This window comes from Gossypium arboreum, chromosome 7 (assembly GCF_025698485.1).
Source record: "Gossypium arboreum isolate Shixiya-1 chromosome 7, ASM2569848v2, whole genome shotgun sequence".
NCBI lineage: Eukaryota > Viridiplantae > Streptophyta > Magnoliopsida > Malvales > Malvaceae > Gossypium > Gossypium arboreum.
This window is the reverse complement of record NC_069076.1, coordinates 60,704,504-60,776,592: the sequence shown is the minus strand read 5'-3', so window position 1 is coordinate 60,776,592 and position 72,089 is coordinate 60,704,504. Positions and strand designations below refer to the sequence as shown.

General features: G+C 36.7%; 1 protein-coding gene, 1 long non-coding RNA gene and 1 other non-coding gene across 4 annotated transcripts; 2 read left to right on the top strand and 1 right to left on the bottom strand.

Annotated features, from left to right (window-relative positions):
* Nucleotides 1–35,257: 35,257 nt before the first annotated feature.
* LOC128295919 (small nucleolar RNA R71) lies at nt 35,258–35,364 on the top strand. The gene has a single exon (XR_008286468.1). It is a non-coding gene; the product is annotated as a small nucleolar RNA R71 (small nucleolar RNA).
* A 3,356-nt stretch (nt 35,365–38,720) lies between these two features.
* LOC108484361 (glycine-rich protein 5-like) lies at nt 38,721–39,396 on the bottom strand. The gene has a single exon (XM_017788123.2). The coding sequence runs from the start codon at nt 39,290–39,292 to the stop codon at nt 38,969–38,971; it is 324 nt and encodes a 107-aa protein (XP_017643612.1). The 5' UTR covers nt 39,293–39,396; the 3' UTR covers nt 38,721–38,968.
* Nucleotides 39,397–40,849: 1,453 nt separating this feature from the next.
* LOC108486445 (uncharacterized) lies at nt 40,850–62,326 on the top strand. 2 transcript variants are annotated; one of them, XR_008286120.1, is made up of 2 exons: nt 40,850–41,049; nt 61,967–62,326. It is a non-coding gene; the product is annotated as an uncharacterized LOC108486445 (long non-coding RNA). The 2 variants fall into 2 exon arrangements; XR_008286121.1 differs by lacking the exon at nt 61,967–62,326 and adding an exon at nt 54,099–54,460.
* The last annotated feature ends 9,763 nt before the right edge of the window (nt 62,327–72,089 follow it).

Below are 72,089 nucleotides of genomic sequence, written 5' to 3'. Positions count from 1 at the left end.
TTTGGGTTCAAATTCTTAAAAGCATGTACACATTTGGAAGGATACTATCAAAACTAATAATTTCTCTTTTATTTGGCAATCAATCTCGAAAGCCTTTCAGGAGCTAAGTGTGTACTAGTCAACTAGAAATGGCAAACAAATCAAATTTTGAAATAATTGTTGAATCCTTATGTAGGACCAATAAGTGGTTTTTGCATTGATCCTAAAGTAGATAATAATCTGTATGTTAGTGACGTGGTAGATGGAAATGTTTTTGATGGACTTCTGAACCATTCAATTGTTCTGAAAATTGAAAGAATACGATCACCTCACCAAATGAGCAAGCTGGTGATGATGTCGACGCATGGCAATGAAACAAAAATGGTCAATTCATTGTTGTTGAGACGTACAAGTATCTAACCAAGACTAAATGGGAACTGGCCAAAAAAGTGTGGAATTAGAACTATCAAGGGCCTTAAATTGACAATACTTGGGGCTCACTTTTAAAAATAAGCTCTTAACTAGTGGAGAAAGTTGCAGTCGAGGCATTTCAAATGTTTCTTAATGTAGTTTATGTGATGAGTGCTAGGAAACAGATGTCCATGCCTTAAGGGATTGCAAGCATTGACTTCGAAAGCTATTGTACCATAAGGTCAACATGCGAAATTTCTTGATACTCATCTCTAGCGGTGGTTTCTTGAAAATAGGCTGGATTAAAATCAAAACTGATGGCGTTGCTAAGAACAACAATGATTCTACATCAGCTGGAGGAACTAGAAATTTTGATGGCTATTGTGGGATACGATAGAAATATGGGGAATTTCATGTTTCTTTAAATTGAGTTATTAGGTATCCTTGATGGCTTATCTATTGCTTGGTCAAAAGTATTTAGGATGGTCTATCGATTTCTTTCATCAATAAAATACCTTCACTCTAGACACTCTATTAGATAGTTTTTTTTTTCATCAATAAAGGTTTAAACCTTTTAAAAGGTCATTTTTGTGGTTGAACTTTTGTTTAATCAATATGAAAAATGTAGGACGATTGTAGTCCATGGAACAAAAATGAAAACCCTTTTGCCATACATAATTTATTTTATTATATTTTATTATCCAGAATTTAATTTGTTTTATATCTTATGTCATGCATTCTTAATCAATATATCAAATCAATCCTAAAACTCAAATCAAATCATATTGATCTTCATTATTTTTGAAAGGGCTAAACATTTTTTTAGGGAGAGCAAGGAAAATGGTGAAGACGGTATTTGTCGACAATATACCGGAAAGCATGCATTGGAAAGGTTTATGGACATTATTCAGTTTTCATGGGAATGTTTTGGATGCTTTCATTCTAGTTAAGAGAAACAAAGTAGGTAAAAGATTCAGGTTTGTAAGATTTAATAATGTAGAGGATGCAAAGAGGGCAATAGGCAGGCTCGATGGTTTTGTGTTGCTAGGAAAGAAGATATGGGTGAAGAGGGCTAGGTTCAGTGGGAACAAAAGAATATGAAAAAATTAAACGAAAATGAATCTTTACGCTATAAACAGGAAAGTCAGACGAGAACGGTGGAGTGCCAAAAGGAGGATGGGGGCACATTGGACAACAAAGAATTGAACAATACAAAAATTGTAGTTGGTCATGTCGATAATGAACAATTATAGAAATTGCAACGCTACTTGGTAAGGAAAATGACGACTATTTGCAGTCTCAGTAGTCTAACTGAAAGAATTGCGAACATGGGCCTTGAAGAATTAATTATTAAAAGAATCCAGGGTAGATATTTTCTGATAGAGGTTCCGGACGAGGAGATGATGGAAATTTTAAAACAAAGAGATTGGGCATATCTTAATGAGTTCTTCATCAAGGTAGAGCTCTGGACAGAAAAATTTCAAGTTTCGGAGAGAACAATGTGGATTGAAATTGCAGGAATTCCCTTTCATTGCTAGAACTATCAAACAACCAAGAGAGTGGTGGACATTTGGGGAGAGATTTTTGCAATGGGTGAAAATTTCACAATGATGAACAGCTTCAAGAAGATGGACGTACTGATAATCACGAAGTAGGCTAAAAGAATTGATGAGGTAATAACAATGGAGGTCGGTAGAGAAAAAAATCTAGATTCCAATTACTAAAAGAGAGATGGTGGAAAATTTTAAGGAAAATCACAAAAAGGTTGGAGATCTTAAGGGGAGAGATGAGGAAGTATCATTGAAAAAAAATGGGTAACAAAATCAGTACCAGTAACATCTTTGGAAGGGATTCGAAGAGATGGTATTGTAGAAGTTATTGCTACAGACCTCGAAAATAAAGGAAGGGGTAGTCGGATGTAGGTTTTGTCAGACGAAGGATTTATTGTGTATCACAATTCACAAGGAAACCTGTTGAGTATTCCTGGTGTAGGGGTGACAAATGCAACATTACCAATCAACATAATTTCAGACTTAAATAATATGGGTCTAGGGTTGGGTCTGGATCAGCTTAATGGATTAGAGACCCAATGTGAGGATGAATGTGGTATGGGCCTGAATTTGAATGAAGAGGCAGAGAACCATGATTCGGGGCCAAGGTAGATAGGCAATATGTAATTCAATTAAGGTGCGCTGATATGGATGGAAGCCCAAAGTCTAAACAAAATCAGAATCTATCATCTGACTTAGAAAGCCAGAGGGGAAGTTTTTTTCATCAAAGATTGAAGGGGATATCGTTCAAATTAGACCAAACAAAAAGAAAGAAGAAAGCTCTTAACAAAAAAATTAGGTATATGCATGAGATTCAAGACACAACCCTCACATCGAAAGAGAAACTGAAGACGGATAGAGGGCTAAGAAAATAGAAAGGAAAGGGGATTTTGAGATCAGATGACAGTGTTGCAAATTTATCTATCTCGGACTTCGATGTTAGTAATAGAAGAAGAGTTCTGTTAAGGGAAGCGAAAAAGACTTGGGAGGTAGGGAAAAGATTGTGTTTCAGCGTGTATGGTAACAAGGAACAAATTACTGGAGAAATCATGAAGATCAATGGGAAGCAGTAGGGAACTCTCAAGAATGGGGATAGAGGGATTATGGAATTCGGGTAAGTGGTTGCTTTAGTATTTCTTGCTATCAATTAGATAACATTGTCAGGAGTATGAGAATTATCACGTGGTACATCAGGGGGTTGGGATCAACTCTCAAAGTTGAAGCGATTAATAGAGTTTTAAGAATGAATAGGGCTAATGCATGTTTAATTCAAGAAATGAAATTGGATTCGGTGTCGATGGAGCTGGTTAGAAAATATGAGGTGATGATAGGTTTGATTTTAAATATGCCATAGCTGTAGAAAGGTCAGAGGGATTATTAACAATTTGAGATAAGGGTAGTTTTATGGAAGAAGTCGATTTATGTAAGAGGAGGATTATTGTAGTAGTAGGAAAATGGGTAACCGGTGAGAAGGAGGTGACTTTGGTTAATGTTTATGCTCCAAACAATTTTGCAGAACAAAAAATGTTATAGGAAGAAATTTATGGTTTGAGAAATCAATTCTGTAAAGCTTGGATTGTAGGTAGGGATTTTAATGTGGTGAGGAATCGTAGTGAAAGAATAAATTGCTCAAGCACAGAGAAGGGATCAAAGGAATTCGATGAGTTCATTGATAGATTGAAGCTGGTCGATTTACCTTTAATTGGTAAAAAATTTACATGGTTTGGTCCGGATAGTAAATGCAGCAGGTTGGACAGATTCTTAATTGAAGAAGACTAGGTGGTTCAGTTTAAGGATTTACAACAGAAGGGTCTCAACTGATCTGTATCGAATCATATCCCAGTGATGTTGGTGGATGAATCAGTAGACTAGGGTCCTCGACCTTTTAAGTTTGTCAACGTATGGTTGAAAAAGGAAGAATGTTTGAAGTTGATTGAAAAGGAATGGTCAATAATGAAGGGCTTAAGAGGAAAAACGGTTGTCAAATTGAGAAAATTGAAGGAAGCTATTAAGAAGTGGTATATGGAAGATGAAAATACTTTAGAAAGAAGTATTATGGAAAGTGAGGCTAGGATTAAGGCAATTGGTGATATAAGTGAAAACAGAAAGTTGGCCGAGTTGGAGATGGATGAGTTAAAACAATTGAACATTGAGGTCTGTGAAGCAATTAAACTCAAAGAATCTATCTGGTGTCAAAAATCGGAATGACTTGGCTTAAGGAAGATGATGCCAATAGTGCTTTCTTTCACAAGGCGGTCAAGATTAAAGCCAAAAGAAAAATGGTTTTTAGCCTAAAAATTGGTAGTCGTAATATTAAGGACCCTAAGGAGATGAAAGAGGGTCTTTTCAATTACTTTAAAAATTATTTTGACTGTTCGGTAAGAAGGTGGAAAATAAGAGTGGATTTGAACTTCAGATTGCTTAGTGAGGAAAGTGCGAGGAAATTGGAAGAGCCTAGACCAGACGAATTCAATTTGTACTTCTATAGAAAGTGTTTGAAGATCGTGAAATATGATTTATTTGGGGTAATGTCAGATTTTTTCTCATTTGGAAAACTTGAGAAGAGTATTAACTCCTCTTTTATCATTCTTATACCAAAGGTGGAAAGCCTATTGAGATTTCAAAATTTAGACCAATCTATTTAGTGAGCTCCCTTTATAAGATTGTATCCAAGGTTTTGTCACGAAGGTTAAGGGAGGTTATAGGAGAAGTGGTTAGTGAGACTCAATGTGCCTTCATTAAGGGTAGGCAGATTTTTGATGGGATTTTAATTGCAAACGAACTTATCCATTCGGTTATGAAGAGAGGTAGATGTGGGGGAAAGCTTATTTTTAAATTAGATTTTCAAAAGCGTATGACTGCGTTAAATAGGATTTTTTGGAGTTGATGTTATAAAAAATGGGGTTCGGGGAAAAATGGAGAAGCTAGATGTTGGAGGTTTATCTACAGCTAGAGTGTCTATCATTATGAATGGGTCATCATCCAACGAATTCAGATTTCATAAAGGCCTTAGATAGGGAGACCCACTGTCTCTATATTTATTCATTTTAGTGATGGAGGTTCTCCATCTGGCGTTGGACAAAGCGACAGAGGAAGAACTGATCAAAGGATTTAATGATGTAATTCTTCGGATAAAATTTTCTCATCTTCAATTTGCTAATGATACGATTCTTTTCCTAAAAGTTAATGATAAAGAGGTGACTAATATGATGTACATTCTTAGGGTGTTCGAGATTTTTTTGGGGCTGAGCATTAACTTTAACAAATCCTGCTTAGTGGGGTTTGATGTGGAAGAAGAATTATTGATTAGGATGGCTGCCATTTGCAAATGCAAAATAGGTACTCTTCTTTTCAACTATTTAGAGGTCCCATTAGGTACAAATCTGAAAAGATTATACACTTGGGAACCAATCATAGACAGAGTCAGGAAGAAGTTGTCGGGATAGAAATGTCGATCACTTTCATGGCAGGCAGGGTAGTTCTTATTAATGCGGCGTTGTCCTCACTGCCGATATATTTCGTGTCCTTGTTTCAAGCTCTAGTGACTGTTATTAAAAAAAATTGACAAGATCAGAAGGAATTTTATATAAGGGAACACGAATGCAAAAAATAAAAGATGGTGAGAATAAGATGGGATACAGTCTGTAAACCAAAGGTTAAGGGTAGGGCGGGTGTGGCAAATCTTGAGGTTAAAAATAAAGCTTTATTGGCTAAATGGTGTTGGAGATTCATGACAGAAAAAGAAGCGTTATGGCGAAAGGTGATTCTAACAAAATAAGAGTCAAATATTCAGAGTTGGCGTTTTAAGACGACGTACAAAAAAGACATGTCTATGGTTTGGAGAGGCATTGTCAAAAATACAAAAGATGAGAAAGTGTCCAAATGGGTGGGTCCAAAAGCATTTTTTTGGAAAATTGGAAATGGAAAATCGACTCTGTTTTGGTAGGACATTTGGTGTGGGGATCGACCATTGAAAGTTTTGTTTCCAAGGCTTTTTCGTCTTGCTAAAAATAAAGTAAGTACAGTTGCAGATTCATTAAGTAATTTAGGGACTGGGTGCTTTAATTGGGAAGGCTAGTTTTCTAGACCTTTGATGGATAGGGAAAATGAGATGTGTAAAAATTTGGCTGATAGGATGAATTGCACAATATTGATTTCAGAAATAGAGGATAGATTGTGTTGGTCTAATGATAAATTGGGAGTGTTCTCGGTTAAAAAGTGTTCAGATCTATTAATAATGGATGATGAGGCGGATGTCAATTTTGCTTGCGGTAAAGTGTGGAATATTAAGGTTCCTCCTAGAGTTCGTAGCTTTCTGTGGATGTTAACTATCGACAGAATCATGTCTAAGGAATTTTTGGCTAAACTAGATATGAACCTTCAAAACTTTTTGATTTTTTTCCCTTGGTGCGAAAGAGAACCGAAAAGCGCATCTCACCTTTTTTTCAAGTATAGATTTATCGAAGGTTTTTGGGCAAAAATCTTCAATTGGTGGGATGCTGAATGGAAGAGGGTTGATGGTTTTGTGGATTTATTTGCCTTGTGTTATAATGCGAAAATAGAATATAGTAAGAAAAGTTTATGGCTGATTTCTTATGCTGCAGCATGTTGGTCAATATGGTTAGCAAGAAATGCTTTGGTTTTTGATAGAAGGAGTGTAAAAATGGATAATTTGGTTTTTCAATCTACGATGAGGGCATTGTTGTGGATTAGATCATCTCATAATGAACTCATGATGCAGGAGAAGTTTTTGTGGTTAGCTCCTCAAAGATATAGAGTGGTTGTGACAGCCCTAAAGTGACCCTAGTCGGAAAGCGGTTTCGGGACCACTAAACCGAGTCACCAAATTATTTGAATATGATAATTATTGTCTAAAGTATGTGAATATGAATGTGTGAAAGTTTTAAGCTTCGATTTAGTTAATTGCATGTGAATTTAGTTAATAGGACTTATGTGTGACACTTTCGAAATGTGATAGGTTAATCTATAAGGATCTATTAGTGCATGTAATAAAAGGGTGGACTTGCATGTCAATTTCCCCACTTAATTGGTAGTGGCCGGCCATGACAATGAGGGTGGACAAATGTGATGGGTAAAACATGTCATAAACATGTTATGTTAGTGTTTTATGGAAGGAATGATAAAATAAGGAGCATGGGTAATAAAATAATAGTGGTTAGTAGGAGGAGAAAGAGAAAAGAAAAAAATGAGCTAGGCTACTCCTCCATTGCCGTGACTTGAGGAAGGAAGAAGAAGAGGATTTTCTTGCTTCATGTTCGGTTGGTTGGTGTTTAGGAGGAGGTATGTTTGATGTTGTTCCATGAGATTCATGCATGTTTTAGTTGTTAGCTTGAGTTCTACCTAGCCCATGGTTTAAATCTTTGCTATGTGATGGAGATGATATTCGCCATGGGTGTTGTCTTCTTGGTTGGTGTTTGATGTTGTGGTGATGAGGCATGAAGATGAGTTAAGTTTCGCTAAGGTGGAGTTGTGTTGATGTCATTTGCATGCTAAATGTGAAGCTTTGTAATGATACATGTGATGGTGGATTGATGACTCTTGGATTTTCTTTTAGCATTTTTGAGTTAGACATTAAGTTCTTTGTTTAACCCATGACCAAAATTGAAATGGTATGGTGTCTTGATGCATTCGGCCATGGTAGGAAGTAGAAGAGAAATATGGTTGTTGTTCATGTTATTTGGATGAAAAATGGTAGTAAGGTGAAGTGCAAATGTTAGTATTTGATTACTAGTGTATATATGTGTATTAGCCGAGTTTTGAACTTGAAACAAAATGGTATGTAGTCAATTCAAGTAACCATATTTGTAAGAAGTATTAAGCATATAATTGGCCTCAACTTAGACATGCATATTCGGCCACATGAGATAGATTGGTGTTGCATGTATTCGGTTATAGGCTAGCATAATGATGAATCTATCTTGACTTAGATAATCGGCTCAAGGAGAATTTGTTAAAGTGCTTAGTTAATTGATATTAGGTTAATGATGTGTGTATTCGGTCATAAAGGTGCACATGAGGAAATGTTAGATTAATTGTATTAAATTGCTCAATGTGATTAAAAATGCGTATGACCATTTTGTATTTGAGCTAAAGGTGGCCATATGACCTATCAAACTCCTTGTCATATTCGCCATAAGCTAGCATAATGAGACTTTAATAAGTTAAATTTGTTTGAATTAGCTCAAGAGCTTAGAGGACCAAAGTTGGATAAGGGAAAGGAAAAAGTGATCGAATAGCCGCCGAAATTGTTCGACAACATCCGAGGTAAGTTTTTGAGTAATGGATCTTAGATTATGATTCGATTAGATCATGTTTTAAGTAAATCAAAATCATGCTCTTTGTATGTAACTATTGAGCCGAAAATGATAATGCTTGATAAGTGACTTGTGTTTGAATTCTAGTTATGAAAATGAAATATAGATGTGTCATGATTTATTGATATGTGCATGGATATTCGGATGATAACCGGGCTAAGTCCCAAGGCATTTGTGCTAGTGACTAATTCGGGCTAAGCCCAAGGCATTTGTGCGAGTTACTATATCCGGCTAAGTCCCGAAGGCATTTGTGCGAGTTACTATAACCGGCTAAGTCCCGAAGGTATTTGTGCGAAGTTACTATAACCGGCTAAGTCCCAAGGCATTTGTATGAGTTACTATATCCGGCTAAGTCCGAAGGCATTTGTGCGAGTTACTATAACCGGCTAAGTCCGAAGGCATTTGAGCAAGTACCTATATCCGCTAAATTTCAAGGTACTTGGTTTGGGAATGAGCGATCTTGCTGTAATAATTTCAATTAATACGCCGTAAAATCCCAACGATGAGGTACGTTTCAGATATGCATTGGAGTAGTTGATTCCTTTTAAATATTATTCGCTCATCAATTAATGAGCTTCGCCTTTGGTTAAGTTGACGCTTTATGTGTGAATATGAGGGTTGGAAATGTGAAGTAGGACTGATTTTGAGAATATGTGTATATGAAATTATCCGCTTAGTTATATGAATGCTATACTTGATTGTGCCTAATTTCATTGCTCAAAACTTACTAAGCATTAAATGCTTACTCCGTTCTTTGAATCTCTGCTTTATAGATTTTGGTTCGTCACCATCGGACTCGGGATTGTCAAAGTCGAAGTCGTCCACACTATCAAAGCCCTTTTGGTACACTTTTGGTTGAACTCGAAAATGGCATGTATAGGACTACCCTTGTTGTTGTTGGTCATATACCCTTTGGTTTTGTATAAATTTGGATAGCCATGCGAAAATGGCTTATATATACTTTGAGCATAGCATTATAATCGTTTTGTATGTTGTTCATTGAGAGGTATGGAAATGTTTGGTAACGATTAGCCATTGGAATGGTTAATCATGATCATTTTGGTGCTTTGTATGACAAATTCTAGTTGATTCATGGAAAACCATGAAATAGGTAAAGTTTACCTTAAAAACAGATCTTGACAAAGAAGAGTGGTGTGGATTTGAAAATCACTAAAAATATTAGGAATGGAATTAAATAGTGAATAAATTATATAGTCTAACCTTGATGAATCTATTTTCATATGAAAGTAACGAAACGATCATATGAGCCGTATTTTATGAGATGCTTAAGTTTTCGTGAAACAGGGCCAGAGCGATTTCTGGATCCCCTGTTTCGACTTTGGAAATTCACTATAACTTAACCAGAGATAATTAGAAGTCATTCCCTATATGTACAGATTCCTTTTCGAGTCTAGTTTCTTTAGAAACAAACGGCATAAGTATTGAAGCCCTGTACAAGGAGAGATCTAAGTCGTAATGCATGAAGGTCAAAGTAGTCGAACCCTAAAACAGGGGAGAATTTAACTAATAAACTGTACTAATTGTCTTGACCAAAAATTCTAGAAAAAAATTTGTAGATGGATATATGAGTCTAGTTTCAGGTAAAATTTACGAAACTGGTTTTCAAGTTTTCGAACTCAAGATATGATTTTTAAGGTGACAAGGACGCAGCTTAGCCACTTGTCCGAAATTTTAAAATGGTTTATGAAAATAAATGAATTAAGTCATTAGCACCTCGCGTTCGACTCAAACAACGGTCTCTGCATGTGGTGTTACAATTTTATTGGTATCGAGCTACGGTTTAGTCAATTCTAGGACTACCGTAATACGTTTGGGTCTAGCTATACATGCCATTATGTGATTATTTGATAGTGTGGTGATTTCGACAATTGAAAATGTGTTTATTTATAGTAATGGATCCCGATCCCAACCGAAGCGGTGGTGATGATCTTGAGAGTGTAGTGCTCTCCCTTTACAAGGGACAAAGACCGCGGACTCTCAACCTATTGCTAGTAATCCGAATGATGAAGCTAGACAAGCTTTTTATAGCGTGATGAAAGATTGGTTCAACCAATACATTCAAACTAATACGGCTATTCCACAACCTCCATTCCCGACTAATACCACCCCTGTACCTACAATACCTCTGGCAACTGACCAAATAAGGTCAAATAAGCCCCCAGTTGATAGAATCTGAAAACACGGGGCTACTGAATTTAAAGCTACAGACAGCGATGATGCCGAGCAAGCTGAATTTTGGTTGGACAACACTATTCGGGTACTCGATGAGCTATCTTGCACACCCGATGAGTGCCTAAAGTGTACTATCTCCTTGCTACGTGATTCTGCCTACTATTGGTGGAATACGTTGACTTCTGTTGTGCCCAGAGAGCAAGTAACTTGGGAGTTTTTCCAAACCGAGTTTGGAAAAAGTATATCGATCGAGATTCATGGATCAAAACGGAAGGAATTTCTTGAACTTAAACAAGGTTCCATGTCGGTTACCGATTATGAACGAAAGTTTGTAAGGCTTAGCCGGTATGCTCGAGAATGCATTTCTTCAGAAGCCGTGATGTGTAAACGTTTCGAGGATGGACTGAATGATGATATAAAGCTGTATGTTGGCATTTTGGAAATCCAAGAATTTGTGGTACTTGTCGAGCGAGCTTGCAAAGTGAGGAGCTCAAGATGGAGAAAAGAAAAGCGATATGGGAGCAAAGGAGTTTCAGAAGAGGTCTTGGGAGGCCCTTTCAACATCATTAAAGAAATTTAGAGATGATTTCGGCCGATCTAGAGACACTTGGTTTTTCTAGACGAGATCGTGATCGACCCCGTGAGTGCACGAGTCACTTGATCGCCAATGTTGGAAATGATCGTCGAGACGAGCGAGTGTCGTGATTGTGGTAAATGGCATTCGGGGAGTTGTAGATTCCATGACCGCTCCTGTTACAAGTGCGGATCAGCTGACCACTTTATTAAAGATTGCCCGAGATTGTCTGAACAGAACGTAAATCAAAGTGGGAAACCTGGTGCTACTACTGCTCGGGGTAGACCATCTAGAAATACGGGCAATGCTAGTGGCGGTCAGAGAGGATCTAGAGATGCTACAACCAGATCTGAGGCTCGTGATCCTGCTAGAGCTTACGCTATACGCGCACGCGAGGATGCTTCCTCGCCAGATGTTATTACCGGTACTTTTACTCTCTTTGATACTAATGTGATTGCTTTGATTGACCCTGGTTCTACTCATTCTTATATATGTGAAACCTTAGCATCCAGTAAGACTCTACCTGTTGAGTCTACTGAGTTTGTAATTCGGGTGTCAAATCCTTTGGGTCGTTACGTGCTTGTTGACAAAGTGTGCAAGAAATGTCCCCTAGTAATCCGAGGTTTCTGTTTTTCGGCCGATTTGATGCTTTTACCATTTGACGAATTTGATGTTATCCTCGGTATGGATTGGTTGACCGTACATGATGCAATTGTAAATTGCAAAAGAAAAACCATCGATTTAAGGTGTGTAAATAACGAGATAATCCGAGTTGAGTCTACTGACTAGAATAGGTTGCCAGCTGTAATATCGTCGATGTTGGCTCAGAAATATGTAAGAAAGGGGTGTGAAGCATACCTTGCGTATGTACTTGATGACAAAGAGCTAGAAAAGAAGCCTGAATCTGTGTCAATGGTTTGTGAATACCCGGATGTTTTTCCCGAAGAATTACCGGGTTTACCACCTGTTCGGGAGGTAGAGTTTGGTATTGAGCTTGTACCTGGGACTACACCAATTTTGATAGCTCCGTATCGTATGGCACCAACCGAGTTAAAAGAGTTGAAGGCTCAGTTGCAAGAGTTGACGGATAGGGGTTTCGCTCGACCAAGTTTCTCACCTTGGGGTGCACCAGTATTGTTTGTGAAAAAAAGGACGGAACCATGAGGTTGTGCATCAACTATCGTCAGCTGAATAAAGTGACAATAAAGAATAAATATCTGTTACCGCGTATTGATGATTTGTTTGATCAACTAAAGGGAGCCTCGGTGTTTTCAAAGATAGATTTAAGATCGGGTTATTATCAGTTGCGAATTCAAGATTCGGATATACCCAAAACTGCTTTCAGAACGAGATACGGTCACTACGAATTCTTAGTGATGCCGTTTGGGCTCACTAATGCCCCCGCGGTATTTATGGATTCGATTAATCGGATCTTCAGACCGTATTTGGATCGGTTTGTTGTTGTGTTTATCGATGATATTTTAGTCTATTCGAGAAATGAAACTGATCATGCTGAACACCTGGGATTAGTGTTGCAAATTTTACGGGATAAGCAGTTATATGCTAAGTTCAGTAAGTGTGAGTTCTGGTTAAGAGAGGTTAGCTTCTTGGGTCATGTGGTGTCTGCATCTAGTATTCGAGTTGATCCGAACAAAATTTTGGCCATACTTAACTGGAAGCCTCCGAGAAATATTACTGAAGTTTAGAGCTTTTTGGGACTTGCCAGTTACTACAGACGCTTTGTAAAGGGTTTCTCGATGATAGCCACACCAATGACGAAACTACTTGTAAAGATGTTAAGTTTGAATGGATGAAAAAGTGTCGAAAAGTTTCAATCAATCGAAAACTTGTTTGATGAAGCTCGAAGACTAGTGCAGCCGAATCGTGCAAAGAGTTTGTCATTTATAGTGATGCATCCCTACTTGGGTTGGGTTGCGTATTGATGCAAGAGGGTCGAGTTGTAGCTTATGCGTCGAGACAACTGAAGCCACATGAGAAAAATTATCCGACCCATGATCTTGAACTAGCTGCCATCGTGTTCGCTTTGAAAATATGGCGACATTACTTATTTGGTGAGAAGTGCCATGTATATTCGGATCACAAAAGTCTCAAATATTTGATGACTCAAAGAGACTTGAATCTGCGACAAAGACGTTGGCTCGAGTTGTTGAAAGATTATGAGCTTGTCATTGACTATCACCCGGGAAAGGCTAATGTGGTTGCGGATGCCTTAAGTTGTAAATCACTGTTTGCTTTACGAGCGATGAATGTACACTTGTCTATTCTATCCGACAATGTGTTAGTGCCAGAATTAAAGGCCAAACCATTGTTGATTCATCAAATTCGTGAAGCTCAGAAAGTCGACGATGAACTGGTTGCAAAACGGGCTGAATGTGTTTCGAATATGGAATCAGAGTTTCAAATTGATGATGACGATTGTTTGAGGTTCAGAAGTCGTTTGTGCATTCCAAGAAATTTAGAACTTATTTCGATGATTCTGAACGAAGCTCATTGTAGCCGAATGTCAATTCACCCGGGGAGTACGAAAATGTACAACGATCTGAGACGTCAGTTTTGGTGGCATGGTATGAAATGAGACATTTTCGATTTTGTTTCGAAGTGCTTAGTATGTCAGCAACTGAAGGCAGAACATCAAGTGCCTACAGGTTTACTTCAGCCGGTCATGATACCTGAATGGAAATAGGATTGAGTCACGATGGATTTTGTATCTGGGTTGCCAATGTCGGCAAGTAAGAAAGATGCGATTTGGGTTGTTGTTGATAGATTGACTAAGTCGGCTCACTTTATCCCCGTACGCACGGATTTTTCATTGGATAAACTAGCTGAATTGTATGTTTCTCAGATTGTGAGATTACACGGGGTACCTATTTCTATTGTGTCGGATAGAGATCCGAGATTCACCTCACGATTTTGGAAGAAATTGCAAGAAGCTTTGGGTACCAAGTTGCATTTTAGCACCGCTTTTCACCCCCAAACCGATGGTCAATCCGAGCGGATAATTCAGATACTTGAGGATATGTTGAGATGTTGCATCCTTGAGTTTAGTGGTTCATGAGAACGGTATTTACCTTTGATTGAATTCGCTTACAACAATAGTTTTCAATCAAGTATTAAGATGGCACCTTACGAGGCTTTGTACGGTCGTAAATGCTGTACACCATTGTTTTGGACCGAGCTCGGTGAAAGTAAAATTTTCGGAGTTGATTTGATTAAAGATGCTGAACAGAAAGTAAAAGTAATCCGTGAAAGTCTGAAGGCAGCCACAGATCGTCAGAAGTCGTACGTGGATTTGAAACGAAAAGACATTAAGTATCAGGTGGGAGACAAAGTGTTTATTAAAGTTTCACCTTGGAAAAAGATACTCAGATTTGGCCGTAAGGGCAAATTGAGTCTGAGATTCATTGGGCCGTATGAAATCTCCGAACGAGTTGGTCCAGTTGCATATAGGTTGCTTTTACCCCCTAACTTGAAAGGATCCACAACGTTTTTCATGTTTCGATGCTTCGACGTTACAGATCTGATCCTTCGCACATAATAAGTCCCTTCGAGGTTGAAATTCAAGTCGATATGAGTTATGAAGAAGAACCAATTCATATCCTAGCTCGTGAAGTGAAAGAGTTGCGAAACAAAAAGGTTCCTTTAGTAAAAGTGTTATGGCTCAAACACGGGATGGAAGAAGCTACTTGGGAACCCGAGAACTCTATCAAAGAACGATACCCAAACTTATTTACCGGTAAGATTTTCGGGGACGAAAATTTCTTAAGTGGGGGAGAGTTGTGATAGCCCTAAAGTGACCCTAGTCGGAAGCGCTTTGGGATCGCTAAACCGAGTCACCAAATTATTTGAATATGATAATTATTGTCTAAAATATGTGAATATGAATGTGTGAAAGTTTTAAGCTTGATTTAGTTAATTGCATGTGAATTTAGTTAATAGGACTTATGTGTGACACTTTGAAATGTGATAGGTTAATCTATAAGGATCTATTAGTGCATGTAATAAAAGGGTGGACTTGCATGTCAATTTCCCCACTTAATTGGTAGTGGCCGCCATGACAATGAGGGTGGACAAAATGTGATGGGTAAAACATGTCATAAACATGTTATGTTAGTGTTTTATAGGAGGAATGATAAAATAAGGAGCATGGGTAATAAAATAATAGTGGTTAGTAGGAGGAGAAAGAGAAAAGAAAAAAATGAGCTAGGCTACTCCTCCATTGCCGTGACTTGAGGAAGGAAGAAGAAGAGGATTTTCTTGCTTCATGTTCGGTTGGTTGGTGTTTAGGAGGAGGTATGTTTGATGTTGTTCCATGAGATTCATGCATGTTTTTAGTTGTTAGCTTGAGTTCTACCTAGCCCATGGTTTAAATCTTTGCTATGTGATGGAGATGATATTCGACCATGGGTGTTGTCTTCTTGGTTGGTGTTTGATGTTGTGGTGATGAGGCATGAAGATGAGTTAAGTTTCGGCTAAGGTGGATTTGTGTTGATGTCATTTGCATGCTAAATGTGAAGCTTTGTAATGATACATGTGATGGTGGATTGATGACTCTTGGATTTTCTTTTAGCATTTTTGAGTTAGACATTAAGTTCTTTGTTTAACCCATGACCAAAATTGAAATGGTATGGTGTCTTGATGCATTCGCCATGGTAGGAAGTAGAAGAGAAATATGGTTGTTGTTCATGTTATTTGGATGAAAAATGGTAGTAAGGTGAAGTGCAAATGTTAGTATTTGATTACTAGTGTATATATGTGTATTAGCCGAGTTTTGAACTTGAAACAAAATGGTATGTAGTCAATACAAGTAACCATATTTGTAGGAAGTATTAAGCATATAATTGGCCTCAACTTAGACATGCATATTCGGCCACATGAGATATGTGACAGCCTTAAAATGACCCTAGTCGGATGTGGTTTCGGGACCACAAAACCGGAGCATAAAAATAATTTAATATTCATTTTGATGCCTATGATATGTGTTAATTCGTGTGTGACATTTTGATGATTTGATTTAGGGTTATAAATGTGAATTTCACTAAAAGGACCTAGTAGTAAACTTTGAAAGTAGGATAGGAAATGTGTGATGACTAATTGAAGCATGCATGCAAAACAATGGTTTTGCATGTCAATTACCCCTCTTTTTATAAGTAGTGGCCGGCCATGACAAAGGAGGATGGGCAAAACATGTCATAGACATGTTTTGTTGGTGCAATATGGGAGGAAACATTAAACTAAGGTGAGGAATAAAGAAATGAAAAAAAAAAGAAAGAAGGTGTGTGATTCCCCCATTGCCGTGAGTTGAAGAAAGAGAAAAAATTTGTTCATCCTTTCTTTGAGCCAAAACTAGGAAGAAAAAAAAGAGAGAAAAGAAAAGCTTCATCTTTTGGTTCTTCTTGGCCGGTTTGAAAGGAGAAAGGTTGAAGATATTCGGCCATATTTGCATCTAAGTTAAGGTATGTTTGATGATGTGCCATGAGATTCAAGCATGTTTTAGTGGTTAGCTTGAGTTCTAACTAGCCCATGGTTCAAATCTTCACTATGTCATGGAGATAATGTTCGGCTAAGGTGGATTTGTGGATGTCATTTGCATGCAAAAAGTAAAGCTTGTAATGATGCATGGGATGGTGGATTTATGACTCTTAAATCTTCTTTTTAGCATTTTTGAGTGAGGCATTATGTTCCTTGTTCAACCATGACCAAAATTGAAATGGTATGGTGTTGTATGGCATTCGGCCATGGTAAGAAGTAAAAGAAAACTATGGTCGTTGTTCATGTTATTTGAATGAGAAATGGTAGTAAGGTGAGGTACAAATGTTAGTGTTTGATTTACTAGTGTATATGTGTGTATTAGCCTAGTTTTGAACTTGAAACAAAATGGTGTTTAGTCGATACAAGTGACCATACTTGTAGAATGCATCAAGTGTTGCAATCGGCCTCAACATAGACATGTATGTTCGGAAACATGAATGAGTACGTAAGTTGATGTGTATGCTCGGCTATAGGTAGCCTATTGATGGCTTTAGCTTGACTTAGAAAATTCGGCTAAAGGGAAATATTAACTAGTATGTTGAATCCGATTCGTGATTTCGTACCCATGTGACTCTAATGTCTAATGTATATATGGGCTAAGTACCTTGAGCTTCTCTTTGATGTTCGAATGAATTGTATTGAATTGCTTGATGTGATTAAAATGTGCATGACCATTGTGTATTTGAGCTAAAGGGTGGCCATATGACCTTTTAAACTCCTTGTCATATTCGCCATAAGCTAGCATAATGAGACTTTAATAAGTTAAATTTGTGTGAATTAGCTCAAGAGCTTAGAGGACCACATTTGGATAAGGGAAGGAAAAGTGATCGAATAGTCGTCAAAATCGCTCGACCACATCCGAGGTAAGTCTTGAGTAATGATCCTACTTGTGTTATATTGAAATGATTTGTCATATTATGGCGGATAGCCGAATGTGCGTAGGGACTACGTTGTAAAGTCAATTGAAATCATGCTCTTTGTGTGTGGCTATTGAGCCGAAATTGGAAAGGTTTGATAAATGTTTTGTGTTTGAGCCTTAGTAACGAAAATGAAATATGGATGTGTCGTGATTATTGATATATGTGTGCGTGAGCAATTGGATGATACCCGGGCTAAGCCCCGAAGGCATTTATGCTAGTGATTATATCCGGGTTAAGACCCGAAGGCATTTATGCTAGTGATTATATCTGGGTTAAGACCTGAAGGCAATTGTGCGAGTTGTTATATCCGGGTTAAGACCCAAAGGCATTTGTGCGAGTTGTTATATCCGGGTTAAGACCCGAAGGCATTTGTGCGAGTTGCTATACCCAGGTTAAGACCCGAAGGCAATTGTGCTTGTGGTTATATCCGGCTAAATTCCGAAGAAACTTGGTTTGAAGGTGAGCGTTTTGTGCTGCAATAAATTCAATTAATACGCTCGAAAAACCCAAACGACAAGGTATGTTTGCATGTGCATCGGAAAAGTCGATTCGTTTGAAATAGTATTCGTTCAATCGACTAACGAACTTTCGGCTCTTAGATAGGTTGATACCTTGTGTGTGTATATTGATGAAGTGTGAAGTAAGTATGATTATGAGAATGTGTATTAATAAAGTGATTCATTTAGCTATGTGAATGTAATACTTTAGTCAAAGCTGATTTCATTACTTGAGACTTACTAAGCATTAAAATGCTTACCCCGTTGCTTTGACTCTCTGTTTTATAGATTTTGCTCGTTAGCTATCGGATTCGGGATCATCAAGTCAAGTCATCCACACTATCAAAGCCCTTTTGGTACTCATTTAGTTGAACTCTGGATATGGCATGTATAGGACTACCCTTTGCTGTTTTTCAAGTACGTTTTGTGATGTATGTGTGTACAGCCATGCGAAAATGGCTCGTAAAAGTGGAGTGTGGCATTACACCATTTGTGTTTATGTATATATGTATGGTTTCATGATGTGACTATGGACTGGAATGGAAGTGTTGGGCAAATGATCAGCCATTGGAATGGCTAAATATGATTATATGTGAACCTATGTATGACAAACTCTAGTTGATCCATGGAGGATCATGAAATAGGTAAAGTTGCCTTAAAAATAGATGCTGACAGCAGCAGTGATGTAGATTTGAAAAATCACTAAAAATAGTAGGAATGAATTAAATAGTGAATAAATTATGTGAATGAACCTTGATGAATCTATTTTCATAGGAAAGCAAGAAAATGATCATGTGAACAGTATGTTAAGGGAAATTTAAGTTTTTGTGAGATAGGGCCAGAACGGTTTCTGGATCCCCTGTTCCGACTTTGGAAATTCATTGTAAATTAACCAGAGATAATTAGAAGTCATGCCATATATTCATAGATTCCTTTTTGAGTCTAGTTTCTATAGAAACAAACGGCACCAGTATTGAAGCCCTGTACAGGGAGATATCTAAGTCGTAATGCGTAAAGGTCAGGGTAGTCGAGCCCTGAAACAGGGGAGACTTTAACTAATAAACTGTACTAATTGGCCTGACCAAAAATTCTAGAAAAAAAATTATAGATGCAAATATGAGTCTAGTTTCAAGAAAAAATCACGAAACTGATTTTCGAGTTGTGGAACGCAAGATATGATTTTTAAGGTGACAGTGACGCAGCTTGCCAGCCTGCCTGGAAAATTTTAAATGGACTGTGAAATTAATTAAGTTAAGTCTGTATGCACCTTGTGTTCGACTCCGGTAACGGTCTCGGGCACGGGGTGTTACAAGATAGATTGGTGTTGCATGTATTCGGTTATAGGCGCGCATAATGATGAATCTATCTTGACTTAGATAATCGGCTCAAGGAGAATTTGTTAAAGTGCTTAGTTAATTGATATTAGGTTAATGATGTGTGTATTCGGTCATAAAGGTGCACATGAGGAAATGTTAGATTAATTGTATTAAATTGCTCAATGTGATTAAAAATGCGTATGACCATTTTGTATTTGAGCTAAAGGTGGCCATATGACCTATCAAACTCCTTGTCATATTCGCCATAAGCTAGCATAATGAGACTTTAATAAGTTAAATTTGTTTGAATTAGCTCAAGAGCTTAGAGGACCAAAGTTGGATAAGGAAAGGAAAATTGATCGAATAGCCGCCAAATCGCTCGACAACATCCGAGGTAAGTTTTTGAGTAATGGATCTTAGATTATGATTCGATTAGATCATGTTTTAAGTAAATCAAAATCATGCTCTTTGTATGTAACTATTGAGCCGAAAATGATAATGCTTGATAAGTGACTTGTGTTTGAATTCTAGTTATGAAAATGAAATATTGATGTGTCATGATTTATTGATATGTGCATGGATATTCGGATGATAACCGGGCTAAGTCCCGAAGGCATTTGTGCTAGTGACTAATTCCGGGCTAAGCCCGAAGGCATTTGTGCGAGTTACTATATCCGGGCTAAGTCTTGAAGCCATTTGTGCGAGTTACTATAACCGAGCTAAGCCCGAAGGCATTTGTACTAGTTACTATAACCGAGCTAAGTCCCGAAGGCATTTGTGCGAGTTACTATATCCGGGCTAAGTCCCGAAGGCATTTGAGCAAGTAGCTATATCCGGCTAAATTCCGAAGGTACTTGGTTTGGGAATGAGCGATCTTGCTGTATTAATTTCAATTAATACGCTCGTAAAATCCCAATGATGAGGTACGTTTCGTATATGCATTGGAGTAGTTGATTCCTTTTAAATGTTATTCGCTCAGTCAATTAATGAGCTTCCGGCCTTTGGTTAAGTTGATCCCTTATGTGTGAATATGAGGGTTGGAAATGTGAAGTAGGACTGATTTTTTAGAATATGTGTATATGAAATTATCCGTTTAGTTATATGAATGCTATACTTGATTGTGCCTAATTTCATTGCTCAAAACTTACTAAGCATTAAATGCTTACTCCGTTCTTTGAATCTCTGTTTTATAGATTTTGGTTCGTCACTATCGGACTCGGGATTGTCGAAGTCAAGTCGTCCACACTATCAAAGCCCTTTTGGTACACTTTTGGTTGAACTCTGAAAATGGCATGTATAGGACTACCCTTGTTGTTGTTGGTCATGTACCCTTTGGTTTTGTATAAATTTGGATAGCCATGCGAAAATGGCTTATATATACTTTGAGCATAGCATTATAATCGTTTTGTATGTTGTTCATTGAGAGGTATGGAAATGTTTGGTAACCATTAGCCATTGGAATGGTTAATCATGATCATTTTGGTGCTTTGTATGACAAATTCTAGTTGATTCATGGAAAACCATGAAATAGGTAAAGTTTACCTTAAAAACAGATGCTGACAGCAGCAGTGGTGTGGATTTGAAAAATCACTAAAAATAGTAGGAATGGAATTAAATAGTGAATAAATTATATAATCTAACCTTGATGAATCTATTTTCATATGAAAGTAACGAAACGATCATATGAGCCGTATTTTATGAGATGCTTAAGTTTTCGTGAAACAGGGCCAGAGCAATTTCTGGATCCCCTGTTTCGACTTTGGAAATTCACTATAATTTAACCAGAGATAATTAGAAGTCATATCCTATATGTACAGATTCCTTTTTGAGTCTAGTTTCTTTAGAAACAAACGGCATATGTATTGAAGCCCTGTACAAGGAGATATCTAGGTCGTAATGCATGAAGGTCAGAGTAGTCGAACCCTGAAACAGGGGAGACTTTAACTAATAAACTGTACTAATTGGATTGACCAAAAATTCTAGAAACAAATTTGTAGATGGATATATGAGTCTAGTTTCAGGTAAAATTTACGAAACTGGTTTTCGAGTTTTGGAACTCAAGATATGATTTTTAAGGTGATAGTGACGCAGTTAGCCAGCTTGTCTGGAAATTTTTAAAATGGTCTATGAAAATAAATGAATTAAGTCTGTTAGCACCTCGCGTTCGACTCCGGCAACGGTCTCGGGTACGGGGTGTTACAGTGGTGTCGCTGGAATGATGGAAATGTGCAAGTGTACACAATCGTAACAAGTAATAAAGTGACAAGTAAATGTCGAGTTATCGTACCCACAGGGACTGTAAAAAGCAATATTTATGAAATTAATTTAAACACTTTGGGGAGGTAAAAATAATTTTGGTTTGAAAAGAGTGATTTATAAACTAAGATTTTAAAATTAAGCAAATAATTTAAATAAAATAAAAGAGTTCTAGTGCACGATTTCAATTAAGATTTAATCAAGATAACATAATTGTGTTGGATTAATTATACCTTTTTAACTTAGAAATATTAAATCCGTGCTTATGCTGTTATGAATAAATTCACGGCAACCCAGTAATTTGCTAACTTATGAACATATTTACTAATTAAAAGAATTACATTTATCTCTTGAACATATCCCTATGCCAATTCAACCGACTAAACAGATTTAATAAAGTAAACATGCTATCGCACATACATACTTATTGAATTAAATTATCTCTCGCATATTCCTATGTTGATTCAACCTATTAATTCAACTTAATAAACATGTAAAAGATTATGTGAAGTAACAAAGTAGCCATACCTTGAAACAATTTAATCATAACAATCTTGCAAGTTATGCAAGGCATATGTATCGCCAAATACAATGCTGATTTTATTTTCAGTTACCTTAGAAGAATTAAACATGCACTGATTAAGTACTGAGTCCATTAATTGCAATTTCAATCCGTTTAAATAATTAATTCTTTAGTTATCTAAATAATTATAATGCCAGATAACCTAAGCATGATTTTACTTAATCAAGAATTTCACTGAGGCCTATAACAACATAAACACTAATTTAATAATTCAAGTAGGCAAAATATAATCAACCCAACACGAATTAAATTCAAGCTAAATTGATTAAAATAACCATTTCAACAACAATATTTTTCATAGATATGCTCATCATAAAAGCAACAGAAATAAAAAAGAAAGGGAATAGAAAGCAAATCCAGTGTTTCTCTGCAGCTTGACTGTTGCTCCGTTCTTAGTCTCTGTTGTCTTCGCCGAGCAAGGCTTTTATGAATCCTTGATTGTTGCCCAAGATGGCTGAAGAACATCTCTTTCTTAAGAGAGGAAATCGGCACAAGAGGAACGGAAAATGGGATGGAAAAATAGAGAGGAAACTTTGAGAGAAGTGAAGAGAGGATGAGAGAATGTTGTGGAATGAGGGATGTTGAGGGATGCTTTGAAATGGCCAGCATAGGGTGGATTTTATAGCTGAAGAGGGACTCTAAAAATAGAAAATTCAGCAGCCAAGAGAGCCCTCCCATGGCCGGCCACACACATGGCAAGGTTGAAGCTTTCAACCTTGCTAAAAATAGGCTGGGGCAAATCTACAAAGCCTAAATAAAGGTGGGGTTTGAACGTAATTTGGAGGTTTTCAAGGGCCTTTTTGCAAGCATATTTTATCAGCTAATTTTTCTGATTTGGGTCAGCCAATGGACAGTTCTGGTCAGCCCAATTAGTGGTTGGTTCGGCTCACTCCATTCGGTTCAACCAGTGCGGTTCACTAGGCTCTTTCTTCATAATTAATTAAAATTAATTCATTTAACCTAAATTAAATAGGAAATAAATTAAAATTAATTTAATTATTAATTAATACACATTTCTGGACCGTCTTGGGCTAGAAATTAATTGGCCTCGAAACTTCAAATTACTCTCTGTTTTGTTCTTCTCGTAGGGTTCACCGGGCCCTTTTTCTCCAATTGTGTGATTTTGTCAAAAATAACCAAATTTAATCAAAATTAACTATAAAATTAATTAAAATTTATAATGTTCATATTTTTAACATAATTTAATTATTTTATAATATTTAATTATTTTTCGACAAGAACTTAACTGGAATAGCCTGGTTTTAAGTTAAAAAGGGTATGAAAAAGTATATAAATTTTTGTGTTTCCACACCCCCAAACTTAATTCATTGCTCGTCCCGAGTAATGCACAAATTTTGAAAAGAATTTCTCATAAACACTTTGAAAACCTTCTTCAGAACAACAGTTTTCTCGAAATTATGAATTTGATATACTTATGCTCAAAGAATAAGAAATTTGATCATTCTGCTACTCAAGTGTTCATATTATTCAAATTAATCTCAACAATTATTACAATAGCAAAATTAGACTAAATGTTTCTTGATAAAGACATGCTGATTCCTACCAATTCAATTTTTTAATCCTTTATTCAATATCAAGTTGCAATCATTAAGCTTAACCTATGTCTTCATATGTTGAACAAAGCAATTTCTCTCCACTAATGTAGGTAACTTTGGAACTTCGAATCAATAGGTCTTTAATAAGGTTGTAACGTGGTTGGGCTTAGGGGTAGGTAAAAAGATAGATAAATTTTGGCTAAAAACCCTAAACTCAGTGTAAATCGAACCATCAAAAAAAAAAAATTACCTTCAATCACCAACTTTCACATGCTCTTTTTCAAATATATGTGTTTTTTTTTTAGCATTTGATATTTCTTTTCAACTCCCCCAAACTTATTTTCAAACAATATTCTTGAATAGTACTGAGTCTAGTGTTTGGGGCAATTTAAAGATAATTAAGAGCAAAGTGATGGGCTAAATTTGTATAGGTTCCTAAAATTAGGCCATATAGTCTCAAAGTTGGGTTTCAAAGGATAAAATTTATCATGGTAGGCTTGAAAGGCTCAAATGGTCCAAACAACAGCTGCCTAAATCATTTCCAATGTTCCAAGCTTCCTAGGATTTCACCTCAAGAAACTACTAAGTCAATTCTAAAGACTTAAACTTTCATGCATACCTAACTTTCATAAAGAGATAAAAATTTTATGGTATGAAGTTGCATGCTTTATTAAAAATACATTTATGTCATCATTAAACTACATAATAATTTATTAAAAAATAGAACTTTATTCATACTCAAGTTTAGCATACTTAACAAAATTCAAATTTATTGAACAGAAACATACCCTAATCATAATTAAAAGAAAAATTTTATTCTAGATGAAGATAATTTCAAATTTCGGTCCCCCTAACTTAAAATGAACAATGTCCTCATTGTTTAAAGTGAATAGATACTATACACCAGGTAGGAATTCAGAAAAGAGGAGGTGAGTCAATGTGACTGCTTAAGTACCAAGCTCTTTTGAAATCCAATCCTAGACATGTATATACCTATTGCCACGCTTTATACTTTATGACTTGTCCATGTTTATTTAGGATTTCCTTCTCTTGTTTTATTATGCAGAAAAGTTCCTAATTTAAACTTGATCCTAAAATAACCTAAAAACAAATAAATAAAATAGAGTCAAGATCCCTCCCTTTTATTTATTTGCAGATCCTTCCAACTTGGACTCATCTTTTGCTCCATCATTATTGCCTTTGCATGAATCGCTTCGCTCCTTTTTCGAGAGTGGAGTCCATGGCTCGAATATGAAATCTAGAAATTCAGGCACAAAAATAAATGGGTCATTGTATATTCTCTAGAAAGCACTTCGAATCGAGTCATCCCTTATTTTTTAGTATCTCCAGTATGCTTGTTGCTGCCATTGCATGTGTTGCATTAAGTCCATCAAATTTAACAACTCATCTCGAAAGTCTGGGCTAGGCAAATGAGCTCTAAACATTGGAGTTCCAACATCCGATTCATCTTTTGGCTCTACTGGGTCCACCTTATCAGGGACTTCAAATGATTGCATCGTGGGATCTTCTTCATCAGGTTCCTCAGGCTCTTCACTTTCTTCAACTCGTTGTTGTAGAACTGAGTCTCCGGCTACTCGGTAGAGGTCCCAATCTGTAATTGTGCCTTGGGTGTACCCTGTCTTCTTGACATTAGCAAGAATTTCTACTTTCAAGCACAGAATAGTTATTATAAAGGGGAAGTAAGCAGGGCCAGAACGTCTAGCGACACAGTTTCGAATTTCTTTCAGGATGATCTTTCCCACATCAATGGTCTTACCCATTAAGATCGAGTATAGTAAGGCCATTCGCTCCAATGAATTTGTAGTCCCATGTGAGCTAGGCAGAAGGCTGAAACGGATGAAATAAAACCATACCTTTGCAATAGGTGTTAAGTATTCTCTTCGACACGTGTGGGTTCCTTGTTTCGACACAGTCCAATTGGAACCTTCAATTGTAAGCTCCTCAAGAATTTCTTGCAAAAGTTCCAGCTTGATATTGCTCATCAAAGACGAATACTCGTCGTTCTCGAAATCAGGTAATTCAAAGAACTCATTAATAGCATTCGAATTTATAGGTACTTTGATTCAGTGAACAGGGACTTCTGTCATCTCGCTTGAAGTTAAATTCGCGTAAAACTCACAAACTAGCTCCTCATCCACACTAGGTCTCTTTTCACAAAATAGTTCCCAGTTGAGAGCTTCAGCATTTGATGAATACGTGCCATGAAGCCTCTGTAGTTGCTCTCCTTCAGTGTGAAGCCTTTCTCAGGATGCATCTGTTGATTTTTGTAGGTACTTTCGTATCTCACTTTAGCTTCAACACAATAGAACTTGCTTTGTGTTTCATCGATTTGAGCAAAGGCGCGAGTTCTCTTGCGAGGCATAATTGACTTTTTTGAAAAAATATAAGAACTCAAAGAAAATTAATGCAAGAAAAAGATGGAAAATTAAAAGGAGAAGGGTTGAAGAATTTTGGCTTAAGGCTTGGTGTGCAAAGAGGGTGCCGCACAAGGCTATAGAACAAGCAGCAGCACGCAAGGGTGTGCAGCAAGAAGCAGGCTTGGAGCTTGTGCAAGAGCTGGGACGTAGCCTGGGCAGTAGTAGCAAGGGTGCGCAGGTGAGGCGCTAAAGCAGCAGATCGCGACTGGCAATGGCTGGATCAAACACCAACAGACAAGTGGGAGCTGGGTGCTAATCGGGTCGCGCAGCGTGATGCAACTGGGTGTTTGCCGACTAGGCTGCTGGAGCTAGGGGTGTTGCGGCACAAGGTGTTTTGGTTTTTGGTTGATGCATGGATGGGAGGTATAAGGTGGTATTTATAGCATAAGTAATAGGACTTAAAATAGAACTCTTAGTCTAATTTAATAATTAAAGATAAGAGTTTAATTCTAATCCTACTCAAATTTAACAACAATTAATAATTAAATATAAGCATATAGAATTATCAATTGATATTATTTATTAAGATAAACATAAAATAAAAATTGAAATTAAATTAATCCTAATTTAATCTAAGTTGATAAAATTAATATATAAATTATAATGAATGTAATTATATATTAAAGTTTATCAAATTATTAATAATGTTAAATAAAATAAAATAAAAAATATTTCTTCTAGATACCTTTAAAAAATATATTTACAAAGAAAGGCACCTAATTTTCATTATTTACAAAAAGAGCAATCAAACTTTAAAAAATATTCAATTTAAGTCCCTAGACTCAATGAAAATTAAAAATTGAGTTGCAAATTAAAAATTGGATCAAATTGACCATTTTATTTAAAAACAAAAATTTAGTTTGTTGATTAGGGAAAAATTTCTTGGAAAATTATGTTAAAATAAATTCCCAGGAAAGATTAGAGGGGTCACAAATGGTCCCGCTTAAGTTCCAACCTCCTAGACAGAATTTATTTAAACACACTAAACCTGAAAAATAGACCCTAAATTATTCATTAAACAAAACACAAAAAAATATTAAATATCTGATAAAATGAACGAGACGTTATCCCATTCGGTTTTATTCCCCCAATAGTGTTTCAAACGCTGAGCATTAACTTGAAAATTACCTCTCTTACCTCGAAGTTCAACAACTCTGTATGGATAGACCTTGTGAATTGTAAATGGACCAGACCAACGTAATTTTAGCTTACCTGGAAAGAACTTCAATTTCGAGTTGAACAACAATACTTGCTGGCCTGCTTCAAATTCTCGAACCTGGATGTGTTTGTCATGCCATTTCTTGAGTCTCTCTTTGAGTAATTTGGCATTTTCATATGAGAATATTCGGAATTCTTCTAACTCATTGAGTTGGAACATCCGTCTTTCTTTTGCGAGCTTAGGATCTAAGTTGAGTCGTCGAAGAGCCCAATAAGCTTTTTGCTCTAACTCCAAAGGTAGATGACATGCTTTATCGAAAACCAGCCTATAGGGTGACATCCCTAAAGTTGTCTTGTATGCTGTCCTGTAGGCCCATAAAGCGTCATCTAGTCTTTTGGACCAGTCTCGTCGGTTCGGGCAAACTACCTTCTCCAATATGCCCTTGATTTCTTTATTTTCTAGTTCAACTTGTCCATTCGTCTGCGGATGGTAAGCCGTTGCAACCTTGTGTTTCACCCCGTGCTTGTCTAGTAACCATTTTAACCACTTGTTCACAAAGTGGGACCCTTCATCACGAATGATGGCTCTCGGGGTTCCAAACCTCATAAACACGTGTTTCTGCAAAAACTTCATCACAACCCTAGAATCGTTGGTCGGATATGCCTCTGCCTCGACCCACTTGGACACATAATCTACTGCTACTAGTATATACTTGTGACCAAAAGATGAAGGGAAGGGCCCAAGAAAATCAATACCCCAAACATCAAATAATTCGACCTCAATAATGTTTGTTCGAGGCATCTCATTTTTGTTGGTGACATTTCCAACTCTTTGACATCGGTCACAACTCTTTGCGTATGCATATGCATCCTTGAATAGTGTTGGCCAAAAGAATTCGGCTTGCAATACTTTGGCTGCAGTACGAGTTCCTCCGAAATGACCCCCACTTGGGGCTGAGTGACAGTGGTATAAAATCTTCGGTATTTCTTCTTCTGCTATGCATCTCCTAATCATCTGATTTGCATACTTTTTAAACAGATATGGTTCCTCCTAGAAAAAGTACTTCACATCGTGAAGAAACTTTCTCCTTTGTTGATATGTCTTATCATACGGTATTAAACCACAAGCTAAAAAGTTAGCAATATCAGCAAACCAAGGGGTATTATGGACATGACTTACCTTCAGTATATGTTCATCTGGAAATGTTTCTTGAATCGATAGAAGTTGAGAATTCCCTTCTTGCGGCTCCAATCTGGACAAGTGATCTGCTACTTGGTTTTCTACTCCCTTTCGATCTTGAATTTCCAAATTGAACTCTTGAAGTAGAAGTACCCATCGGATCAACCTCGGCTTAGTGACTTTCTTGGCAAGTAAATATTTAATTGCCAAGTGGTCTGTATAGACAGTTACCTTGGTACCTACAAGATAAGATCGAAACTTGTCGAAAGCAAATACGATAGCAAGTAACTCTTTTTCTGTTACTGTATAGTTTAACTAAGCTCCTGTTAGAGTTCGGCTTGCATAGTAGATGGGATGAAAAACTTTGTTCCTTCACTGGTCCATGACAGCTGCTATTGCGAAGTCACTTGTGTCACACATCAATTCAAATGGCAAGTCTCAGTCTGGTGTGACAATTATGGGTGCCGTGACTAATCGATTCTTTAAGTCATTGAAAGCTTTTAAGCATTCCTCATTAAATTTAAATATCGTGTCCTTCTCCAATAATTTGCGTAAAGGTTTAGCAACTTTGGAGAAGTCCTTGATAAATCTTTGATAGAACCCGGCATGGCCCAAAAAGCTCCTAACACCCTTTACAGATGTTAGAGGTGGGAGTTTCTCAATAACATCTACTTTTGCTCTGTCTACCTCGATCCCATGTCTTGTTATCCGATGCCCCAGAATGATACCCTCTCGTACCATAAAATGGCACTTTTCCCAATTAAGTACTAGGTTCGTTTCTTCGCATCGCCTAAGTACCTTAGCCAGATTGGCTAAGCAATCATCGTACGTATCTCCAAACACTGAAAAATCGTCCATGAAAACTTCCAAAAATTTCTCAACTGTAACACCCCGTACCCGAGTCCGTTACCGGAGTCGAACACAAGGTGCACACAGACTTAACTTAATTGTTTTCACAGTCCATAAAAAAAAATTTCCAGACTAGCTGGTTACTGCGTCACTGTCGCCTTAAAAATAATATCTTGAGTTTTAAAGCTCGAAAATCAGTTTTGTAATTTTTCCCTAAAACTAGACTCATATTTCCATCAACATATTTTTTTCTAGAATTTTTGGTCAGGCCAATTAGTACATTTTATTAGTTAAAGTCTCCCCTAATCCAGGGTTCGACTTCACTCACTTTCACGCATTACGAATTGGATATCTCCCTGTACAGGGCTTCAATACTAATTCCGTTTGTTTCTATAGAAACTAGACTCAAGGAGGAATCTATACATATATGGCATGGATCCTAATTATCTCTGGTTAATTTATAATGAATTTCCAAAGTCGGAACAGAGACTCCAGAAACCGTTCTGGCCCAGTCTCACAAAAACTTAAATATCTCTTAACATACAACTCATATGACCTTTTCGTTTCTTCCATATGAAAGTAGATTCATCAAGGTTCATTTACATAGTTTATTCACTATTTAATTCCATTCCTACTATTTTTAGTGATTTTTCACATCTACATTACTGCTGCTAACAGCATCTGCCTTTAAGGTAGACTTTACCTATTTCATAGTTTCCATAATTCAATTGGCCCTTCTTGCATACATAGCACAAAGTGTGATCATGATTAACCATTCCAATGGCTAATCGTTTCAAAACAATTCCATACCTCATAATGATTAACATACAAAACGATTATAGTACTATGCTAAAAACGTATATAAGCCATTTTCGCATGGCTATCCAAGTTTACACAAAACCGAAAGGTACATGACCTACAACAAAAGGGTAGTCCTATACATGCCATGTCCAGAGTTCAACTAAAAGAATACCAAAAGGGCTTTGATAGTGTGGATGACTTCGACTTCGATGATCCCGAATCCGATAGCTAACGAGCAAAATCTATAAAACAGAGAGCCAAAGCAACAGGGTAAGCATTTTAATGCTTAGTAAGTCTCAAGTAATGAAATCAGCTTTGACTAAAGTATTACATTCACATAGCTAAATGAATCACTTTAGTAATACACATTCTCATAATCATATACACACACAAGGTATCAACCTATCTAAGAGCCGAAAGTTCGTTAGTCGATCGAACGAACACTATTTCAAACGAATCGACTTTTCCGATACACATGTAAACATACCTTATCGTATGGGTTTTTCAAGCGTATTAATTGAATTTATTACAGCACCAAAACGCTCACCTTCAAACCGAGCTTCTTCAGAATTTAGCCGGATATAACCACAAGCACAATTGCCTTCGGGTCTTAATCCGGATTTGGTAACTTGCACAAATGCCTTCGGGTCTTAGCCCGGATATAACAACTCGCACGAATGCCTTCGGGTCTTAGCCCGGATATAATCACTAGCATAAATGCCTTCGGGACTTAGCCCGGATATATTCACTAGCATAAATGCCTTCGGAACTTAGCCCGGGTATTATTCAAATGCTCATGTACACATATATCAATAATCACGACACATCCATATTTCATTCTCGTTACTAAGGCTCAAACACAAAACATTTATCAAACCTTTCCCATTTCGGCTCAATAGCCACACACAAAGAGCATGATTTCAATTGACTTTATAACTTAGTCCCTACGCACATTCGGCTGTCCGCCGTAATAGGACAAATCATTTCAATATAATTCAAGTAGGGTCATTACTCGAAGACTTACCTCGGACGTGGTCGAACGATTTCGACGGCTATTCGACTACTTTTTCCTTCCCTTTATCGGATTTAGCTCCCTTTGCTCTTGAGCTTAATTTAACAAATAAATTGATTTAATCATTTGAGCATCGAAGAGGAATTCAAGGTACTTAGCCCACATATTTTCATTAGACATTAAAGTCACATATGTACGAAATCATGAATCAACTCAACACGTTAGTTAGTACTCTCGTTAGTCAATTTTCTAAGCCAAGAATAGGCATCAATATGCTTGCCTCTAGCCGAATGCATGCACACCAATTCCCTCATGTGGCGAATATGCATGTCCATGTTGAGGCCAATTATACACTTAATACCACACAAAAACAGATACATTTTACTAACTAACGATTCCATATTGTAACTCAATACGCATCAATCATTTATTTCATAACCGAAACATCATCATATGCAAATATATACCTTGAGATGGTATATATGTCATACCAATACATCATGTGCAAACATGTATATCTATATATATATATATGCTAGAGCCGAATCTCAAAGTTGCTTATATCCAAATATAAACATATATCCAAAGCTCAAATCTTACCCACCATGCAATATGCATAAATCATACTTATGGATATACCATGGCGAATACACCACAACACCATACCGCTTCGATTTTGGTCACGGTTGAACAAGGAACTTAATGCCTCACTCGAAAGAAAAAAAAATGCTAAAAAGAAGATTCAAGAGTCATCAATCCACCTTCACATGCATCATTACAAAGCTTCATTTTTAGCATGTAAATGACATCAACACCAAGCAAGAATGATGCATCCATGGCCGAGTGTCATTTCCATCACCTAACAAGATTTCGACCATGGGCTAGGTAGAACTCAAGCTACCAACTAAAACATGCATGCATCTCATGGACAACATCAAACATACCTTAGTCTAACAAATCACCATAGCCGATTGTTTCAAGCTCCTCCCCTTCCTTTCTTTCCTCTATTCGGCCAAGAATGAACCAAAGGACACACTTGTTTCCTTTCTTCCTTAGAGTTTTCAGCCAAAAGAAGTGACAATTGATGAACACTTTTTTTTTCTTCTTTGTTTTCTTTCTCTCATTCACAAAGAAGGAGGGCATGGATGAGACCATTTTTTTTTCTTTCTTTGCCCATGCTCTTTATTTTATTATTTCTAACATCAAGCATTCACCCAACATGTTTTATGACATGTTTTGCCCATAATTCTTTGTCATGGCCGGCCATTAGCAAATAAAAGGGGAAATTGACATGCAAACCCCTCATTTTTGCATGCATGATCAACTAGTCATCACATATTTCCCCATCATACTTTCAAAGTTTTCTACTAGGTCCTTTCTAGTGAAATTCACATTTATAACTCTAAATCAAAACATCAAAAATGTCACACATGAGTTAACACATATTATAGGCAATAAAAAAATATTAAATTATTTTTATGCCTCGGTTTTGTGGTCCCGAAACCACATTCCGACTAGGGTCGTTTTAAGGCTGTCACATCAACCATGTCAGTGAAAATAGATATCATACATCTTTGAAATGTAGTAGGTGCAATACATAAACCAAATGGCATGCATCTAAATACAAATGTACCGTACAGGCAAGTGAATGTGGTCTTGTGTTGATCTTCCGGTGCTACCGTAATCTGGTTGTACCCCGAGTATCCATCGAGAAAATAGTAGTAATCTCACCCTGCGAGTCTATCCAGCATTTGGTCTAAAAACGGCAAAGGGAAGTAATCCTTCCTAGTTGCCTTGTTCAACTTCCGGTAATTGATGCAGATTCTCTATCCCGTAACTGTTCTAGTCGGTATCAACTCGTTATTCTCATTCTCTATGACCATGATACCTCTTTTCTTTGGTACGCACTGGACTGGACTTACCCATGAACTGTCTGAAATGGGGTAAATGATACCCGCATCTAACCACTTGATAATCTCTTTTTTCACTACGTCCTTCATGATGGGGTTCAGCCTTCGTTGTCCATCGATCATCTCTTTTTCACCATCTTCTAAGATGATCTTGTGCATGCATACAGATGGACTAATACCGCGAATAACGGCTATGGTCCATCCGATAGCCTTCTTAAATTGTTTCAGAACTAAGACAAGTTTCTCTTCTTGCTCAGTAGTTAACTCTGCTGAAACAATCACAGGCAAAGTAGAAGCGTCACCTATATAAACATATTTTAAATGAGAAGGTAATACCTTGAGTTCTTGTTTAAGTGGCTCCTCGATTGACGCTTTTGGCTGTGTGTAATCTCTCTCCTTTAAATCCAAAGATTCAAAACGGGATTTTGGATTAAATCCTTTTTTATTAGCTTCTAGCAAAGCTAAGTTTTCATCCTCTTATTCATCACTTGGAGGGTCTGATGTCAAAATTCTTTCCAGAGGATCCTCAACAGAGTTGAGTTCCTTCTCCACTATGAAATCCTCTAAGTCAGATACTGTAGAACAATCATCTATTGCGTCAGAAAATCGCATTGACTTGAAAACATTAAATGTTACCTGATCATCCTGAACGCGCATAGTAAGTTCGCCCTTCTGCACATCAATAAGTGTCCTTCCGGTTGCTAAGAACGGTCGCCCCAGGATAATTGGTACTTCTTTGTCTGCTTCGAAATCTAAAATTACAAAATCTGCAAGAAATATAAACTTATCTACACGTACCAATACATCCTTGATTTTTCCTTCTAGATGTGCTAAGGATCGATCTGCTAGCTGAAGTGTAACTGTAGTAGGTCTAACTTCACCAATCCCCAACTTCTTAAATATCGACATCGGCATCAAGTTGATACTTGCACCCAAGTCACATAATGGCTTACCACAATAAGTTGTTCCAATGTTGCATGGTATGGTAAAACACCCAGGATCCTTCAGCTTAGGGGGTAATTTGTCTTGAAGATATGCACTGCATTCCTTCGTTAAAGCTACCGTCTCAAATTCTCCAAGTCTTCAACTAACGGGATGTTGATATGAAGTTGCTTGAGTACGTCAAGGAACTTCTTGAATTAGACCTCCTATTTTTGCTTCTGGAGTCTTTGTGGGTAAGGTGATGGAGGTTTATATACTGGAGTTGGTACTAGTTAATTTGTCTTTAGCGGCAATTCTGCTGCTAATGGAGTGGTTGGCTGATCAGAGTTGGCTGGTTCTGAGGTTACCTTTTCAGGTCTTGCTGGTTCTGGTTCTAGTGGAACTGGAACTTCAACACTCGGTTGAACTTCTTCCAAATCTTGAGCTTCAGCATGCTCCTTTCAGCTTCAATGATGTTGGGCTCTACCGTTTTTTCTCTCCTTAATGTTAGTGCTTTACAATGCTCCTTCCCTGGATTTCTCAGATTTTCCGTATCACTAGGTAGAGCACCCTGTGGACGGTTCCTAAGTTCAGTAGCAAGCTAGCCTACTTGATTCTCCAAATTCCTTAGAGTGGTGTCATTCTTTGCCATGTATGCCTTCAATAAATTCTTTAAGCTATTGGACGATTCAGCCTAAACTGGTTTCTGAACTTGCTGTGAAAAACTAGGCGACTAGGTTGGTCTAGGTTGGGCGTAGTTGTTACTGCCTCCAGCCCCTTGGTTACTCCAGGAAAGATTGGGGTGATTTCGCCACGATGGGTTGTAAAAGTTGGATTACAACCCTTGCCTTCCTCAGTTCTAGTTCTGATTACCTATGTAGTACATGGATTTTGGGTTTGACGGACATTCTTCAAACACATGTACTTCCCCACAGTAGACACAGGCTATATTCTCATATTGGTTAGGTGGTTGAGCTGCAAAACTGTTAGACCCATTAGTGATAAGATTCTTTAACATTGAAGATATCGAAGATACCTGGGATGCAAGTGAAGTGAGGGCGTCCACTTCATGGATTCCGACAGCTCATCTTCCTGATGTTGCTCGATTGGTTGGCCACTGATAATTGTTACTGGCGATCCTCTCAATGATTTCATAAGTCTCATTGTAAGACTTAGATAAGATAGCACCGTTAGCAGAAGCATCTACTATCATCCTTGTGTGAGTGTTGAGACCATTGTAAAATGTCTCAAGTTGGATGCAATGCGGAATTCCGTGATGAGGGCACTTTCGTAATAACTCTTTGAATCTTTCCCATGCCTCATACAAGGACTCATCATCCATTTTTTGGAAAGCAGTAATCTCATTTCTCAGCTTAGCAATCTTGCTAGGCAGGAAGCACTTCACAAGAAATCTCTCTGCTAACTCTTGCCATGTAGAAATTGAGTTTGGTGGTAGTGAGTTTAACCAGGCTCGAGCTCTGTCCCTCAGCGAGTACGGGAATAGTTTTAATCGTAATGCATCTTTAGGTACTCCAGCTAGCTTGAAAGAGTTGCTCATCTCCATAAACAGTCTTAAATGAAGATGAGGATCTTCAGTAGGCATTCCACTGAACTGGCCCACTGTCTAAAGCATCTGGAACATGACTGGCTTCAGCTCGAATTGTTGTGCCTCGCTCTCGAGTCTTCTAATACCTGGATTAAGGTCATTAAAAACTGGCATGGTGTAGTTTCGTAAAGCTCTATCCCTATCATCAGCAATAAGGATAAGATTTTGAGCAAGGTTTGCTCTATTTCCTTGATTGATATTCTTGAAATTCATCTCTTCGGTCCTTCTTTGGTTCGCTTGTCTTCTTCGTTGGCGAAAGGTTCGTTCTATTTCAGGGTCCACTGGGAGTAAGTCGATAATTCGGTCAATACTCATAAACACCTAAAATAATCAGAGAAGAATTAATTAAGTAAGTAAAATTGAACAGGAAAATAAAAGAACCAAAATGTAAAAATAAATTCACAAATAATTTTTTTAAAATAGTCCCCATGACAAATACCAAAAACTTGAATGGTGGAAATGTGCAAGTGTACACAATCGTAACAAGTAATAAAGTGACAAGTAAATGTCGAGTTATCGTATCCACAGGGACTGTAAAAAGCAATATTTATGAAATTAATTTAAACACTTTGGTGAGGTAAAAATAATTTTGGTCTGAAAAGAGTGATTTATAAACTAAGATTTTAAAACTAAGCAAACAATTTAAATAAAATAAAAGAGTTCTAGTGCACGATTTCAATTAAGATTTAATCAAGATGACATAATTGTGTTGGATTAATTTTACCTTTTTAACTTAGAAATATTAAATTCGTGCTTATGCTGTTATGAATTAATTCACGGCAACCCAGTAATTTGCTAACTTATGAACATATTTACTAATTAAAAGAATTCCATTTATCTCTTGAACATATCCCTATGCCAATTCAACCGACTAAATAGATTTAATAAAGTAAACATGCTATCGCACATACATACTTATTGAATTAAATTATCTCTCGCATATTCCTATGTCGATTCAACTGATTAATTCAAATTAATAAACATGTAAAAGATTCTGTGAAGTAACAAAGTAGCCATACCTTGAAACAATTTAATCACAACAATCTTGCAAGTTATGCAAGGCATATGTATTGCCAAATACAATGCTGATTTAATTTTCAATTACCTTAGAAAAATTAAACATGCACTGATTAAGTACTGAGTCCATTAATTGCAATTTCAATCTGTTTAAACAATTAATTCTTTAGTTATCTAAACAATTATAATGCCAGATAACCTAAGCATGATTTTACTTAATCAAGCATTTCACTGAGGCCTATAACAACATAAACACTAATTTAATAATTCAAGTAGGCAAAATATAATCAACCCAACACGAATTAAATTCAAGATAAATTGATTAAAATAACCATTTCAACAACAATATTTTTCATAGATTTGCTCATCATAAAAATAATAGAAATAAAAAAGAAAGGGAACAGAAAGCAAATCCAGTGTTTCTCTGCAGCTTGACTGTTGCTCCAGTCTTAGTCTACGTTGTCTTCACCGAGCAAGGCTTTTATAAATCCTTGATTGCTGCCCAAGATGGCTGAAGAACACCTCTTTCTCAAGAGAGGAAATCGGCACAAGAGGAAGGGAAAATGGGATGGAAAAATGGAGAGGAAACTTTGAGAGAAGTGAAGAGAGGATGAGAGAATGTTGTGGAATGAGGGATGTTGAGGGATGCTTTGAAATGGGAAGCATAGGGTGGCTTTTATAGCTGAATATGGCTGCCAAAAATAGCAAATTCAGCAGCCAAGAGAGCCGTCCCATGGCCGGCCACACACATGGCAAGGTTGAAGCTTTCAACCTTGCTAAAAATAGGCTGGGGCAAATCTACAAAGCCTAAAATAAAGGTGGGGTTTGAACGTAATTTGGAGGTTTTTCAAGGGCCTTTTTGCAAGCATATTTTATCAGCTAATTTTTTGATTTGGGTCAGCCAATGGAGAGTTCTGGTCAGCCCAATTAGTGGCTGGTTCGGCTCACTCCATTCGGTTCAACCAGTGCGGTTCACTAGGCTCTTTCTTCATAATTAATTAAAATTAATTCATTTAACCTAAATTAAATAGGAAATAAATTAAAATTAATTTAATTATGAATTAATACACATTTCTGGACCGTCTTGGGCTGGAAATTAATTGGCCTCGATACTTCAAATTACTCTCGGTTTAGTTCTTCTCGCAGTGTTCACCGGGCCCTTTTTCTCCAATTGTGTAATTCTATCAAAAATAACCAAATTTAATCAAAATTAACTATAAAATTAATTAAAATTCATATTTTTTCATATTTTTAACATAATTTAATTATTTTATAATATTTAATTATTTTTCGACAAGAATTAACCAGAATAGCCTGGTTTTAAGTTAAAAAAGGTATGAAAAAGTATATAATTTTTTGTGTTTCCAATCGCACAAAGATAATTCTGCTGCTTTTTCTTGGAGACTTCCTCCATATGGTTGGTTAAAACTCAATGTATGCGGTATAGCGATAGAGGACAAAGCGGGGTGTGGAGGTATTTTGAGAGATTTGGAGGGGATTGCTAGAGGGTTATTCTATGGTGCTGCAGATTCATATGTTGTTGAGGAAGCTGAGATTTGAGCGGTGAAAATGGCTCTCGAAGTGTTTGCATCTATAAACTGGAAGTCTTCTAATTCACTAGTAATTGAAGTTGGCTCTTCGGTGGTGTTCTCTTGGTGTATCAATAAGGGGTTGAGACCTTGGTCGCTTCAGACAACTTTTTCAAAAATTGAATATGCTAAGCGTAAGGTTGGAACCATTGTCTTCTCTTTGGTGAATAGGAATAGTAATGACATGACGTTCTCATTGGCTTTGGCGGGTGTGAATCGGACACAAGTGTTTAAAATAGGTGGTGATTTTTGCTTTGTTTAGTGTTTTATTATTGCTGGAACTAGGCTTTTAATTTTTCTGCATAAATTTTCTTATTTGGATTCTGCTCTGTTTTGTTCCTGACAACAGAGTAGTGTGAATGAAGCGAAAAATAAATATATCAAATAAAGATTTTAAATTTATATGTAAGTAAATAATAAGCTTATTGATGACAAAACTTTTTCTCATGCATGCATGTTGTTAACTGGCTTGTCCGAGACACATATGTGTATATATAAATATATATCAATCAGTCTAACTTGTCAAAATCAATTTATTTACCTTAAGTCGGCTACAAAACCACGACAATGAAGGATTACAAAACAAAAGAAAACACGACATAAAAAAAATAAAGATGGACCTATCACATAACCCAAAACATTTCACACTCTAGAGCAACTTTAATATTACTCTTTAACGTAAGTTAGACTAGTTGCTTTAAAATTTAAACCCCTCCAGCAAAGTTCAAGAAACTAGTTGCTTTAAAATTTTAACCATCCAGCAAAGTTCAAGGAAAGTGGACGACACCAGGCGCATTGCCAATGCCAACACCACCTTCATTTCCACCACCAGCGCCAGGCCCACCTCCATACCCAACACCTACCATGGCGCCCATCCCACCTGTACCACCAAGGCCAGTCATACCACCAACACTCCCAACTCCACCCATTGGCATGCCATTTGAACCCATGCCAGAGTAGCCGCCAATGCCACCGTATGTGAGGAGGTTCTTTTGGTCATTGAGACCAGCAGCATCGCTAGGCACATTCCTTGCAGTAGCTTGAACCACTACTAGAGCAAGAACAAGCACAACATTCAAGTACTTGGCCATATATGATATTTAACTATAATAAGTAGAAGAATTGAAACTCTTAACTCAGTAGATCACTCTATGATGTCTTGCCTCTGTGGTTGAGGAGGATCTCCTTTTATAGGACAAAGTAGATAGCTATAGTTAGATGGGAGAGCATTGTGGGAATTCAATGGAGTTTAATGTGAGCGCTAAGTATTTGGTGCCTCAGTCTAAATGTTCCTCTTTTGAGATTGAACGCGGTTTATTTTCTCAATCATTACAATTTTGGTTATTATTTAGGTATTATGTAAAAATATAATAATAAATAATAGTCATAAATTAGTTGGCAAAATTAATAAATTTTGGTGGTAATAAATTGTTAATTAGGTGGATTCTTTTAATTTATTACAGCTGTGAATTGTAGTTGTAGTTGAGCAATAATATATGATAGCCATATGTAAACATCTACCATTCGCTAACTCATTGTATTTCTATCTTCCTAAGCTCTCTCATTCACTATTGTGTTCGTGCATCTATATGTAGTCATTTAGATCAAAATGTTCTTTTACAAATTTATTAATTTAATTAAGCATTTTTACGAAAGATGAAACATTTAAATATTACAAACGAATTTAATATGATGATACATTTAAAATCTAATTAAAAATATAAAACATGTAATCATTTCTTTTAACTCTTTGTGACCCATCCTAAATAAAAATATATTTATTCATGATCAAGTAAGCTTAAGTGAAATTGCAAAATATGGGCATCATAATTTTCTTTAAAGAGTGTGGAATTCAAATTTAATAGGTTATGTGTCGATTGGGTTTTAATTTAATTGGTATGAGTATTATTGTCGATACAGGAGGACGTTGATTTGAGTAAGTTAAAGTGAATTATCCTCCTATTTATGAGTTGAGGAGAAATTATGGATAATTCTAAATATTATATATAATAAAAAAATAAGCTAGGTATAGGGCAAAATCAATTCTCAATCATGATGAGTAACTCAAAATAGCTAGGATTTATTAGTAATAATATGTAATCCATATCTAATATAAAATTATATTTGGGAGTTATTGAAATTAATAGGATAATTTAGGTGTTTTAAAATAGTAATAAGGGAAATATAGATGTTTTGAAAAAATATTAATTAAATATCTATAATTTTATAATCTCTATTAAACTTTGAATTAAATAAAAATAGGAATAAATATGGATACTTTAGGCAAAATAAAATTTTATGAATTATGTTCTTTTTAAATTTTAAATTTATTAGTTTTATTACCTATTTTCTATCTTTATCTAATAAAATATAAAACCAAGCATTAAGAGACTTTTACATAATAAAATAGAATCAAACTGGATATCTCCTTTATAATTTTTTTTTTGAAAGATCAATTGGGTTTTATAAAATACTAAAACAGAAATACATAAAAGATAGTCACCCATCATGGGCTAAGACCCAAAGAAAGAAGCAAATAAACTTGAAGAAATAAAGAATCAGGCCCCTAAACTAAAGGAAAATTCAAAAAAAAAAAAAAAAAAAAACTTAATTGATTGTCCTGTCAATCACCACAGCTGGATGCCATTATTCCTTGTCTTTTCATTTCAATTCACCGTTCTAGCTTTTATGATACCAGTTCCCAAAACTTATCTTTTTACTTTTGCTATCAATTTCTTTGAAAACCTCTCTCGTCTCTTTCATCTCGTCTCTTCTGCTGTCAACTTGGCTGCCTTAATCTCCGATTTTCCTTCTCGCGACGAGCATGGCCTGGGTCCTCCCCTTGCAGGTAATATCCTACTCCCCTCTTCAAGGCTTCTTTGGCAAGGAAATGAGCATAACCATTTTCTGATCTAGGGATAAAATGAAACTCGATATTCTGAAAATATGTCTTTTTGCTTTGGATGTCTCTGATGAGCGCTCCTATAATCGATTTGTCCAGATCTTTTGTTTGGCATTTCTTTATCACTGTTTTTAAATCCCCCACTATTTGTAAACTGTTAAAACCCATGGAAATGGCTAACTGCACCCCTTATAACCCTACATGTGCTTTCGTTGCAAATGGTGTCGGCATATCGGAGTGGATAACTGTTTTGGATACCAAGATCTCACCCCTCTCATCACGTACTGCTAGACCCGAAGTTGATCTGAAGGATCTCTTGTCAAAAGCCGCATCAAAGAAGACTGTAACGCCCCGTACCCTAGACCGTCGAACACGAGGTGTTAATAGACTTAATTCATTACTTAAATAGCTCAAACAATTTATTTTTAAAATTTTCAGTCAAGCTAACAATCTGCGTCATAGTCACTTAAAAATTCATATCTCGAGTTACGAAACTCGAAATCCAATTCCGTAAATTTTCCTTGAAACTAGACTCATATATAGATTTACTAATTTTTTTATAGAATTTTTGGTCTAGCAAATTAGTACAGTTTATTAGTTAAAATTTCCCCTGTTTCAGAGTTTGGCTGCTCTGACCTCTGTGTATTACGAATCAAATATCTCCCTGTACAGAGTTTCAATGACTATACCGTTTGCTTCTAATAAAACTAAACTCAATAAGGAATCTGTACATATAAATTATGACTTCTAATTATCTTTAAACAATTTATGGTGAATTTCCAAAGTCAGAACAGGGGATCCAGAAATTGCACTGGACCTGTTTCACAAAAATTCAAACATCTCATAAAATATAACTCATATACCTATTTTGTTCCATCCATATGAAAATAGACTCATAATTCTTCAATTCCATATATTATTCATCATCTAATTGTATCTCTACTATTTTTAGTGATTTTTCAAACTCACGTCACTGCTACTGTCTGAATCTATTTTATGGTAAATTTTACCTATTTCATGATTTTCATGGATTAGCTAGCAATTTAGCATACATAACACCAAATATGATTATGATTAGCCATTCCAATGGCTAATCATTACCAAGCATTTCCATACCACTCAATAACTATATCATAAGACCATATACACAAAATGATTATAATGCTATACATGCCATACTCAAAATATACAAGCCATTATGCCAAGATGGTATACGGATAGTGTGAGCGTGTCGCCGACCGTTTCCGATTTCCGAGCTGGCTTGTCAACACTACAAGGAATGAAAAGGAGGGAGTAAGCATAAATGCTTAGTAAGTTCACATGCAAATAGCAAGTAACATAACTATATAAGCAAACATAAAACATCATTTGCATAATCATCACCGAGACATTCATATCACAATTTCATTTATCATCTTACCATATTGTTGTTATATCGAGTTTTCAACCCGAGGGTTAAGTACATACCTGTTCAAAGTATTCATTTCACAACACTTACCAATACGTCCCTTTTATCTCGAGTATTCCTTCGCTTGAGTAAAATTTTACCCATTGAACACATCGGAATATAATTCGGATACATGGAAAGTTTGCACATAAGTGCCACATATGTAGCCAAGCTACTATGTAACCCGCCCATAAGCTAACTCGAACTCAACTCAACGAGCTCGGGCATTCTCATCCACAAGTGAACTCGGACTCAACTCAACGAGCTCGGATGCCCAGTTACATCTCTCGAACTCGGACTCAACTCAACGAGTTCGGACATTCGCATCCATAAGTGAACTCGGACTCAACTCAACGAGCTCGGATGCCTAGTTACATCTCTCGAACTCGGACTCAACTCAACGAGTTCGGACATTCGCATCCATAAGTGAACTCGGACTCAACTCAACGAGTTCGGATGCCCAAATATCTTAGTGACATGTCACTTGTATCCTAATCCATTCCTAAGGTTCAACGGGACCTTTTTCCCAATCATGCGTCTCAACCATCTTCTATGGAATGCCGATACCGATACTCGATAATATTTCACATTTTCCAAGTATATCACACAATTTGACATATTATCAAACAATTATCACGAGTATAATATTTCATAATAATTATCATATCATTTAAATAACATAAAAACATTTAAAATAATAACTATGTTACCAACATTTACATATGAACTTACCTCGTATGCGAAAATGGCTACTTTTACCATTTCGTCCATAGTTTGGTATTTTCCCCATTTTAGCCCTAATTTCAGTTTTCCTTGCCCTATCATTTAAAATATAGTCTAATTAGGACTCACATTATTCAAATTGACCCAAAATCATATTTTGGTAAAATTACAGTTTTGCCCCTAAACTTTTGCATATTTACACTTTTGTCCCAAAGCTCGTAAATTAAACTTCAGCCTATTTTCTTATGTTTTATGACATACTGATCATTTTTCCCTTCTATGGTAACATCAAATTCTCACTCTAACATGTACTTATGACTATTAGGTATTTTTACCGATTAAGCCCTTTTGCTAGTTTTCACTTAAAACCGAGTAGCACAAGTTGTCTAACATAATTTAAAACCTCATATTCTATCATAAAACACCAAAATACACAAATTTCACCTATGGTTATTTTTCCAAATATAAACCCTAGGTTAAACTATTGCTAGCATAAGCTTAATCGAGCTACTGGGACTCCAAAAACGTAAAGAACTTGAAAAAACGGGGCTAGAATGGACTTACAATTGAGCTTGGAAGCTTGAAAAACCCTAGCCATGGTTTCTCCTTGCTATATTCGGCCATGGGGTTGAAGATGAGCAAAATTGGCTTTTAATTTTGTATTTTAATTCATTTTACCCCTAAATGACGAAAATGCCCTTACTACTAAACTTTTCAAAAATTCCATCCATGTCCAATTTTTGTCCATAGACTTAGAAATTGGTAAAATTGCTATTTAAGACCTCCTAATTAATATTTCAAAACAATTTCATACTAGAAACTTCTAGAATGCAAGTTTTACAAATTATTCGATTTAGTCCCTAATTTCAATTTAAGCACTTTACGCATAAAATTTCTTCACGAAATTTTCACACACTCATGCAATCATATCATAGACCTCAAAATAATCATAAAATAATTATTTCTATCTCGAATTTTGTGGTCACAAAACCACTATTTCGACCGGGCCCAAAATCGATATTACAACTCTCTCCCTTTAGGATTTTCGTCCCTAAAATCTTACCGTAAAAGTGGTCTTCACTTAGATTCCTCAATTTCATATTCGGTGCTGAAGAACTTTCACTCAAAGTGGTGCCTCCAATATATCTCATTAATTTCTCATATATTCTGAAAGTTTACGAACTGATCTCTTAATTGTTCTTAAATTTTCAACCCTTCTCCGTTTCCCTTGTTATCTTGACATAAAACCAGATCTCAATTTGGTTAATGGAGACTAGAATTCCAAGAAATTCAACAATCAAAAAGACCTGAAATTCCATGAATCTAATGAGTAGGAATTCATTCAATACCGATATGATTTATAGATCTCGCCAAACATTTAACAATAGGATACATCACATTTTCCTCTTTCCGCTATGGAAATAATTCTGATATGGCCTCAAGAATAATCCTTCTCATTTCCATCCCAATATCAACACTGACAAGGATAATTTTGATAGATCCCAATGCTCAGCTTTAACCCCTTTAACAACTCTGATTTTATGTGACATCGAATGCTCTAAACTATCACATTACCTCACTGTCTTGAAACATATCACAATTCATACAACAGTACATTACTGAAAGTCAGGAAGTCTTTGCTCAATGTAGACTAGTCTAGTTTAGACGCTTCGGTTACCGATATTCTCATCTATCCGAACTCTGTCAACATGTAATAAATTTTTCAGCTTTTACAAGACGAAAACCTTATCATTCGTAGTGACTTTAATTAATATCCAACTCTTTCTAATAAATATACACTTCTCATTTAGACTATTTACTCTTTTATCAGTACAAAATGAAATTCTATTATCAGACTTGAGAAAAATAATCCTGACATAATTGTCACATGAAATCTTTCAAATAAATAATTCACCATACCGACTGAAACTCGCGCTTTTATCACTTATGCATTTACTGATGTCAAATCCTTACACAAAAATTAGAAAAATCCCAATAGTAAAATCACCACGTTACTAAGATCAAATTAGAAGTATAGTCATATTTGACATTATTATCACGAGCTGAAGAACGCACTTCGAACATGAGTCATAATTGACAAATTATGGAACAAAGATAACAAGAAAATGAATAAAAAATCCGAATAAAGAGATCCGGGATAAAGAAACTCAAGATACGATACTATGCCGAGAATCGAAAACCAAACTCATAGAGAAAATACGAATACCCGATAATTCTTCAAAGAAAAAAGTCCAAAAGAAAACATCATTTAATCCCACCGAATCAAATATAACAAGAACAATATATCTTCCCATACATATATATCGATGAAGCATCAAGTAGAAGAAACAAAACATAATATCTTACGATTCTCTTATCAATTCTTATCGATTTAAATGAAATAGAATACCCGATGAAATAGAGCAATATAAATTATAAACCAGTCAAACTACCAATGCTTTCATCCAACACCGAATTAGAAGACATTCCCATATAACAAGAATTTCTTCGAAGATCAATAGCCATAGAAATATTTCGAGAACGGGTAAACACATAGAACATCTCAAAAGAGATCGCTAAATCTGTCCAAATATAACTGTCACACTCAGATAGTTCACATTTCAAATATCATTTCCTAACTAGTTCTGCCATCACAAATTTCATATTAAACCATTCACTAAAGAAGGCTAGTTCTGAATAAATTTCGATTTACACTTTTCTCGACCTTGCACCTGAGTAATTCGATTTACCAAAGAGAATTCCTTCTCTAATTGGGATAGTGCATAACTCCAATAATCTTTACGTCAATCCGATACTTTACTGGCTCTGATCATACTTATAATTATTCTATCACTCAACTCTTTGGGTTCTCAACCGGAAACTTATTCAATACAAATCTCATGAAATTCCATTATAAGTACCACTTCGGTAAGGGGGAGGGGTTGTAGGACCTCTGACTCGACTTTCTTATACATACACATATGACATAACTCCCATCATCATAGCAACATCATCAAAATCATGTCATTCATTCAGGCAATGCAACATTCATGTTGGCTTACACAAATTTTCCTATTGTCCATTTAGACAATATACTTATGCATACATTCTATGTTTTCTAGATAGCTTTACTTATCCATTCATTTAATTAAATTAAGTCATGCTCATGACATCATATAAGACCAAACAAACATAGATATTTGCATCACAATCACAACTTTCATTTCATGCATCATCATATACATATCATTACAATCATATAATTCACCCAACAATTTAACATAGATAAGTTCATTTCATTATAATCCTTTATCTCATAAAATTGTATATCATTAACATTCATCAACATTCAACGTCCAATCGAGACAAGGACATTTTCATTCAGTATCATGATATTATGACCTTTATTCATACCTCTACTACTTTCTATTTATTCCGTTCATCTTATCAAGTAAGCCACATACACTACATCGTATGAGCATTAAGCAAATATGAATATTTATCACATATGTATCATAAACTTTTATTCATACTTTTCTGAACCGAGACTTATCATAATCATAATTTTACTCAAATACCTTCACATAATATTGAACATGGTCGGCGCAGCTCGGTTGGAGAGTACCCTATCTAAATAAGACGGTACTCATACGCGTCGGAAGACATCACACTATCACAGATCAGTGGCATGTATAGCTAAACTTTTACACATGCTAGGTTAGTCTGAGAACCGACTAAACCTACTCCGATACCACCAAATGTAACGCCGCGTACTCGAGACCGTCGTTGGAGTCGAACACGAGGTGTTAATAGACTTAATTCATTACTTAAATAGCTCAAACAATTTATTTTTAAAATTTTCAGTCAAGCTAACAATCTGCGTCATAGTCGCTTAAAAATTCATATCTCGAGTTACGAAACTCGAAATCCAATTCCGTAAATTTCCCCTAAAACTAAACTCATATATATATATTTACCAATTTTTTTATAGAATTTTTGGTCGAGCAAATTAGTACAGTTTATTAGTTAAAGTCTCCCCTGTTTCAGAGTTTGGCTGCTCTGACCTCTATGTATTACGAATAAAATATCTCCCTGTACAGAGTTTCAATGACTATACTGTTTGCTTCTAATAAAACTAGACTCAATAAGGAATCTGTACATATAAATTATGACTTATAATTATCTTTTAACAATTTATGGTGAATTTTCAAAGTCAGAACAGGGGATCCAGAAATTGCTCTGGTCCTATTTCACAAAAATTTAAACATCTCATAAAATATAACTCATATACCTGTTTTGTTCCATCCATATGAAAATAGACTCATAATTCTTCAATTCCATATATTATTCATCATCTAATTGTATCTCTACTATTTTTAGTGATTTTTTAGACTCACGTCACTGCTGCTGTCTGAATCTATTTTATGGTAAATTTTACCTATTTCATGGTTTCCATGGATTAGCTAGCAATTTAGCATACATAACACCAAATATGATTATGATTAGCCATTCCAATGGCTAATCATTTCCAAGCATTTCCATACCACTCAATAACCATATCATAAGACCATATACACAAAATGATTATAATGCTATACATGCCATACTCAAAATATACAAGCCATTATGCCAAGATGGTATACGGATAGTGTGAGCATCTTGCCAATCGCTTCGATTTCGAGTTGGCTTGTCAACACTACAAGGAATGAAAAGAAGGGAGTAAGCATAAATGCTTAGTAAGTTCACATGCAAATAGCAAGTAACATAACTATATAAGCAAACATAAAACATCATTTGCATAATCATCACCGAGACATTCATATCACAATTTCATTTATCATCTTACCATATTGTTGTTATATCGAGTTTTCAACCCGAGGGTTAAGTACATACCTGTTCAAAGTATTCATTTCACAACACTTACCAATACGTCCCTTTCATCTCGAGTATTCCTCTGCTTGAGTAAAATTTTACCCGTTGAACACATCGGAATATAATTCGGATACATGGAAAGTTTGCACATAAGTGCCACATATGTAGCCAAGCTACTATGTAACCTGCCCATAAGCTAACTCGAACTCAACTCAACGAGCTCGGGCATTCTCATCCACAAGTGAACTCGGACTCAACTCAACGAGCTCGGATGCCTAGTTACATCTCTCGAACTCGGACTCAACTCAACAAGTTCGGACATTCGCATCCATAAGTGAACTCGGACTCAACTCAACGAGCTTGGATGCCTAATTACATCTCTCGAACTCGGACTCAACTCAACGAGTTCGGACATTCGCATCCATAAGTGAACTCAGACTCAACTCAACGAGTTCGGATGCCCAAATATCCTAGTGACATGTCACTTGTATCCTAATCCATTCCTAAGGTTCAACGGGACCTTTTTCCCAATCATGTGTCTCAACCATCTTCTATGGAATGCCGATACCGATACTCGGTAGTATTTCACATTTTCCAAGTATATCAAACAATTTGACATATTATCAAACAATTATCCCGAGTACAATATTTCATAATAATTATCATATCATTTAAATAACATAAAAACATTTAAAATAATAACTATGTTACCAACATTTACATATGAACTTACCTCGCATGCGAAAATGGCTACTTTTACCATTTCGTCCACAACTTGGTATTTTCCCCATTTTAGCCCGAATTTTAGTTTTCCTTGCTCTATCATGTAAAATATAGTCTAATTAGGACTCATATTATTCAAATTGACCCAAAATAATATTTTGGCAAAATTATAGTTTTGTCCCTAAACTTTTGCATATTTACACTTTTGCCCCAAAGCTCGTAAATTAAACTTCAGCCTATTTTCTTATGTTTTATGACATGCTGATAATTTTTCCCTTCTATGGCAACATCAAATTCTCACTCTAACATGTACTTATGACTATTAGGTATTTTTACCGATTAAGCCCTTTCGCTAGTTTTCGCTTAAAACCGAGTAGCACAAGTTGTCTAACATAATTTAAAACCTCATATTCTATCATAAAACACCAAAATACACAAATTTCACCTATGGGTATTTTTCCAAATATAAACCCTAGGTTAAAATATTTCTAGCATAAGCTTAATCGAGCTACCGGGACTCTAAAAACGTAAAGAACTTGAAAAACGGGGCTAGAATGGACTTACAATCGAGCTTGGAAGCTTGAAAAACCTTATCCATGGTTTCTCCTTGCTATATTCGGCCATGGGGTTGAAGATGAGCAAAATTGGCTTTTTAATTTTGTATTTTAATTCATTTTACCCTTAAATGACGAAAATGCCCTTACTACTAAACTTTCCAAAAATTCCATCCATGTCCAATTTTTGTCCATAGACTTAGAAATTGGTAAAATTTCTATTTAAGACCTCCAAATTAATATTTCAAAACAATTTCATACTAGAAACTTCTAGAATGCAAGTTTTACAAATTATTCGATTTAGTCCCTAATTTCAATTTAAGCACTTTATGCATAAAATTTCTTCACGAAATTTTCACACAATCATGCAATCATATCATAGACCTCAAAATAATCATAAAATAATTATTTCTATCTCAGATTTTGTGGTCACGAAACCACTATTCTGACTAGGCCCAAAATCAGGATATTACAAAGACAGTGACCCTTGTGCTTCTTGCTGTATGTTCATGACCTTTAGCAACTTTTAAAGTAAGTTTTTTCTATTCTACTCCATTCAACTCTAAAATGTAGCTTATGACTTGATTCGAGATATCTCTGCCTGTAGAGTTCTTTCTTTCATAAATTAACTGATTTTTGTATGTCCAGATTGTCCATAGACCACAACATAAGAGTCGACATTGCTCAATATTTCCTTGTCTAAAAACCCAAGTAAGCCACTCCCAGATACTGTTAAGATCATTATTACGTACCCAAGCAAGATTTAAATTTCACCACACATCTATTGCTGTAGGACAATACCGAAAGATATGATTGCTGTCTTCTCCAAGGGTGTGACATCTGGGACAAATAACTGCTGTGACCACTTTTTTATTCTTTAGATTTGATAGAGAAAGAATATAGTTCCATGAAATTCTCCAATTTGTAATTTTAATTTTTGGAGGGAGATGTAAATTCCATAATTTCCTGTAGAAATCTCTAGTCTCGGTCTGTAAATAATTATTACTAGGATCCGAATTAGCCCCCTATAATAGTTTATAGGCACTCCTGACTTAGAATTCTTCTGATGATTCCCCTCGCCATACTTGGAAGTCTTCATAAGTTGTTTCTGCCAAAGGGATTTGCAGATTTTCCTTGCAACATCCGCATTAAAGGTACTAATGACTAATTTTGTATTCCAAGTTCTACTAGCTGGATCAATAAAATTTGATACTGTCTTATATTTTCATTACTAGTCTTATTTTGTAACCCTTCTATTTCAGCTCTCGATATCCATAAGTCACCCCAAACGGAAATACGATCCCCCGTGCCAACCCTCCAACATAATCCTTTCTCCAAGATTCCTTTTGCTACCCAGACACTCTTCCAGGTAAGTGAAGGTAAATTTCCTAATTGCGCATTGAAGAAATCCGTACTTGGATAATACTTTGCCTTTAAAACACGACTAAGCAAAGAATTAGGAAAATTAATAAGACGCCACCCTTGTTTGGCTAATAACACAACATTAAATTTATCGAGATTTCGAAAGCCTAATACACCATCTTCTTTTAAAGAACATAAATCTTTCCAAGTACACCAATGAATGCCTTTCTTATCTCGATTTTTCTGCCAACAGAATTTTACAAAAATGCCTTCTATTGCAGCACATAGAGATTTAGGGAGTAAGAAACATGCCATAGTATAGGTTGGAATAGCTTAAAGAATGGCCTTTATAAATACCTCTTTTTCGCATTGAGAAAGATGTTTAACACTGCAGCTATCAATCCGTTCTTTAATTCTATCCTTCAAAATTTGAAATGCCATCTTCTTTCTTCTATCCGCCATGTTAGGAAGACCAAGGTATCTTTCCGGGTTATTTGAACTTCGTACTCCAAGAATCCTCGAAATTGTTGTTTTGTCCTTCTCTTGTATATTAGAACTAAAGAAAACTGTAGATTTTCCAAAACTATAGATTTTCCATAGTTGACGCATTGACCAGAACAATTCCTGTATTTAATCAAAATCCGCTTAAGTGATTGAGCTCCTCTTTCTGTAGCCTCCCTAAACAGTATGCAGTCATCTGTAAATAATAAGTATGAGACCTGCGGACTACTTTTGCTTGCCTTGACCCCTCTAAGTATGTTTCCCCTAATAGCCAATCGTATTAGACTCGAAAAACCTTCTCCACAAAGTAAGAAAAGAAACGAACTCAAAGGGTCACCCTGTCTTAAGTCCCTTGTAGGGCGAAAGCTATCTCCTACATGACCATTAAAATTCACCGAATAAGAAACTGTAGAAAGACATTTCATTAAAGAGTCAACCCAGCCTAGATCAAAACCCATTCTTTTCATAATTTCTTCAATAAAAAATCATTCTACTCTATCATACGCTTTACTCATATCTAATTTTACCGCCATAACTCTTTTTTTCCCCGTCTTCTTCTATTTTAAAGTATGAAGGATTTCATAGGCCAGCAATACATTATCCGAAATCAATCTCCCTGGTACAAACACACTTTGTGCAAGATCTATGTGACATCCCAAAATTGACCCTAGTCGGGATGTGGTTTCGGGACCACAAAACTGAGGCATAAAAATAATTTATAATTTATTTTGATGCCTATAATATGTGTTAATTCATGTGTGACATTTTTGATGTTTCGATTTAGAGTTATAAATGTGAATTTCACTAGAAAGGGCCTAGTAGTAAACATTGAAAGTATGATGGGGAAATGTGGGATGACTAGTTGATAATGCATGCAAAAAAAGGATTTGCATGTCAAATTTCCCCTAACATGAAGTGGCCGCCATGACAAGGAATCATGGGCTAAACATGTCATGAAACATGTTTTGTTGGTGCACTAGGGAGAAACAATAAACAAATGAGTATGGGTAATAAAGAAAGAAAAAAAAAATGTGTGTGTGAGTGAAACCCCCCTTGCCGTGCATTGTGGAAGAGAAAAGAAAATTTTGTTCATCCATTTTTCTCTTCTTTGGCCGAAAATACTAAGGAAAAGGGAGGATTTTTGCTTTATGCTTGGTTTAGAAGAGAACTAGAAGGAGATTTGGCTATACTTGCATCAAGATTAAGGTATGTTTGAGGTTGTGTCATGAGATTCATGCTTGTTTTGGTTGCTAACTTGATGTGCATGTTAGCCATGGTTCAAATCCTTGTTATGCCATGGAAATGGTATTTGGCCAAGGTGGATTTTGTGTTAATGCCATTGCATGTTAAATATGAAGCTTGTTAATGGTGTATGTGATGGGGATTGATGGCTCTTGGACTTTCTTTTTAGTATTTTGAGTGAGACATTAAGTTCTTTGCTTAATCATGACCAAAATGATGGTGTTGTGATGTATTCGGTCATGGTATATCCATTAAGTATGATTCATGCATGTTGCATGGTAGGTAAGATTTGAGCTTTGAATATGTGTTTGCACATGATGAATTGGTATGACATATATACTATTTCAAGGTATATATTTGCTTGGGATGATGTTTTCGGTTATGTAGTACATGAGAGATGTGTATTGAGCTACAATATGTAATGCGTTAGTTAGTAAAATGCATGCTGTTTTGTGTGGTATTATGCATAATCGGCCTCAACATGGACATGCATATTCGCCACATGAGGGAAATTGGTGTGCATGCATTCGGTTAGAGGCAAGCATATTGATGCCTATTCTTGGCTTAGAAAATTCGCTAAGAGGAATACTAACTAAGGTGTTGAGTTCGATTCATGATTTTGTACATATGCGACTTTGATGCCTAATGAGTAGATATTTATATATTGGCTAGGCATCTTGAATTCTCTTCCGATGCTCAAATGATAAAACCAATTTATTTGTTAAATTTAGCTCAAGAAGCTAGAGGTGGAGAATCAAGCAAAGGCAAAGGAAAGATAATCGAGTAGTCGATTGGAAATCGTTTCATCCAATATAAGGTAAGTCATTAAGCATATATTTGGTGTTGATGTAAATGACCATAATATATACACAATTGTGTTTAAATGAATTGATGTGTAAATGGGAATGTATGTGTATGGAATGATGCCATTGTTGAATGTATAAAGGCAGCAAAATGCATAAGGTATTGGTCTCGGCACTAAGTGTGCGGGTATAAATGGACACGGTGACAAGATTGGCACTAAGTGTGCGGGTTTAAATTGTACAGCACTAAGTGTGCGAGTTTGATTATATAGCACTAAGTGTGCGAGCTGAAAATTATATAGCACTAAGTGTGCGAGCTGAAAATATATAGCACTAAGTGTGCGGATTCACTATATGCTCTTGTATTACAATTGGCACTGAGTGTGCGACATTATCGAGTTAATCCCGGACAGCGGATCGGGTAAGTACCTCGAGCTCATGATGAATAGAAAATACGTCCATGCTTGGGGTTGAATTGGTAAGCCTTAAATCTATGTGATGATTGAAATTGTATGGTTGTGCTGGAAAATGAGTTAATGTGTAAAAATGCTTCGATTATCTTGTTGTGTAGAATATGAAATGTGGATGTATGACTTGGTACGAGATTGGACCGAAAGGTCCGAGGTATTATGGTATAGATTCGATATGGATGAGTACCTAGCCTCGTTTGCTGTACATGTTGTAGTGACTGTATCAGTGGATTGATGAATGCTTATGACTTACTGAGTTGTAAACTCACTCGGTGTTTTTTTTTGTCACCCATTTTAGGTCTCTCGGATTCGTATTGCTTATGCGTGATCGGGACCGTCGTTGAAGTCATCACACCGCTGAAATCTTGTGGTATTGTTTTCGTTGTTGAAGAACATTTGGCATGTATAGGCTATTATATTTTGTCGAATTGTGGGTTGTAAACTTTAAGCCCTGTGAAAATGGCCTATGTGGTCGCCGAGTGGGATGCTAGAACCTATAGCCACGAGTCTTAGAAACTCTAATTTTGATAAGGTGGCCACAATTTGTGTCATGTATGATGGATGATTAAGGCCAAGGAAAGATTCATGAAATTGGCATAGTCTACTGCAGTAACTGTCGCGGACAGCAGCAGTGAGATGAGATTGAAAAATCACTAAAAATAGTAGAAGTAGAATTAAATAGTGGGTAAATTATGAAATTGAACCTTGATGAATCTATTTTCATATGGATGAAACGAAACGACCATATGAGCAGTATACTGAGAAATATTAAAGTTCTCGTGAGACAGGGCCAGAACGGTTTCTGGGTCCCCTGACGCGACTTTGAAAATTTACCATAAATTATCCAGAAAGAATTAGGAGTCATGCCTTATATGTACGGATTCCATTTTGAGTCTAGTTTCATTAGAAACAAACGGCACCAGTATTAAAGCCCTGTACAGAGAGATATTCAAGTTGTAACGCGCAAAGGTCAGAGCAGTCGATCCCTGTAACATGGGTGACTTTAACTAATAAACTGTACCAATTGGCCCGACCAAAAATTCTAGAAATAAATCCATGGATGGGTATATGAGTCTAAATTCAGGGAAAATTTACGAAACCAGTTTCCGAGTTTTGAAACTCGAGATATGATTTTTAAGGCGACGGGGACGCAGTTTTCCAGCCTGACTGGTAATGTCAAATTGGTTGGTATCTTGAGAGGGTTTGGCCGTTAACCCCTCGTGTCCGACACCGGCGTCGGCCACGAGTTAGGGGTGTTACAATTTTATTGGTATCAGAGCTATGGTTTAGTCGGTTCTAGGACTACCATAGCGCGTGTGAGTCTAGCTATACATGCCAAATTGTTAGTGCTGAATAATGTGATGACTTCTGACGGTTGAAATTTTTATTTTAAATAGCAATGGAACCCGGGATAGAGAGACCCTTGGCGGATGACGTTGAAGGTGTAGCGGCTGCTCCCGCACAAGGGACACCGCCTGTTGAGCCTCAGTCATCCGCGAATAATCAAAATGAAGGGGCGAAACAAGCCTTCTTCACCATGATGAATGAGTGGGTCGCGCAATATGCCCGAACCGACCCGGCTGTCCAACCATTTCGAATTTAAATATTCCACCCCAAGAGCCCGTAATGCCATCGCCATCGATCCTGTGAGGCTGAGTAAACCACCTGTGGACTTGATTAGGAAGCGTGGGGCCGAGGAGTTTAAGGCCATAGTTACCGACAATGCCGAAAGGGCCGAGTTCTGGCTTGATAACACCATTAGAGTGTTTGATGAATTGTCATGCACACCGATGAATGTCTTAAGTGTGCTATATCTTTGTTATGTAGACTCACCTACTATTGGTGGAGGACCTTGATTTCCATAGTCCCAAAGGAACAAGTTACTTGGGATTTCTTTCAAACGGAATTTCGGAAGAAATATATTAGTCAACGGTTCATTAATCAGAAGCGTAAGGAGTTCTTGGAACTCAAGCAAGGCCGTATGACCGTATCTGAATACGAACATGAGTTCGTAAGACTTAATCGGTAGGCTCGGGAGTGTGTGGCTGATGAGGTTGCGATGTGCAAAAGATTTGAAGAAGGATTGAATGAAGAGTTAAAGTTACTAGTGGGAATTTTGAAGATAAAGGAGTTCGTGACACTAGTCTAACGAGCCTGCAAGGCGGAAGAACTTGGGAAGGAGAAGAAGAAGGCTGAATTTGAAGTAAGAGATTACCGTAAAAGATCGACGAGTAAAGCTCCGTTCTCGGCTGTAGAGAGGTTCGTGGAGGACACCAAGAAGTCGAGGACGATCATGGAATTTCCATTAGAGCCCGACCATTGACGGACTCCGAGCTACTTCAAGAGCTAGTGTGGGCAATAATCGCCAAGAGAGACCTGAATGCCCCAATGTGGAAGACGACACCTAGGTGAATGTTGGGGTAAGTCTTAATAGGGCCTGTTATGGATGCGGTTCAAGGACCACTTCATTAGAGATTGCACGAGCTAGATGAGAGGAATAAGACGCAAGGTGCAAGACCTAGTGGAACGACGGCTGGAGGTAGGCCCCGAGAATCTCTGGAGGTAGGGTGGTAATCGAGAGGAGCCTCTAATACTACTGTCCGATCCGAGACCCGATACTCGCTAGAGCATATGCCATTCACAAGACGAGAGGAGGCATCCTCCCCGACGTTATCACCGGTACTTTTACTCTCTTTGATACTAGTGTGATTGCATTGATTGACCCCGCTCTACTCATTCATATGTATGTGAAACCTTAGCATCCGGTAAGACTCTACCGTTGAGTCTCATCGAGTTCATAATTCGAGTGTCAAACCCTTTGGGTCGACACGCATTGTTGATAAAGTGTGCAAGAGATGCCCCTAATAATTCGAGAATCGCTTTTCCTACCGATCCGATGCTTCTACCATTTAATGAATTCGATGTTATTCTTGGTATGGATTGGTGATCAGTACATGATGCAAGAGTGGATCGCAAAAGGAAAACCATTGATTTGAGGAGTGCAAATAATGAGGTAGTCCGAGTCGAGTCTCATCGATTTAAAAGGAGCGCCAATGATAATATCTTCTATGACCGCCGGAGGTATGTGAAAAGGGTGTGAAACATACCTTGCGTATGTGTTTGGAAGTAAAGAGACGGAAAGGAAACTCGAATCGGTACCAGTGGTTTGTGAGTATTCAGATGTTTTTCCCGAGGAGTTACCGGATTGCCACCGGTTCGAAAAGTGGAATTCGATCGGTTGTACCGGTACTATGTCGATTTCAATAGCCCCGTGTCGTATGGCATTAACTAATTAAAGGAATTGAAGGTTCAATTGCAAGAATTGACGGATAGAGGTTTCGCCGACCGAGTTTTTCTCCATGGGGCGCACTTTGTATTGTTTGTGAAGAAGAAGGACGGAACCATGAGGTTGTGCATCGACTATCGTCAACTCAATAAAGTGACGATAAAGAATAAATATCCATTGCCACGAATTGACGATTTGTTTGATCAATTAAAGGGAGATAGATTTGAGGTCGGGGTACTATCAGTTGAGGGTCCGAGAATCGGACATACCCAAAACCGCTTTTAGAACGAGGTACGGTCACTACGAATTCTTGGTGATGCCGTTTGGGCTCACTAATGCCCTCGGTGTTTATGGATTTAATGAATAGAATTTTCAGCCATACTTGGATCGGTTCGTAGTTGTATTTATCGATGACATTTTGGTCTATTCGAGAGATGAAACCGAGCATGTCAACACCGAGGCTAGTGTTGCAAATCTTACGAGATAAGCGCTTATACGCAAAGTTCAAGAATGTGAATTTTGGTTGAAAGAGGTTAGCTTTTGGGGCACGTGGTGTCCGTGACGGTATCGTGGTGGACCCAACAAAATTCGCCATAGTCGATTGGAAACCACCAAGGAATGTTACCGGTTAGGAGCTTTTTGGGGCTTGCGGTTATTACCGACGATTTGTAAAAGGTTTCTCGACGATAGCCACGCCAATGACGGTTACTCCAAAAGGATGTTAAGTTCGAATGGACGGAGAAATGTCGAAAAGTTTCGATCAACTCGAAAGCTTATTTGATCGAAGCCCCAATTCTAGTGCAACCTTAATCGGGCAAAGAGTTTGTCATTTATAGTGACGCATCCCTACTTGGGTTGGGTTGCGATTGATGCAAGAAGGGCGAGTTGTGGCCTATGCGCCGAGGCAATTAAAGCCACATGAGAAAAATTATCCGACCCATGATCTCGAATTGGTCGCCATCGATTCGCTTTAAAGATATGGCGACATTACTTATTTGGTGAGAAGTGCCATGTGTGTTCGGATCACAAAAGTCTCAAATATTTGATGACCCAAAGAGACTTAAATCTGCGACAAAGGCAATGGCTCGAGTTGTTAAAAGATTATGAGCTCGTCATTGATTATCACCCGAAGGGCTAATGTGGTTGCGGATGCCTTAAGCCGAAATCACTATTTGCTTTATGAAGCGATGAATGTACACTTGTCTATCCTACCCGACAATGTGTTAGTAGCTGAATTGAAAGCCAAACCATTATTGATACGTCAAATTCGTGAAGCTCGTAAAGTCGACGATGAGTTGGTTGCAAAACGGGATGAGTGTGTTCAACAAGGACTCGGAATTTCAAATCGATGATGACGATTGTTTGAGGTTCAAGTCGTCTGTGTCCCAAAGAATTCGAACTTATTCCAATAATTTTGAACGAAGCCCTTTGTAGCCGAATGGCAATCCACCCGGGAGTACGAAGATGTACAACGATTTGAAACGCTCGGTTTTGGTGGCATGGTATGAAACGGACATCTCCGACTTTGTTTGAGATGTTTAATATGTCAACAAGTGAAAGCGGAACATCAAGTGCCTTCAGATTGCTTCACCGAACACGATACCCGAGTGGAAATGGGATCGAGTCACAATGGACTTTGTGTCCGGCCGCCATTGTCGACTAGTAAGAAGGATGCGATTTGGGTTGTTGTTGATAGATCGACTAAGTCGGCTCACTTTATCCCCGTATGCACGGATTTTTCATTGGATAAACTAGCCGAATTGTACGCTTTCTCGATTGTGAGATTACACGGGTACCGATTTCTATTGTGTCGGATAGAGATCCGAGATTTACCTCGCGATTTTGGAAGAAATTTCAAGAAGCTTTGGGTACCAAGTTGCATTTCAAAGACCGCTTTTCACCCCAAACCGATGGTCAATCCGAACGGATAATTCAAATACTCGAGGATATGTTGAGATGTTGTATCCTTGAGTTTAGTGGTTCATGGGAACAGATTCGCCTTTGATTGAATTCGCTACAACAATAGCTTTCAATCAAGTATTAAGATGGCGCTTTACGAGGCTTTATACGGTCGTAAATGCCGCACCCCATTATTCGACTGAACTTAGTGAAGGTAAATTCTTCGGGTTGATTTGGTGAAGGATGCCGAGCAAAAGTTCGAGTGATTCGTGAAAGTTTGAAGGTCGCTACGGATCGCCAAAAGTCGATATGGATTTGAAAAGGAAAGACATTGAATATCGTTTGGAGACAAGGTATTTCTCAAAGTTTCACCCTGGAAGAAGGTGCTTAGATTTGGCCATAAGGGCAAATTGAGTCCGAGGTTCATCGGTCCGTATGAAGTATCTGAACGAATTGGGCCAGTAGCGTACCGATTAATTTTACCCCCCTGAGCTCGAAAAGATTCACAACGTTTTCCATGTTTCGATGCTTCGACGATATAGGTTTGACCCGACGCACGTAATTCCTCCATCTGAGGTCGAGGTTCAGCCTAATTTGAGTTATGAAGAAGAGCCGGTTCGCATTCTGATGCGTGAAGTAAAAGACCTACGAAACAAGAAAATCCCATTAGTGAAGGTGTTGTGGCATAAACACGGAATTGAAGAAGCCACTTGGGAACTTGAGGACTCTATGAGAGAGCGATACCCGAGCCTATTTACCGGTAAGATTTTCGGGGACGAAAATTTCTTAAGTGGGGGAGAGTTGTGACATCCCAAAATTGACCCTAGTCGGGATGTGGTTTCGGGACCACAAAACTGAGGCATAAAAATAATTTATAATTTATTTTGATGCCTATAATATGTGTTAATTCATGTGTGACATTTTTGATGTTTCGATTTAGAGTTATAAATGTGAATTTCACTAGAAAGGGCCTAGTAGTAAACATTGAAAGTATGATGGGGAAATGTGGGATGACTAGTTGATAATGCATGCAAAAATAAGGGATTTGCATGTCAAATTTCCCCCCCTAACATGAAGTGGCCGGCCATGACAAGGAATCATGGGCTAAACATGTCATGAAACATGTTTTGTTGGTGCACTAGGGAGAAACAATAAACAAATGAGTATGGGTAATAAAGAAAGAAAAAAAAATGTGTGTGTGTGAGTGAAACCCCCCTTGCAGTGCATTGTGGAAGAGAAAAGAAAATTTTGTTCATCCATTTTTCTCTTCTTTGGCCGAAAATACTAAGGAAAAAGGGAGGATTTTTGCTTCATGCTTGGTTTAGAAGAGAACTAGAAGGAGATTTGGCTATACTTGCATCAAGATTAAGGTATGTTTGAGGTTGTGTCATGAGATTCGTGCTTGTTTTGGTTGCTAACTTGATGTGCATGTTAGCCATGGTTCAAATCCTTGTTATGCCATGGAAATGGTATTTGGCCAAGGTGGATTTTGTGTTAATGCCATTGCATGTTAAATATGAAGCTTGTTAATGGTGTATGTGATGGGGATTGATGGCTCTTGGACTTTCTTTTTAGTATTTTTGAGTGAGACATTAAGTTCTTTGCTTAATCATGACCAAAATGATGGTGTTGTGATGTATTCGGTCATGGTATATCCATAAGTATGATTCATGCATGTTGCATGGTAGGTAAGATTTGAGCTTTGAATATGTGTTTGCACATGATGAATTGGTATGACATATATACTATTTCAAGGTATATATTTGCTTGGGATGATGTTTTCGGTTATGTAGTACATGAGAGATGTGTATTGAGCTACAATATGTAATGCGTTAGTTAGTAAAATGCATGCTGTTTTGTGTGGTATTAAGTGCATAATCGGCCTCAACATGGACATGCATATTCGGCCACATGAGGGAAATTGGTGTGCATGCATTCGGTTAGAGGCAAGCATATTGATGCCTATTCTTGGCTTAGAAAATTCGCTAAGAGGAATACTAACTAAGGTGTTGAGTTCGATTCATGATTTTGTACATATGCGACTTTGATGCCTAATGAGTAGATATTTATATATTGGCTAGGCATCTTGAATTCTCTTCCGATGCTCAAATGATAAAACCAATTTATTTGTTAAATTTAGCTTAAGAAGCTAGAGGTGGAGAATCAAGCAAAGGCAAAGGAAAGATAATCGAGTAGTCGATTGGAAATCGTTTCATCCAATATAAGGTAAGTCATTAAGCATATATTTGGTGTTGATGTAAATGACCATAATATATACACAATTGTGTTTAAATGAATTGATGTGTAAATGGGAATGTATGTGTATGGAATGATGCCATTGTTGAATGTATAAAGGCAGCAAAATGCATAAGGTATTGGTCTCGCACTAAGTGTGCGGGTATAAATGGACACGGTGACAAGATTGGCACTAAGTGTGCGGGTTTAAAATTGTACGTAACTAAGTGTGCGAGTTTGATTATATAGCACTAAGTGTGCGAGCTGAAAATTATATAGCACTAAGTGTGCGAGCTGAAAATATATAGCACTAAGTGTGCGGATTCACTATATGCTCTTGTATTACAATTGGCACTGAGTGTGCGACATTATCGAGTTAATCCCGGACAGCGGATCGGGTAAGTACCTCGAGCTCATGATGAATAGAGAATACGTCCATGCTTGGGGTTGAATTGGTAAGCCTTAAATCTATGTGATGATTGAAATTGTATGGTTGTGCTGGAAAATGAGTTAATGTGTAAAAATGCTTCGATTATCTTGTTGTGTAGAATATGAAATGTGGATGTATGACTTGGTACGAGATTGGACCGAAAGGTCCGAGGTATTATGGTATAGATTCGATATGGATGAGTACCTAGCCTCGTTTGCTGTACATGTTGTAGTGACTGTATCAGTGGATTGATGAATGCTTATGACTTACTGAGTTGTAAACTCACTCGGTGTTTTTTTCTTGTCACCCATTTTAGGTCTCTCGGATTCGTATTGCTTATGTGATCGGGACCGTCGTTGAAGTCATCACACCGCTGAAATCTTGTGGTATTGTTTTCGTTGTTGAAGAACATTTGGCATGTATAGGCTATTATATTTTGTCGAATTGTGGGTTGTAAACTTTAAGCCATGTGAAAATGGCCTATGTGGTCGCCGAGTGGGATGCTAGAACCTATAGCCACGAGTCTTAGAAACTCTAATTTTGATAAGGTGGCCACAATTTGTGTCATGTATGATGGATGATTAAGGCCAAGGAAAGATTCATGAAATTGGCATAGTCTACTGCAGTAACTGTCGCGGACAGCAGCAGTGAGATGAGATTGAAAAATCACTAAAAATAGTAGAAGTAGAATTAAATAGTGGGTAAATTATGAAATTGAACCTTGATGAATCTATTTTCATATGGATGAAACGAAACGACCATATGAGCAGTATACTGAGAAATATTAAAGTTCTCGTGAGACAGGGCCAGAACGGTTTCTGGGTCCCCTGACGCGACTTTGAAAATTTACCATAAATTATCCAGAAAGAATTAGGAGTCATGCCTTATATGTACAGATTCCATTTTGAGTCTAGTTTCATTAGAAACAAACGGAACCAGTATTAAAGCCCTGTACAGAGAGATATTCAAGTTGTAACGCGCAAAGGTCAGAGCAGTCGATCCCTGTAACATGGGTGAATTTAACTAATAAACTGTACCAATTGGCCCGACCAAAAATTCTAGAAATAAATCCATGGATGGTTATATGAGTCTAAATTCAGGGAAAATTTACGAAACCAGTTTCTGAGTTTTGAAACTCGAGATATGATTTTTAAGGCGACGGGGACGCAGTTTTCCAGCCTGACTGGTAATGTCAAATTGGTTGGTATCTTGAGAGGGTTTGGCCGTTAACCCCTCGTGTCCGACACCGGCGTCGGCCACGAGTTAGGGGTGTTACAATCTATGCATTTATCAATGATAATCCAGAGACAATTTGCGATGACCTTAGCTATCAACTTGTAAAACACATTGCATAGGCTAATAGGTCTGAAATGACTGATGCTAGAAGGATTTGGGATTTTTGGTATTAATATGACATTAGTTTTATTAATTAAACTGATATCCATACCTCTATTTAGAATTTGTAGACAAAAGGATTCACATCTTCCCCAATGATTTGCCAACATTTCTGGTAGAATAAAGCCAGAAATTCATCTTCTCTTGGCGCTTTCGTTGGACCTGATTTGGATAAGGCCTCTCAAATTTCCTCCTTTGTATATCTCACCATCAGTCGAGAATTATCCTCTTCGGAAATACAACAATCAATTCCTGACAAGAGGTGCTCGCAATTTCCTCTCCTTCTAGCTGCAAACAGATTTTGAAAATAAGCTCTAACAATTGTTTCCATTTCTCAAACCTCCTTTGTTTCCTTACCATCCTCATATTTCGTTTTGAGAATGATATTTCTTCGTCGTTGTTGTGTTGCTTGATTATGAAAAAATGCGGTATTTCTATCTCTATACTGCAACCAGTTAACTCTCGCCCTCTGTTCCCAATATCGTTCATCCTTCTCTATCTCAAAATTAAGTTGAATCTTTGTATCAATAAGTTCTGCCAAATTGTCATCATTCCTTTTCGATTCTAGCAGTTCAACCAATTTGGCAGTTAGCACCTTCTTTTTTGCTTTTTTGCTATGTCTAATTTGACTAGCCCATCTAACCAGCCCTTCCCTTACCCTTTCCAATTTCAGTAGCAAATCCCCTGTTGAATTTTCCCAAATACGTTTTACCTCCTCACCAAATGAATCCTCCAAGACCCACAAAGCTTCAAACTTGAAATTCCTTCTATGGCGCTCATTATCTTTTATTCTGTAGTAATAAGTAGTGGGCAATGGTCTGAAAAAGAATGTGGAAGGTGTTGAATTGTAGCCTCAGGGAATAACGATATTCAACCCTCAGTAGCAACTCCCCTATCTAGACGTTCTTGAATATTCGTTTCTAGTAGATTCCCTATTTCCCAAGTGAACCAGTTCCCAGTATAGCCCATATCAAATAAATGATAATCTGCCAATACAGTACAAAAAGAAACTATACGTCTCTCCTCTTGAGATAAGTCTCCCTTCTTTTCATGACCATACATAATTTCATTGAAATCCCCACAAACTAACTATGGGAGCTTATCATCATTATTCAAGTTTCCGAGAAGATCCCACGATTTGCACCTATCTTGTAAATAAGGAGAGCCATAAAACCCTGTAAATCTCCACTTGTTACATCAGCATTATCCTCAACATGCACATCAATATGTCTTTTTGAGAAACTTTTAAGAATGACTGTATTATCATCATACCATGCCAGAAAAAAACCTCCTCTAGATCCACATGCTTCTACATCAATACCATTATGCAAGCCACAACTGCTTTGTATTCTTTCCATCTGATTTCTATTTATTTTAGTCTCCATGAAGAAGACCATTTGGGGATTATAAAACTTCAGCGAGTACCGAAGTTTTCGTATTGTCCGTGGATTCCCCAGAGCACAGACATTCCAACTTAAGATTTTCATTGTTGGCAGTCAACTTGCCTTTTGGCAGCAACCGATATGAAAAGATTGCTATTCACCATGCTCCTATCCCTGCTAGTCAAACTGGTAGCTTTATTACTAACAATATATACTTCAGAATCTCCTCTTTGCCTCTTTTTTTCCTTCTTCTCCTATTAAAATCCCTTCCTCCGCATCATGTTCCATAGCAAATTGATTTTTATCAACTGGTTGTTTTTCCCCTTCTTTTAGAAATAGTAGACAAGTTTCCTTCCAAATTAAACCCTAAAATGGGATCAACAAAAAGCCCACTTCTAGGGTTATCTGTCGCACCCCAAGATCTATAATCAAATGGCCTACTTCTGTCGAAATGACTTCCCCTTATTTCTTCTTCATCCTCACGTAGCCAGACACTGTTTTGTGCTTGAACTCTTCTTGTTTGTGCTCTTATCGAAAGATCCCAGCCCATTTTAGTAGTCTCGACTCCTAATGCCATTCTTGCCTCACAAAAGGAGTCACTGTGTCCCAAATGACCACAATAAAAACAAAAGAATGTTAATCTTTCATATTTGAATCTGACATATGATCTGTTTACATAGAACAAAATCTATTTTTTCCTCTTTAAAGGATATCTAACGTCCAATTGAATTCTAACTCATAAAAAATTCAGGTATCCTTTTCCCATATTAGAACCATCATACTCCATAAAAGTACCAATGAAATCACCTAATTGCTTTGCTAAAACCTCAGAAAAGAAACCTGGAGGAACATCATGAATTTGAACCCAAAAAGGCGATAAAACTAAAGGGACTTTTAACGGATCTTCCCCCTACTTCAAAGCATGTAAAAGCAGTAGATGATTATTGAATGTCCAAGGAAAGCCTTTCAAAACCCTTTCCATATCCATACTATGAAGAAATTGAAACAGAAATATTTTTTCCCCAAGATCCAAAATTCGAACACCTCTGACCGGATGCCACAGATTTGCCATCGTACTCTTCATAGCAGAAAAGTGGATAACACTGGCTGATTGAAAATACCCTACCAAACGAAATTCTTTATTCTTCCCTCTCTAGAATCGAAAAAGACGGTATTTGTAAAATCGTCTCTTCTTCTTCATTGAGAGTTAACCCAGCAAAATTAGATTCCATGGAAACGAATTAGATCTCATACGATTGAGAGATTAATTGAGTAAATTCTGACTTTCAAAAGAAACACCGCCACAAAAGAACAAAATAATTGAGACAAACAGAAACGTGCTAGGGTAGCAGACTAGTTCTCTCCTTTATAAATTTTAACTTTTAAATTAATTAATTAATTATAATTTAAATATTATATATGGATATCTATTTTGCTTTTATATTCAAAATTATTTTCCTGTTACATAGTTTCATTCTCTTATAAAAATACCATAAAATCTCTTCTACTATGCCACGGATTGCAATTTAGTTTCTTTATTGAAAATTTAGGCAAATTAGTCTTGTATGTTAGATGAATGAGCAAAACAACCCCTTATTAAATTGCATCGTTAAATGTTTGTTTTGGTGTTTATATATAAGGCATAATAACAAATCTAGCCCTCAACTTTTACACATTTATTCAATTTGACCCATACTATTTTATTGGAAGTAAATTAAAAAATTTTAAACTAATAAGGCTAAAGGGTCAAAAAGCCTTAGTATCAAATTAAAAAAAAGTCAATTAATCCTCTTAAAATATTAACATTATTAAAAATCATGTAAATTATAAAAAATTGTATATATATAGATTTTAAAATTATATAATATTTATTAAAAATAATAGTACCGAGCCATTAAAATCTAATAGTTACAAGATTTAAAAAAATTTAACCCTACTCTTTTATTAGATCGATATTATTATTTTTAATAAAAATTATAATTTTAAAATATATAAATTTTTATAAATTTTGTTTATAATTTTATGATGTTTTAATAATTTTAAATTTTAAAAAGCTTAATTGATTTTTTTAATTTGTTACTAAAGCTTTTTTATAACACCCCTAACCCGTATCCGTCGTCGGAATAAGGTTGCGAGGCAATACCGAACAATACACATCGTTCACATACATAAAATAAACATTTATGCATTCATATATAAAATTCCTTCAAATCATTCACGTTGTCCCTTATAAGACTTTACGAGACCTTAAAACATGCTTAGAAGTGGTTCAGGACTAACTGATAACATTTGCAAAGTTTGAGAAACTTAGGAAAATTTTCAACATTAAAGGGTCACACGCCCGTGTTAACAGGCCGTGTGCCTCACACGGCTACCAGACACGCCCGTGTTACATGCTGTGTGATTATAACATCCCGAAATAGGGCTTAGTCAAAATAGTGGTTTCGGGACCATAAATCTGACATCAAAATATTAATTTTATGATTATTATGAGGCCTAGCATATGAATATATGCATGTGTTAAAGTTTCACGAAGAAAATCTAAGTATAAGATGTCCAATTGGAAATTAGGGACTAAATTGAATAAATTGCAAAACTTGATTTCTAGAAGCAATTTGTATGAAATATCTTTAGATTATGAATTAGAAGGTCTTGGAGAGCAATTTACCCAAATTCTATATTTTTGGACAAAAATGGGCTTGCATGGTTAAAATTTTAAAGAAAGGGTATGAAGGCATTTTGGTCATTTGGCTTTTTAATGAAATAAAATGGGAAAAATCAAGCCAAAATCCGCCATTTTCTTCCCCATAGCTGCTAAAATTCTCTTGTCACCATAGCTAGGGTTTCAAGCTTTCCAAGCTCAATAGTAATTGCTCCCAAGCCCCGTTTTTAATGTTCTTTGTATTTTTGAAATCTTGGTAGCTTGCTCTCTCCATTTATACCCATATTTCATGCTAGGGTTCATGTTTAAAAATTTACCCATGCATGATTTTCTTGTATTTTGATAGATTATGGAGGAATATGAAATATTAATTTGTGTTAAACATCTTTTCCTAGTTGATTTTCATGAGAAACTCTTATAGGGACTATTTTGCAAAAGATGTAAATGTGTGGTAGAAATGAGAAAATAATGGATAATGTGGGCTACCATAAAAAGGAAAGGTGTTCAGCTAGGCTTGGGTAAGATAAAAAGTGCATGTGTTTCATTATACGAGCCTAGGGATTAAATCGTAAAAATGTGAAGGGTTAGGGGCAAAACGGTCATTTGGACCGGAGGTAGATATTAAACTTGAAATGTATAATGTGGAGTATTAATGAGTTAATTTTGCTGTTATAGACTCCGAGGAACAAATTTCGGAGGTCGACCGTGGTAAACGCAAGGTTTCGGAATAACCGAAACATATCTCTAAAACGAATACCAGGTAAGTTCGAATAACTTAAAGTAAACCCCTAATATGCATAATTGAATGATTTATGAATACATGATGATTGCATTTATTATTAGTAAGAAATGTCATGGAAATGCATATTTGATGGTAACATGTGAAAAATGTCTCGGATGAGGTTGACAAAGGGAATTCAATGGATAAACCCTCATTGATATGTGTAAAGAGATCCTACATGTGTTGCAGTAAGGATTTAGCCCGGACGGGTAATCCGTGATCTCAAGTATCAAAAGGATCTAGCCCGGACGGGTGTTCCTTGAATGATCGAGCCTCCCGAAGAATATATGTGCATTGAGGATTTAGCTCGGACGAGTAATCCTATTAGGGTCTGAATTTAGCCTGGACTGGTAATTCAGATCCGAGCTCATTAAGGGTGTTTGTGACTATAAAGGATTTAGCCTGGACTGGTAATCTCGACATCACCTTATGAGTTTATGATATAGGGGATTCAGCTTGGACTGGTAATCTTACCCTGAGATGTGAGGTTCGCGGGAGTGCATATATGTGAAATAATCATTCGTAAGAATTGACGGATAATGGGTATTCCATCGAGATTTCCTAGAAACTCAACGGGATTAATATGACGTATGTCAATAAGATGATGAATGATGAGCTCATCTACATAAATTACATGATGCTTTGTTATGTGATTAACTCATTGATTGAGTGCATGTGATAGGAAATCATTTCATAATTGATGATTTCATGATTTAAGTGTGGATGTATGCTAATTACTCGGTAAGTTTACTTTCCGGTTATTCGAGCTTACTAAGCATGAAAATGCTTACCCCCTCTCTTTTCCCTATTTTACAGAGCTCGAGGACTCATAAGGATTGGAAGACGGTTGGAGAAGCAACACACTATCAACTAGTTAAGCTTTGGTATAAAGACACTTCTATTTTGTTAATGGTATGTATAGAGCTTTCAGTATTTTTTCATATGTGTCATTTGAATTGCCAAATGGAGGCATGTAAAGATGTATTCATCTTTTTGTATAAGGCCATGGAAATTGGCATAATTGAAAGTAGGCTATGACTTGTCTTTATATGCATGTTTATGTTCTTATATGATGGGTTGCTACAATTGGCAATGAGTTCAAAAACGAGCCAAATTTTGAATGTGCTACAACAACATAAGAACCCATAAATACTAGATGAGAAATAACCTTTTTGTATGAAACCAATGATATGAGGTTTTCATACAACTAACTTCATCAAGATCATTTACAAGTGTATAATCATGTTTTACTTTGAATTTGGTATCTATAAGAAGAAGAAGAAGTAGAAAGGGGTGACAAAAGGCTTGGAAAATAGCCTATTAAGATCCACATGGTTAGACATACGGGCTTGTGTCTAGGCCGCTTGTAACACACTATCAATCCCCATGGGCGTATGGTATGGTCGTGTGTCCCCTACATCTAAATTTTTAAGTCAAATTAGCACACAGGTATGACACACGGGTGTGTGTCTTGGCCGTGTTAATTTAACAGAATGCTCAAGTTTTGGACACGGGTTGAGCCCACGGGCGTGTGTCTTGGCCGTGCCTAAAAGTCAGTATTGCCCACGGGTTAGAGGCATAGACGCACGGGCATGGGTGACTACACGGCCCATCATACACGGGCATGTGACACTTCTAAGTAAGGAAATTTTCTAAAGTTATTAAATGTTCCCGGTCCTATCCCAAACTATCTCTATGTATATTTAGGGCCTTAAAGTCCCATTTAAGGGAAAAGATGTGAATGCCTAAAAGTTTCAAATCTGAGCTAAACCTGGAAATTCAATTCAGTATATTTTAAATGTAAATTTCCGGTAATACCTCGAACCTTATCCTGATAATGGATACGGGTAAGGGGTGTTACAGTGATAATAGGGCATACATAGTGACTTCTACCACATAGCCGAGGACACGCTCGTGTGCCATAGCCATGGGAAAACTGGAGGGGTTACTGACTTGGGTCACACGGCCGACCACACGCCCATGTTCCAGCCCGTGTGCCACACATGACTAGTAGACACGCCCGTGTGTCTAGGCCGTACCAAACTTGTAGGGTATACTGACTTTAATTCGAAAGGTTACCTCAAGGGACACACGATCGTGTAGCATGATCATGTGTCACACACGGCTAAGATACACGCCCATGTCTCTGCCCGTGTGGACAAAAATAGGCCATTTGTAAAGCCAATTTGCCACCCTTCTTTTATGCACACAAAGTACCCCATATAGTACCATTTTAATGCATATTTTAGCAACCAAAACATGCTATTCCATTCACATATCATGTCATCTATCCTCAACCATTTCAACTACTTAATTCCATATTCAAACATATGAAATCATTAAGCCAAAATCATCACAACTTACATAGCTACTAAATGCATTTACTCATCAAATTATCATCTATATCATGACACAAATTGCACCATATCGTCATCTCAAAATCAAACCACAATATGCCAATCTTCCAAGCATTAATACACCAACTTACAACTATCCAAAATAACCAACACATAACCATACCAAACAAGTCAACATATAAGGCATTATATACATCAATAAATATTACTAACCAAACACAATTCAAGCCAACTTAAATTGCCATACATACCAACATTTACAAGGCAAATCTCATGGCTAATATTATAACTCAAAACATACAAATATGACACTAGCCTATACATGCCATATACCATATATACAAAGCTCCCAAAAGTACCAACGAGATGATCGATAGTTTGATGATGTTTCCCGACGATCCCCGAGTCCGAGATAGCTTCGATAATCTATAAAATAGGGAAAGAACACAAAAAGTAAGCTTTAAAAGCTTAGTAAGCCATAGACAAATAAAGTCATCAAATGAATATTTGCATATCAATTCAAATATACTAAACATAACTAATCACTTTCAAATTCACAAACCTTTCTCATTCAACATGTATATTCAATGTCTTAATCGAATTCATCAAATACTTCCCCTTTTCAATCCTCGTGTGAATTCCATACATACCTGAGCCACTTGGCTCATTCACATATTCTTTCTCGACTTGACTTTTCCCGTTGAACCGTTCGGAATCATTAAGGATACTCGAAAATCACATAAACTCGTACAATGCCATATCCTAGATATGGTCTTACATGTTATCACATATCGATGCCACTGTCCCAGACAGGGTCTTACACGTAATTGATTAACGATGCCAATGTCCCAAACATGGTCATACACATAATCACAATACAATGCCAATGTCCCAGACATGGTCTTACATGTAATCACATCTTGATAACCTAATGTCATGACATCCGTATCCTATACTATTCCTAAGGTTCATACAGGAATTCTGGATGTTGTAACTTTGTCAATTCTTGCTCGTAACTACTCGTTCAACATTTATAACAATTCAATGACAAATAAACACATATAATTCATTTTAAAGACATTTATTTGCATATGAACTTACCTCGTAGTCAGAATAGAGGAACCGGATCAACTATTCGATAACTTTCGATTTCCCTCGATCTAAATCCGATTTCTTTCATTCTTGATCTATATATATTCAAAATTAATCCACTTAATCACCAACTCAATCCACAAACACATATTTAAGCCAATTTGCAATTTGGCCCTAAACTTTTACATTTCTTACAATTTAGTCCCTATTTAATAAAATTACAAATTCATGAAATTTAAGAACAATCCATGCTAGCTGAATTCTCTATAGGTCCCTAACAGCCCATATTTCACATTTATTTCACATTTTAACCCTTCAATTTACATTTTTCACTATTTAATCCCTATTTGACATTTTTGTCAAAAATCATTTAACAAAACTTTAATATCTATCATCAAGCTTTTAAAATTCATCAACAATCATTCAAAAGCTCAAGCATTCATCAATAGCAATTCACAAAATCATCAAAAATTTTGAAAATTAAGACACAGGCTAGCTAGAACACGAATCAACGATCACAAAAACATAAAAATCATCTAAAATCGAGTCAAAATGAACTTACAATTAATTTTCCAAATTACCAAACCCTAAAACACATCCATGGCTTTTCTTTTCTTTGTATTTTCAATGGAATAAAGAAAAGATGATGATAATACATTATGATTTATTTTATTTTACTTAAGTTATATATAAATTACTAAATTAACCTTTGTAATAACCTTTTAATATCACTTAAATAAGTGTCCATAAATGTCCACTAACATATATAA

What these genes read in the sequence shown, in the direction of transcription:
- LOC108484361 (XM_017788123.2), bottom strand. Translation starts at nt 39,292, where the DNA reads ATGGCCAAGTACTTGAATGTTGTGCTTGTTCTTGCTCTAGTAGTGGTT.